General features: G+C 45.0%; 1 non-coding gene across 1 annotated transcript; it reads right to left on the bottom strand.

The window, feature by feature from the left end:
• Window positions 1-20,618: 20,618 nt before the first annotated feature.
• Window positions 20,619-20,777, bottom strand: LOC120942159. Its single transcript, XR_005749939.1, has one exon. It is a non-coding gene; the product is annotated as a U1 spliceosomal RNA (small nuclear RNA).
• Window positions 20,778-60,948: the final 40,171 nt, after the last annotated feature.

Genomic DNA, 60,948 nt, shown 5'->3' with positions numbered 1-60,948 from the left:
CTTTCTACGGAGCACACATTCATCGTTAGTAATAATCATATGGATATTTAAGTGCATTCCCATTTTCCTGGTGCTGGATCATTGTCATATCAAGTGCTTTTACTTAAATTTGCTATTCTGGCCTTTGTCTTGCTACCTTTGCCATCTTACTACCTTTTGCACTTTCTATCATGCTACCTTGGGTTTTATACAATACTAGCTGAATACCCGGCGTTGCCCGGTCTTCCTATCTTAACCTTTTGGGGAGGAAAATCATAGTAATATAAATATACCCATCTTTTATATAAGGGTGTAGGTAAGGGTTAATTTAACTGTCATATATTTTTATTTGGCATATAAGTAATATGTGTAGCAGGTATTATTGAAATATCTCCAGGCGTACAGAAGTTATGTGGGAACATACATTTCCCATTGATTTGCATGGGACTTTAAACAAAAACCCCGACCCTCACAAATGGGGGTAGTTAAGGGATAAATTAACTATCCTATAGTTTAAGTGGACATATAAGTAACATGTGACCAAGTGTTATCGAAATATGTACAGCCGTTTGGAAGTTATGAAGTAACATGTATTTCCCATAGAGTTGAATGGGACTTTAAAGAAAAACCCTGACCATGGCAAATGGGGGTGGGTAAGGGTTAAACCACCTATCCTATGTTTGTTGCTGACATATAAGTAACATGTGTGACAAGTTTCATGTTAATATCTTTAGCCGTTTGGACAATATGTGTACCAGGTATTATTGAAATATCTCCAGGCGTACAGAAGTTATGTGGGAACATACATTTCCCATTGATTTGCATGGGACTTTAAACAAAAACCCCGACCCTCACAAATGGGGGTAGTTAAGGGATAAATTAACTATCCTATAGTTTAAGTGGACATATAAGTAACATGTGACCAAGTGTTATCGAAATATGTACAGCCGTTTGGAAGTTATGAAGTAACACGTATTTCCCATAGAGTTGAATGGGACTTTAAAGAAAAACCCCAACCATGGCAAATGGGTGTAGGTAAGGGTTAATTTAACTGTCATATATTTTTATTTGGCATATAAGTAATATGTGTACCAGGTATTATTGAAATATCTCCAGGCGTACAGAAGTTATGTGGGAACATACATTTCCCATTGATTTGCATGGGACTTTAAACAAAAACCCCGACCCTCACAAATGGGGGTAGTTAAGGGATAAATTAACTATCCTATAGTTTAAGTGGACATATAAGTAACATGTGACCAAGTGTTATCGAAATATCTACAGCCGTTTCGAAGTTATGAAGTAACATGTATTTCCCATAGAGTTGAATGGGACTTTAAAGGAAAACCCCGACCATGGCAAATGGGGGTGGGTAAGGGTTAAACCACCTATCCTATGTTTGTTGCTGACATATAAGTAACATGTGTGCCAAGTTTCATGTTAATATCTTTAGCCGTTTGGACGTGATGCTGGAACATACATACATACATACATACATACATACACACACACACACATTGAGTTTTATATATATAGATTAGAAAAACAAACCAAAGAATTGGAAAAAATATTGCGCTAAACTAAATCAAGTGATTGAGAAAATTGCTGCCAGTACCAAAAAATTGTGGATACAAAATTGAAAAAGTGTTTAAATATGAGGTACAGCGCTAGAAAATTAATATTGATGATACCCAAAATTTCTATGAAAAATTTGGAAAAATAAACAACATATATGTGCAAAATACGTGAATGAAAAACAATATTCCAAAAACAAACATATATGAAATAACAGTGAAATCGAAACTAAATAATACACTATTTAAATACATGAATAAGTGAACGTGGTAAACCACTGTAAATAATACAAAAAGTCCCAATAATCCACAACTGAATGTGCATAAGCCAAGGGAATTCTTCATATATCTGAACTGTGTGGTAAAACCAAAAAGTACACACTCCTTCCACCAGGGGGGACACCAAAGTGCTGTTATTGCAGTCTCCTTACCAGAAGCTGTGACCACAATCACAGCGGTCAGTATGTGCCTGGGGTGTTTAACGTCTCCCTGAAGACTCGTGGTTAACTGGACGTAAGCAGACGACCGGATCAATAGTATCTGTGACTATTCCAGCCTTCCGCCTGCACCTGATCCTTGGTCTGTTCTGACTACCCTTCTGTCTGCACCTCTGTACCTCGCTGCCTGCCCGATAACCGACCCGGCCTGTCTGACCATCCAGTCTGCTCCAGTCTGCTGAACGGTTCTAGTCTTATTTACACTATTTACAATGATCCAAAAACAGAAAAACAAAAAGAGACATGAAAATAAATCCTTGCCAACTTGGCCACTTACTACATACACTGGTTTCCCTGGCTATCAGCTGGGTTCAGCCTTGTGCTGTCCCCAGCACCTATCTTCCTGTTACAGGGGCTTGCCACACAGGCGTTGTCTAACCACACAGACAGATATCACACTCCCTGGTTCCAGGATGGAGCACATCCCTAAGCATGCTGGGAGTTTTTGTAGAGGTTTTAATGCCAACTAAGTTCAGCTGGCCTCGGTAGCTCTACCCCTGCAGGACTCTCAGCACTTCCCATTATTGGTACAAATCGGCATAGAGCCTGAATCTGGGACACACATATTTGCAATTTTTTGCGATTTTACCTGCCTGCTATCACAATATATATATATATATATATATATATATATATATATATATATATATATATATATATATATTGTAATAGTGAGGGTCCCAGTCACCATAAAAACGCAGCAAAAACGGACACAGAGTCTGCATGTCAGTGGACTGCAGAACTTCACAGCATAACTTTAAAACTGAGAAAACTGTTTTGGCAGCTTTCTCCGGGTTTTGCTAAGTTTGAATGTGGTTTGGAGATCCTGCAGAGACTTGGGCGGGATGGGATCTCCGGCCCTGTGTCCAGGTCTTGGGAATAGCCAGCAGGTTGGGTGCTCAGGTGAAAACAGCCAATATAATCAGGGACTGGTGAGAACAGAGTGGAGAGGAAGGTGGAGTGTGTGCAGCTGGCTGTTGCTGCAAGGCAGACCTGTGTGTGGGGAGTAGGGTGACCACATTTCTAACGAATCACAGCACAGTGATTGGACACAAGAGGCGGGATTTATGATTTCCCCAATCACAAGCAGGGGGCGGGGACTGTACTCCTCCAGGCATTCCCTGGCCAGGACAAGTACTATCAGTGAGTAAAGCGGTGATGTGGTGGCCTTTTTTGGGGGCATCAGATTGGCCCTGGGGGTGGCTGTGCCAGTTTCATTCCGGGACACTGTATTGTCCTGGAATGAATGTGCCCGGGACAGACCTGCAAAATGCGGGACTGTCCCGGGCAATCCGGGACACGTGGTCACCCTGGTGGGGAGCTGTCTGTCTACCCTGCAAGACTACATCCCCTGTGTGGGGGGGACTTCGTGCCGATGGACTGAGAGGCTAGTAGACCTGGGGTGGCTAGTGAGTCCAAGAGGGGCTGAAGGAAGTCCTGAAGTCGGGGAGACAATAGACTGGAGAATCCTGTTGAGGGCAGGAGTGGGCCAAGGTTTAACAGGTACAGCCAGGCTGAAGTAAGCCTAGGAGCCAGGAAGCTTGGCATTTTGTGTTTGTGAACTGTATTGGAGAAGAACCCCTGCGTGGGAATCCTATGAATGGACTTTTTATTTTGTTTCCTTTTAAAAAAAAGGGCTGCCCTGCCCTTAAATCTTACAACTGGCTGCTGTGGACTCGCTAACAATCGCATTTACCACTTAAGTTAAACCCCCAATGTTTACAATATATATATATATATATATATATATATATGTATATATATATATATATATATATATATATATATATATATATATATATATATATATATATATATATATGTGTGTGTGTGTGTATATACACACACAGTATAACATATTGATGTACTGTATGTGTATATACACATACAGCAGGGCTCAAAATTTCAAGTCCTGAGCCACTAGCCAGGCCTCAAGAGTTACTCGCCACCAGTTGCCCCACCTAATTCATACACTGCCCTGCGCCTAATTGCACCCGTAAACACGCCCTCATATATTATCTCATGGAATGACAATGTTTTATGCAGAATCAAGTTACAAAATTAAATATTACCAACAACAACTTTAACAAAATGGGACAGGGCACTGGGGGCAGACCAGAGGGACAGGGCACTGGGGGCAGACCAGAGGGACAGGGCACTAGAACTGGGTCTCTTCCCCATTCTCTTGCTGTCTCCTCTGCAACTTCCATCCATCCTCTCTCTCTCTCCCATTCATCTCATCATCAAGAGCCTGTGTGTGCGGCTCCACGCTTGCATGTCCCCACTTCCCCCTTTTATTCAGGCTGGCAGAGAAGAGAGGAGCTGCAGCACAGCGGGAGGGAGTACAATCCAGCGCTGAGATCCACACAACTGCACAACCATTGACACCATAGCACAGCGCACACTGACAGCGCACAGCACACATTGAGACCAGTCTGTTCACAGTGCTCAGGCTAAACTTGCATAGAGCACAAGGAGAAGAAAGCTGCACAAACTAGAAGGCTGCCGCTCTCATGTCAGGGCAACTTTCCGTGAGCGCTGCACCGGAGTGGTAATTTTTGCAATCCTCCACCTCACTCATTACTTTCTGCTCTCCAGCTACATTGGTTGGGGCCCGGGGGAGGTGGGCAGGCTCAGAGAGGTCATGCTGTTGGGTCCCATGGCTTAATGAATTATAAGAATTGTAAGGAGAGCACCTGTGTACTGCTCTGCCTGTGCGCGGCTCACCAGACTACTTTTCCCGAGCATTCACCTTTCCTCTTCGGCCGCCAATCTCATCGGGACTCTAAGTGTAGGCACAGATTGGAGGGAGATTGGTCATGCAGCCCTGTCATCACTCGCCCCCAGCTTAAATCCACTCGCCAAATGCTAGTAGGCGAGTGGAAATTTTGAGGGCTGACATACAGTATATCAAGATGTTGCCTTTTCTTTTTGTTTTGCTATTCTGCTGCATCGCTGTAGTGCTTGATCTGTTTTTAATGTGTATTCTGTGTTTAGAACCTTTTCTTCCTGGCACGTTGGCCTGCTTACTTAGTTTCTTTGAGTAACCCTTCATAATCCCTGTCTCCAGTTTTTCCAGTAATCATTTATGATCCCTGACAACCCAATTAATTTCAATAACCCTCAATGTGCCCTGACTGTTTACTTTTATCTTAATTAAGTCCTTGCTGTATTTTTTTGTACACATTTGCCCTTGGCAACGGCAACATTTGTCTGCATGTCTAAACACTCTTTGAGTGTTGCACTCCAGCTTATTTACCTAATCTTTCCTAGAAGTTTATTGTGTGTACATTTCAATCTAAGTTCAGTCTAATGTTACTCTCTGCATTCTGCAGCCCTTGCTTAGTGACTAGTCTGTTGCTGTAACCAGTAAGGTTAAACAAATGCTACAGCCTGGAAATGCCTTATAGCTGAGTTCCATCCTTCCTAGTAAAGGCTTTGGTCAAGACAAGGCTTCAGCTATTGAGCTATGTAAATTTCAAGCATTTTACAACAAAGTAGCAAAGGGGATACTGAAACGGAAGTCTAAAACCTTCCTTACTGGTCATATAGAATAAAGTATGATATTCACAGACAATATTTCATATTTACCTGACTAAAGAATTATATGAGATCAGATATTTGACAAGACAATAACTGTATCAGATGCCTTTCAACTAATGAAGAAAGCTATGGAGCCAGACATAGTCAAATCTGAAGATTTTGATTTGGCCTCTTTGTATTTAAGCACACACTAGCAGTTTATTGATCTTTTCCTTCTACTAGAAACACTCTCTATTTAAATGTCCATGACAGAGCTTTTTCCCCGTTTCTAAAAGTATGTTTCGAGGTGCTCTTTTTTTTTTTTTTACTAATCTACAATGCCTTTGACCCTAAACCCTTGCTGTTTGTTTTCAATTTTGGTAAACCTGTTCATGCTTTTGGATTATCATTTTACTGTCATACTTAGTTTTATCTTTGTCTTGACTCCAGGCCTGTTCCTCCCACTTGGCAAGTTGTTCCTCTCTCCTCCATTTAAAAGTCCAGTTTACTTTCAAGTGTGATATGTTTGTGCATAATTAATACATTTACACATTTTTTTTCAATTCAAATCCGAATACAATGTTTAAATCTGCATGATTTGTTGTTTTGCCAGATATTTATTATCCTACTTGTTTCATCTTTGTGTATCATCTGAGGCTATTCACTTCACTGGTTATATGAGTGGGTTTACATCCACCTTAAAGGATCACTAAAGGATTTTTTTTTAGCTAAATAGCTTCCTTTACCTTACTGCAGTCCTGGTTTCATGTCTTCATTGTTCGTTTTTGCTTTGAAGTAGCTGTAATTCTGCTGTGATCTCCACACTTCCTGCTTGTCTGGCTCCTTATGAAAAATCTCATGGGAGCTTCTCACTGTGGTCTAAGCTGTGTGTCTAAAACTCCTCAGAACCAATCAGATTCATTTTAAAAACAAAACACTGCCCTGGATTTGTTTGTTTTTGTTCTGTGGGTCTCTTTACTTCACATAAACATGAAACCAGTTTAAAACCGAAAGTGAAACTAGAGGCACATTATATGATATAATTTAATCTATTTTTAATCATTTTTAAAAGGAATCAGTTAACTTTTATGTCTCTATACCCTGTAAACAGTCATTTCAGCAAACAAATGTTTTTCCTTTAGTGACCCTTTAAGCTTTGACAAAAAAACTAGAAGCTGACTGGTTTCTGTGCAGAGCTGCACCAGATTTTGCGCTCTCTAGTTATAGTGAATCAACCCCATATTTACCATTAGAGATGGGCCAAAAGACCCCTTGTTCGGTTTGTGCCAGAACCCTCTAAATCACAAAAATTTGGAGCTAAATAATGAACCCCATTGAAGTCTATGGGACCCGAACTGGAAAAATCAAAAGTGCCCATTTTGTGGGCTTAGAAGTTATTGGGCATACAAAGGGTATGGGGGTCCAAGTACTGCCCTGGGGGACATGTATCAATGAAAAAAAGTTTATACAAACAACATTTTTAAATGAGCAGTGATTTACTGATGCTTGAAGTGAAATAATAAAAAAAATCCTTTAAATATAGTGCATGTGGTCCCCTTAGACTGCCTGTAAAGTGGCACATCTGTACTGTGTATAGAACCTGCTGCAGCAAACATTACAATATAAAGCCAATAAAATTACATTTTCCCTGCAAGCATTCTTCATTTTATAAACAATGGCTTGGGGAGCCAGTCTGTATGATGAGGCCACAATTTGGTGCACTTGGACAAGATTAGAGATTTTTTGGGATAAATTAGTAACGGGTTTAGGAAAAATTGGGTTTTGGGTGTTGATGGTTCCTTCACACCGTAACCCTAAAGAAGTACTCTTGATGAAAGCAAGAATTTGCCATGCTGTCAAAAAAATTAATGATATGCACTTGTCAACATGGTGGGGAAAAATTGGTTCTTGTGTGTTAATTGTGCCCATGAAACCTATACCAAAAAGTTTCTTCATGATAAATTCAACACCTACAAAAGCTAGACAGCCTTGCACAGTTTCCACATCCCAAAAACACTTAATCAGTAACATCGGCATCAGAAACTTGATAGCTGCTGCTATACCAGGAATGATTAATTTTGATAAATGTCAGCCGGTCAGCGAACTCTGTGGACAGATGTGCTCTTTTATCTTAGTTATAGTTTTAGTTAATATTCCAATCGCACACCTTCCTGGATTTTAAAACGGCCAATAAGTGAAAAAATGGGTGCTGAAGCGATCACCAGCTGGGAACTGGAACAACAATCATACGAACATATTCGCCAGCACACCATGGATCGTATAAAACGTCCAAAAGTTTAATGCCATGAAAACATCACAAGGATTGCAACGTTTCGAGGCCGCGCAGGACCTCTTCCTCAGGCAAGTGATACAAAATCAGTGCAACACCATCAAATATATAAAGAACAGCCACCAATAGGAACATGTGGAAAATTACATAAAACACACCCTCCCCCTCCTCCTCCCCTCTCTCCACGTGACATAATACAGCGTCAGCAACAAAAAATGAGTGTATCAAATAACACTCACCCATGGGCAATCAGTGCATCCACAATGGCACTCATCCGTGTGGGCTCCATGTGGATGCGGTGGTGTGGGGTATTATAAAATGAACCCCACCATAACAAAATAGATCCCCGATTCATGCTGTCCCACTGCATAGACACAGTGGGACCGCCTCCAACTAATCACATTCTGCCACGTGTCCCTCGCATGTGCCCGGGACACCGCAGGGGATCGTGGAGGACGCCAACATGCCGCATTCCGGCGAATCAATGGACATGGGGACATGGGGAAACCTGGTAGCGAGGCTTGGAAAGCAAGCTGCTATCCAGGAAGAAGAGAAGAAATAAACGAAAACAAAACTGATGTGAAGCGAGGTTATCTCAGAAAGAAAGAACCTTATCTGTCACAAAACCTCCGACAGCATTGAATGTTCATTCGGAAAGAATGCTGGATGCAGGGCAGCCCAGCAGCTCAATTGCATACTGGGAAAGTTCTGGCCAGTGGTCTATTCTCATGACCCAGTAACCCAGTGGATACTCACCTGGAAAGCTCTCCATGCCTGTTTTCGCCCCTAGATAATCTCTCACCACATGATACAGACGCTGATGATAGGATTGCTTTTGGGACTGTGGATAACCAGGCAGTAATAGAGCACCAAAATCCCCAAATTAATTGAACAGTGGAATGGTGAATGGGATTTTTTACGGGTGCGAACACATAATAATAATATATCAATTAAATTATTTATAAAAATATTTTTATTTTGTATAGCAAAATAAAAAATATAAATAAAATTGAAGAAGAGTACAAGTACAAAGCGATACAATATTACAGGACAGTAGAACCAGTTGACATTCCCAACATGTTTCGCCCATAAATCAAGCTTCTTCAAAGGGGAAGGAACTGTCCGGCTAATAGTACATGTATTCTAGAAATAGAACAATACAAAAAATAATAATAATATATCAAAATATGTCAATATAAACATTATTCAATAACATTTTTTACATTTTTTAAAGGGATATTTTTTTCCTGCTCATCCCCAGTCCCCCAAGCACAGCTATCTACCCGTCTCTCCTATAGTGGATCCCGCCAGTCATACCCCAATATGGTGATGTCAAGAACAGCATAGGGTGTTGGGTGACCACAGGGGAAATAAGGGGACCAGCTATACAGAGTATCTAGAAGTATAGATAATACAAAAGTGGACCATAGAAGAAAGGGAGGTCCAAACTAGATCAAAAATACAAAAACATTAACTAAACTTACATAGGCTAGTTCTGCTTTAAGCCTATATTCCTGGGACAAATGTCATCAGCAAGATGCGATGGATACAAACATCCAAACACTGGACAAAGAGAAAGTAAGATATAAAGTAGATAAATGACAAACTGGTGGATCTGTGAACAGAATTAACAGTTATATATCAGACAGGAGGCTCATATCTTATGCATTATCTCTCTTTACTAATGCTCATAGCAGAAAATACAGTAAAACATTTAATGTAACTGAAAAACTGAAAGAACTACAACTCCCAGCAGTCCCTGGGCCAACGTAGCCCCTCCCAGACCGTAGCCTGTCTATAAGGGACTGCCTGTGGTAAAATAGTCCTCTTTCTTTCTGCTCATGGCAGCTGTTCAGATAAGTATTTTGCTCCTGTTTGTGGTGCAGCTTTCTGAGTGACACCTGTGGGAGTAGGGGAAGAATTCTTCTCCCTGTTGTCTCCCCAGTTGCGCTTTTCCCCTATTTTCAATGTTATATTGTAATTGTATTGATGCTGTCTTAATTTCATTTTGACTCTTAATTTTACTTTGCCTTGATTGTCTCCGTGTGTATGCGGTTTTTCACTGTCCGCCGAAGCGCTGTTCGCATCGCTCCTCTGTGCCTGGCTCCCCCCCCTTCTTTCTTCCCCTCGGCGAGCGCCATAAGCAGGCGCCGCCATCTTCTCTCCCTTCTTCCTCGAATCCTTTTCGCGCGCGGGTGGGGGGCAGAGCCTCTCGGCGTCTTCGACGTCCACCAATCAGAGCTCTGGAAGACGTAGTCTCGCGAGACTTCGTCCCAGAGCGCAGGGGATCTCGGGCTTTTCCTTCCCACCGCTGCCAGGGCAGCGCTAACGGTGGGAAGGAGAGGAGCCTGTACCCTGCGAGTTTCCCCTCACATTTATAGGTACCTTTAGGCATACTAGCTGGATACTGTCCTAGAACCATACGCAGAGCCCATAGCTCTGTGGAAGCGTGCCTGCTTATTTTATTTAAACACTTCCAGATTAACCCTTTAATCCCTCTGGCAAGACGGAGTTTATTCCGGCTAGAGGATTAGTGTCTGGTCACTCAAATTATACTAACCTTACCCATAATTATGTCTGAGGAGCCCACAACTATTCCCCCCAGAGGGGAGGGTTTTCCTCTGGATTCTATGCAATTCATGACGGCTAATCAGATCCAGGACCTGATTAACAGGTCAGTCCAGACGGCTCTGGCCTCGGCCATCCCGTCTTCAGGATCGCATTTTGTGTTACCCAGCCTGTCTGCCCCGCCACCCCTGAGTGACGAACCGCCAACCAAAAAGGGGAAGGTCTCTCATAAACAGAGACATGTATTGGCGGCACCCGACTCCCTGACAGGGGAAGTAAATAATGTGTTTCAGGCAGTTCCTTCCTCGGTCTGCCAACCCCAACATCCTCCAGACTCCAATCGACCCCTGGGCCTCAGGGAGTTAGAGGGAAAGAGGCATAAGTCCTCAAGAAGGACTAAGCCCGACTCGTACATTGATTCCTCTGATGAGGACTCACCTGGTATTTCCGAGGGCAATGAGTCTGACGACTATGAGTCTGATAATAATGAGAAGGATGCTGGGGATACGGCGTTTGACCCCAACGCCACCCCTACTACGCAGGATGTAATGATCCTAGACGCCCTGGGGAACCATTTTTTCACCCCGACGCCATCTCCCACCCGAGATCAGGCGAATGGTCCCCCCTCCCTCACGTCTCCCAATACGTGGAGCTCTGGGCCAGAAAGTCTTTAGACAGATCCGCCCGCAATAAATTAAGGGCCGAATGCCCTAGACCCTTTATCCCCAATAAAGTGGTGGCTACGCCAGAAGTGGACCCCATTCTGGCCAAATACCTATTAAAGTCGGGCAAACTCCCCAAAAAAGGGATAGAACGTTCCTTCAGATCTATCCAGGAACGTATTTTGGATCTGATAGGCCCCCTAACTAAAATCCTTAACTTGTCTGAGCAGGCGGCCGCATCAGACCAGCCGGTTGATCTGGTCCAATTACGCGGATGGGCCCAGAGGGCTATTTGCCTAGCAGGCACCGCTAACACCACCTGCTCGGTGGAGGGGCGCCGCTCCATTTTAATGCGGCTGGATCCCCAACTCTCCCATCTGGCCGAAACCGAACCCGGGCCTGCGGCGGTTGGCATGTTGTTTGGGGACAACCTCATGAAGGATATCAACAGATTCGTTGGCCTGTTTACGGGACTTGACAAAGCCCAAACCTCACTGAAAAGGTCAGGTGTGAATAGAGTTTTTCCCAGGGTTGGCAGAGGTAGAGGCCGATCTGCCGGCCGCTTTTCTTCCTATAGGCCACAGGGCAGACCAACTGCCCATTACCAATATCAACAGGCTCCTCCTTCCTATACCGTCCCAGTGGCACAACCAGCACCGTTCTTTCCACCCCGAGGCAGACCCTGGCGCGGACGTGGCTACCCCCGTTCCCGTCCTCCTACCGGTGAGTATACCTTGCATTCCGCAATCACACATACCAGTGGGGGGACGCCTGATGTATTTTATCCACGCCTGGTCTGCGATTACGGCAGACGCATGGATATTACAGACATTTGCGGGTTTTCAAATAGAACTCCTGTCACCACCGGTCTTAGACATTATTCCTCCTCCTATCAGATTTACAGACCAAAACGTTGTTCTCATAGACAACGAAATAACGGAACTCAGATCCAAACATGCGATTCTGGAAACCGAAAGCTCTTCCTCGGGGGTTCACGAGCAACCTTTTCCTTGTGAAGAAAAAAGGGGGCGGTTACCGTCCCGTGATAAACCTCAGGGACCTAAATCAACACGTCTGTTACAGGCACTTCAAGATGGAGGGTATTCACTTCCTCCGAGACCTCCTGCAACCGGGAGACTGGTTGGTGAAGGTGGACCTGAAGGACGCCTATCTCAACCTCCCGATACACCCGGAGTCGCAACACCTGCTCCGTTTCCTATGGAAGGGTCGAATGTGGCAATTTACTTGCCTCCCATTCGGCCTGTCGTCAGCACCGTGGTGTTTCACCAAACTGATGAAACCGGTGGTGGCATCATTAAGGAGCAGAGGGGTACGTCTGATCATTTATCTTACCGACCTCCTCATCATGGCCCACTCCAGGAGCCTAGCCTCCCTGCACATGTCATGGACGGTCTCACTTTTACAGAACCTAGGGTTCTTGGTCAACCGAGAGAAATCGGTTCTGGTCCTGGCCCAAGAGATGGAATTCTTGGGCTTCTTGGTAGACACCAATCAAGCAGTGTTCCTTCGGTTGAGACGACTTTGGGGCCCGTTATGCGTGGACCTCTTCGCTTCTCGTCTCAACCACCAGTTGCCTCGCTTCTTCAGCTGGCGGCCGGATCCGGAGGCATCTGCGGTAGATGCCTTCTGTCACATTTGGCCGAGAGGAACGCACTATGCGTTTCCCCCCTTCCAGATGATTTCCAGGGTTCTCCTCCATGCGGCGAACCTACGGGCGACGGTTGTGTTGGTCACACCCTGGTGGCCGACACAACCTTGGTTCCCTCTCCTCCTGGGGATGGCTGTGGATTACCCCAGGCTGATTCCCCACTTCCCACAACTGCTGACCAACCCGACCGGAGGTCTTCACCCTCTAGTCATGGAGGGCAACCTCCATCTCCTAGCATGGTTGATTTCGGGGTCCCGGACGCGGATAGCGACCTTTCAAGATCAGCTAGGGATCTCCACGCCTTGGCCTGGGCCCCCGGGACTAGATCGGCCTATCGATATGCCTGGCGACTCTGGGTTCGTTGGTGTGATCAACGACAGGTTGATCCCGTTCACGCCCCTGTGTCCGTAGTGGTGAACAATTTGGCAGATTCTTTCGAATCTGGCAAATCTTATAGTTCCATCAACGTATACCGTTCGGCTATCTCGGCGTACCATTGCCCAGTGGACTCCCTACCTGTGGGAAAACACCCACTGGTATGTAGACTTCTACGGGGTATTAGATTCAAACGTCCCCCTAGGCCTAGATATCAGGCAACCTGGGATGTCTCCAGGTTGCTTGACATGTTTGCCTCGTGGGAGGACAATGACGACCTGCCCCTAAGACTGTTGTCTTACAAGTTGACCGTTCTCCTTTGTCTAGTTTCAGTCAAACGCGTCTCGGACGTGAGAGCGTTGGACATTTCTAGGCGACAATTCTCACCTCAAGGGGTCAACTTTTCGGTGGTCCGTAGGACCAAAACGGGTATTCACTCGGTTTTTTATCTGTTCTTTCCCGCACATCCCCGGCTTTGCGTGGTACGCTGCCTGCAGGCATACGAATCGCAGACGATTGCCCTCCGTTCTCCGAATTTTTCCCAACTTCTCGTCTCGTATGTCAAGCCTCATCATCCAGTCTCTTCCGCCACACTAGCGCGATGGGTGTGTTCCGCCATGGAGATGGCGGGCATAGACACCTCCCTGTTCGGGGCTCATTCTTCAAGGGGCGCTATGGCCACTAAAATCGTCTCCTCTGGAGGCTCCCTTTCTGACTTACTACTGGCGGCTGATTGGTCTTCTGAGACCACCTTTCGCCATTTTTACTTCAGACCGGATGACCACGTGTCCATGTCAGTTTTGTGATGTTATCTGCGTTTGTGTATAATGTTAGCACTGCTTTTGTTAGCTTTGAACTTGCATAAGATATGAGCCTCCTGTCTGATATATAAATTGAGATTTTCCTAGCTTGTGACGGAAAATATTAGTTATATGAATACAGGAGGCGAGTATCTTCCCTCCCTTCCCAACCCTGTTACGATTCTTGTTTTCTTTCAGGATATTGAACGCTACGATCGTGGTCCTAAAGGCGGCTGATCGTTCGACTACGGATGTTTGGGGTTCCTACAGTCCCCGTTGGGATGAGGTTGGTCCGTGTTTGGCCATGTTCCTTTTCGTTCCCTCCAGATTCAGAAGTCGAGTACCGGCCGAGGAGTTCCCGGCGACAGCGGAGATGTCTGGGTGGAGTTCCTGTTCCTGGTGATACTACTTCGCATGAAGAAAGAGGACTATTTTACCACAGGCAGTCCCTTATATACAGGCTACGGTCTGGGAGGGGCTACGTTGGCCCAGGGACTGCTGGGAGTTGTAGTTCTTTCAGTTTTTCAGTTACATTAAATGTTTTACTGTATTTTCTGCTATGAGCATTAGTAAAGAGAGATAATGCATAAGATACTCGCCTCCTGTCTTCATATAACTAATATTTTCCGTCACAAGCTAGGAAAATCTCAATATATGGTTATATGTCTATGCGTTCCAATGTACAGCAATAGGCTATGCCGTATACATTATGTATTCTCTCCACCCTGGGATGCTGCTTCTATTTCCCTTGTATTGTAAACCAATGGAATACAGTCCAAGGTGATATATATGTAAATTGTTCTGGATAACAAAGAAATTGTAATTTTGTTTATTCGGTTTCCTAATCCAGACATCCTGGACATCGCGTACAGACAGAATTTGACCTGACCTTTTTCTACTGTAGTCAAAACAAGACAGCTGATCAAGGGCAAATACCTCCTGCCCTCACCTCACCCTACCCAGCCCATTATTAGATAGTGAACAGCAGAACACTGACGAGGTCACCTACTGCTCTCCCAGCTTATCAGCCAGCTCCTGGTGTACTTTGCAATGCAATAAAGCCTGGCTGGCTTACAGTGCTGTCTCTTTCTCATGCAGTCTGAATTATCTATATGAGACTAAAATAAAGGCAGAAGGGCATACTATTACTAAAAAAAACGTTTAAGAACACTTTCAGAATTACCCAACGGGGGTATCTAACTACCTCTGTCTTTACAAACTAAAGAAATCTGAAATTGAATTTCACGGTTTCTACAGTTCTAGTTAGATTGTCACTTATCATACATCGCTGGTCCTATATTTATTACAATTGCATTTAAACAGAGATATGTCCTTATATTTTTTAATATTATTAGATTTGTATATTCTTATGCTATTGATCTAATCTCTACAGATTCAGTATTTATAGAATGGCGGAGAGTCACTATGAATTAATTCACTTTCTGTACTGTCATTTATCTTTACTGACTGCATTGTTTATCACTGATTCTTTAAATGTATTTTTCTTACCTGTATCCATCATTTGCTATGCATTTTCTGTCTTTCTGAGAAATATATTATGTATAACCTGCTTCTTCTCCTCAGTAACACACCTATTCCTTGTTCCCATGCTGTTCCTCACAGACATGCCTGTGCTATCTCTTTACTTTTTCCTTTCTCTTAATTTGTCATACACTACATGAGCTGACATTGACTGACCCTGTGTTTTACCTCATTGTAAGATGTGCATGTAGGTTGATTGTTATTTAAAATGAAAAATCCTTCATTAAAAATAGCCACTATGTGAAAGTATGAAAATAAATGATCTGAAATTATTAAGTATTTTGAGAATAGTTGTATTTGACCCCACCATTAGAGCTTATATGCACATTTCACCAAGCCTATGACGTGCAAAAGAGAATTCTAAAGATAAGGATGATAGCCTGGAGCTTGCATGGAAACCAAATGGAATTTCAGTGATTTTTCATTTATATTAACTCCTTCTATACAGTCTTTTCCAGTGTGAGTGATTATGGAAGATGTTAAGGCTCTTATTGCCTAAAATGTACTTGTACAACTCATGATTAGGGATGAGCCGAACACCCCCTGGTTCAGTTTGCAGAACATGCAAACAGGCAAAAAAATTGTGTGAACACCGTTAAAGTCTATGGGATTGTGAACGTGAAAAAATCAAAAGTGCTAATTTTAAAGGCCTACTGTATATGCAAGTTATTGCCATAAAAAGTGTTTGGGGACCCGGGTTTTCCCCCAGGGGACATGTTTGAATGCAATGTCTTAACGGCCGCTTTTTGAGGAGCAGTGATTTTAATAATGCTTAAAGTGAAACAATAAAAATGTAATATTCCTTTAAATATCATGTCTGGGGTGTCCTTAGTCTGTCTGTAAAGTAGCGCATCTTTCCTATGTTTGTAACAGTACCACAGCAAAATGACATTTCTAAAATATTTTTTTATATTTAAAACTGCTCACGGCTGTAATGTATTGTCAGATCCCGGCAATATAGTTAAAAATCATTGAGAAAAAAAACAGCGTGAGTCCCCCCCCCCCTCCTAGTCCATTACCAGGCCCTTTGGGTCTGGTATTAATATTAAGGGGAACCTGCGGTAAAAATAAAATGGCGTGGATGTCCCCCCCAAAATCCGTACCAGGCCCTACAGGTCTAGTATGGACATTAAGGGGAACCCCGCACCATTGATTTTTAGGAAAATGGTGTGGGGGTCCCACGGCCTGCCCTATATATTCTGTAGAAAAATTGGGCCTGAGGTGTTGGTGGTGCTGGAACACTGTAACGCCTCATGCCGCGTAAACACGATCGGTCAAACCGATGAGAACGGTCTGATGGACCGTTTTCATTGGACCAAACCGATCGTGTGTGGGCCCCATCGGTTATTTATCCATAGGTTAAAAAAAATCAATGTTGTTTTAAATTTAACCGATGGATACCTAACCGATAGAAAAAAAACTATTGTTTGTAGGCATGTCCATCGTTTAAAAATCCATGCATGCTCAGAATGAATTTGACGCATGCTTGGAAGCATTGAACTTTGTTTTTTTCGTCACCGCGTTCTGACACGATCGTTTTTTTTTAACCGATGGTGTGTTGGCACGACTGTCCATCAGTCAGCTTCATCGGTTAACCAATGAAAACAGTCCATCAAAACGTTTTCATCGGATGGACCGTTCGTGTGTACAGGGCTTCACAGTTACTCTTGTTGGGCGCAGGAACGGGCCCTGCTGTGAAATATTATATCAAAATTTTGTATTACATGCCCCTGTTAAACAGGAGCAGAATAATTGGGCCTTTGGTTTTGGTTGGCATCAGAACACTGTAACCCCTCACAGTTATTTATTTTTTGGGTGCAAAAACAGGCCCTGCTGTTAAATATTATATCAAAAATTGTAATTACATGCCCCTGTTAAACAGGGGCAGAAAAATTGGGCCTTGGGTGGTGGTGGTACCACAACACTGTAACCCCTCACAGTTACTGTTGTTGGGCACAGCAATGGGCCCTGCTGTTAAATATTATATAAACACTACACTGACTACAGTATATATATATATATATATATATATATATATATATATATATATATATATACACACACATATACTAAACTGCCTGCACGCCACTAACTAACCTGCCTCTAGCTAACCTTTTTAATTAATAAATATTATTTACGGCTGTCGTGTAAGCACCCTTATATAGTGTGAGGTGTGGACTTAGCCCCCTGAACCATTATTCACTAAGGCACCCTACTTTTTGCCAATCATGGCTCTAACAGCAGAGCGCGCTGTGATTGGCCTAGCAGGTGCATGCTTTGGCCAATCATCAGACTTCAATTCACTGCAATATCGCAATGCATTATGGGGCATTCTGCAGCACTCTAATTCGCTCGAAATGCCCTATAATGTTCGGGATTCGCCAAACGGGCATACACCCGGTGTTCAAGTCAAACTTAAGTTCAACTTGAACATCAGGCTCATCCCTAGTTATTAAGAGCCAGATTCACAAAAGAGATACGCCGTCGTATCTCTGTGATCCGCCCGTCGTAACTATGCGGCTGATTCTTAGAATCAGTTACGCATAGATAGCCCTAAGATCCGACAGGTGTAATTGACTTACACCATCGGATCTTAGGATGCAATTCTAGGCCAGCCGCTAGGTGGCGATTCCATTACGGTTGGCGTAGAATATGCAAATGACTAGTTACGGCGATCCACGAAGATACGCGCGTTCGTCGCAATCTCTTACGTCGTCGCTAGTCGGTTTTTCCCGTCGCAAACTTAGGCCTGCTTTTTCATGGCTTATCTTTAGAACAGCCATGTTAAAGTATGGCCGTCGTTCCCGCGTCGAATTTCAATTATTATTTTTTTTGCCTAAGACGTCCGGGAATACGAAACGACGTAACGCACGTCGCCGTTCAAAAAAACCGTCGGGGCTCCATAATTTCGCGCAAAGCACATCGGGAAATTTCCTAACGGAGCATGCGCAGAACGTTCGGCGCGGGAACGCGCCTAATTTAAATGGTGCCCGCCCCATTTGAATTAGGCGGGCTTGCGCCGGGCGGATTTACATTACACCGCCGCAAGTTTACAGGTAAGAGCTTTGTGAATCAGGCACTTACGCTGTAAACCTGCGGCGGTGTAATGTAAATGGGATACGTTACGCCGCCGCTGCGCAACGTAAATGTACCTGAATCTGGCCCTAAGTCCTTGATCTACCAGAACACCCAGATTCTTCTTCATAATTGACTTCCACAGTTGTACTCCTCCTAGAATGTATGACATTACCTTTCCCACATATTTCTCTGCATGATACTGTCAGCAGTTTTTTCTCTATGTTCAAAATCCTGATCAGAAAGGAAAACTCAGCTATATGAGACAGTCATCTCCCTGACTCTTCCACCAATTAGTAACATACCTCATGATGTCTCTAAAACAATCTAGGAACACTCACTGCTTACAACATTAAAGGTAGTTAACCCCTTTCTCTGCACATCCTATCACTGTCATACCCCTTTCCTCTGGTTTTCATTTTTAGCACTGCTTTATGTTGTATGAAAAGAACAGTTATTATTAATATCTAAATATATTTATTTGGCATTTGCGTTTATGAACATAATGAATACATCCTACATAGACTGGGAGAAACATGAAAGAATGTAAAAGGAGTCTAAGTCAAAAGGATCCTGAAAGAGTAAGCATACAGAACTGTACGGCTAAGGGCACATGCAAATCAGTTTAAACAAATGAAATATACATGTGTTTTTTGTACTCATTACAGTAACCAGGTAAAGAACAGTTGGATAGTAGAGGGAAGGGTAAAAAGTGAATGAGAAAAGAGGTGGAGTGGAGACTTTGACAAGAATCATCATGATTTGCTGAAAAAGTCTACAGAACCAATACAGTATATAGTAATGTGGTATTTTGGAGAGAATGTGACATTAAGAAGTAAGGAGGCATTGGGAGGCTTCTGAAGTTTGGAACAAGGACCAACATGTCCTGTATGAAGATTTTTTTTGAAAAGCCTATGGCGTGTGAACACACCCAAAAACTCCACCCGGTGCAGAAAAAATGTGCACACACATAAAGAGTGTTCACAAAAACGTGCAGACGGGTGCAACGTCAAGTGGTCCTCCTGTGAAGAGGGACCCAAACCCTGATCCCCCGGGGCGTTAGGCTCCAGACAGGGACTGAGGTACTGTGGTCCGAGCAACCGAAGCCGACACGGACCCAACTTCCTCGGAGGGACTGCCGAAACAGAACCCTCCCAGTACTAGGTGGGGCTCCCCTGAAGGGAGACCCCATGAGAGCAGGCGAACTAAGCCAGAAGGCCATGTCCACCCACTCCCAAGACGTTCAGGGCTGGCCCGAGGACCCGCACCCTACTAATCACACAGTGTCACAAAACGTGCACAACAAAAAAAAGACAAAAAAGTGACAAACACAGGCTTAAATAAAATAACGTGGGGGAAGGGATAGTGGAGAGGAGAGTGAAAGAAGTGGCCATTGTGGTGAAACAATGACCAGGCCCTCCGGCCAGGAATAAAAAATTCCTCCGGTCCTAGCCAACAGGCCCGGCCCAGGAGGCAGGTGCTAAAAAAAAAACGTTTATCTGGTGCAGTGACCGTGGTATCTTAAATCAATGTGTCCCTCACACACAGTGATCTTCAGATACCCCTGGACTGCCACTCCAGGGGCACATGCACCATAGGCTTTTCGTTCCATATCCGACCCCCGACTGGCCAGTGCAGCCCTCCAACCCTGCCAGCTAGAGAGCCCTTCAAGGTTTTCTTGGGGAGAACTGCCGCTCAGGTAACAGCCTCCACCAATACTAGCCCCTCCAGACCCTCCGTCAACCCAGCGGATTTGCATGGCTCTACCCCGTCATACCACAAGGCATTACCAGCTCCTCCAACCGGATCGCTGACAGAGATAGCACTTACACCAGCCAGCCAGAAGGCCAGACTAGAACTCGGCAAAAAGACCAAGACCAAGCGCAGCACCCATCCTCACCAGGAGCACCCTTCCAGATGGCTCAGACTCAACCATGGGCCGGCCCCCAGTATTCTGTCGGGCAGCACAGCGTAGTCCCTGCTGAAACCATCCTTCCAGGTGCAATGACGTCATTGGATTGCATCCACCCTCCCCATGTAGGAGGTGCTTCAGCGCTCCGCTGACAACTGATAAGGACAGATACCACACCCAGTCCCAGCCAAAAGGCCGAGAAGCGGCAGGGAAGACAACCACGATCAGCACGGCCTAGAGTGTGCAATAGCCGTGCCTCGCCCTGGGAGAACCACCTTCATGATCATGGTGTCTCCCCTGCCAGGTAAGTATGTTCTGTATGAAGATGGGAACTCTTCCTATTAAAATCCCCTGCTACCAGTATCTCTGTATGTATCAGATGATTCACATTACAATAGCCTATGAAGCCAGTGATGGTGGAATGTGCTGACACCAGGAAGTGTCTGGATATATATATATATTTTAATGCAGTACTGCTTCAGGTGTACAAGCCTTATCTGTTGACTGCATTTAATTTTAAACATGGAAGATGTTCTGCCAGATTGTCTGAATCCTTGCACAGTGCCACCAAATCTGAAGGTAGCTCTTATGGTGCTGGTGGGACCTCTAGCAAACAACAGAGGATGACAGGAACAATCACTGCAGGATAGACGGCATCTATACCACCTAGAGATAATTTGATATTTTTTCTCCTAATAATAGCTTGACAAAGAAAATGAATGTGTCAAATAATAAGCCTTGGACCAAGTTTTCTCAGAGAACATCCTGTTGCCAGGCCAATTCAAACGATTACTTATTTTGTTCAGGCCATTTCTCTCACTAGTACATATAAATCGGAAACTGCCCATGGGACCTTTCCCAAAGAAATGTACAGACATTTAAAACTTGTCAAGGGGCAAATTAAGGTACCATATATACTTGAGTATAAGCCGACCCGAGTATAAGCCGAGGTACCCAATTTTACTACAAAAAAATGGGAAAACTTATTGACTTGAGTATAAGTCTAGGGTGAGAAATGCAGCAGCTACTGTAAGTGGATAAGAAGCCCATTTTCAGCTTCACTGGGCCCATCGCAAGCCTCACTGTGCCATTGCAAACCTCACTGTGCCCATTACAAACATCACTGTACCCATTGCAAACATCACTGTGCCATTTCAAGCCTCGCTGTGCCATTACAAACATCACTGTGCCCATTACAAACATCCCACGGATGAGGATGAGAGGACAGGGCTGGACTGGGACAAAAATATGGCCCTGGACTTCATCCAGACTGGCCCACTTTGACAGGTCTCTCCGATGGCGGCTGGACAACTCTCGCTCCCCCCCCCGGGCCAACCAAGCCCCCTCTCCCCCTTCACTAGCCGTTCTACCTTATTAGAGTAGAGCGGCTGGTACTGGTACTCTTATAGGCAGTACCAGTGGGGAAGCTAGACATTATTTCACCCGGGACAAAGAATCAGTTTGGTGCCCCCCCCTTATGGGACAATATTAGGCAGAAGTGAGAAACTCCCAGGCCATAGATGTTGAGTCAGCTATCTGTCCCCTCCCACATGCTCCCCTGTCATCCCCCCTGCTCCTCTGGTCCTCCCCTGCTTCTTTGTCCCCCCCAGGTGAGCGATGCGGGGAGGGAGAGGAGGTGAGCGCTGCGGGAAGGGTGAGACAGAGGAGCGCGCTGGTCCGCTGTCACTTAAGCCGGCCCACTGAGCCATCGGCCCACCGGGAAACTCCCTGTAGTCCCAATGGCCAGTCCATCCCTGTGAGAGGATGTCTGTGATAGGCGGAACACTGAGCACTAACTCACTGCTGGGAAACTGAGTGTTCCCCTATCACAGACGGGAACGAAGAGGAGGCACGGCTTTTGAACACTGGATGGATGGCCACCGTCTGACTGTATGCATGACACGGCTCTCATTAGGTATGCAGGCACACACCCGAGTATAAGCCGAGGGGGGCATTTTCAGCACAAAGAAATGTGCTGAAAAACTCGGCTTATACTTGAGTATATATGGTATTCCTTTTAAACAGGGATCTAATAAAACCAGATAATTAGTATGCCTAGTACCTTAAGTAAGTAACTTGAGCCTTAACATGAAGATTGTGATGTATTTAAGTAGGAGGGTTAGGTCTCAGGGACAGTTCACGGGCTGTTAGCATTGAGTTTACTCGAAGGAAAAAGTCAAAAGTGGAAAGGAATCAACTGCAGGAGGCTGAGTTGGGGTTAAACATGTAAACATGGGGGAGCCATGAGTGTGGGAGGATGGAGAGGTCAATTTCTAATATTACTCATATTATGTCTACATCAGAGCAGTGTTCATTTACAGTATATAATGAAAATAATGTTGGTGATGAAATTAACACTATTTTAGTTGACTATAATTAAAACAATTTGACTATAAGTAAAACAATTCAGATGGCTTAAATATGACTTAAACTAAAATGGCATTTTATTAAAAAGACTATGACTAATACACGCGATTGGACTTCCATCTGACTTTTCCGTGGATTTTTGTGTGAAGGGGCGTTGGCCGTGAACTTGGTATGTATACACACGGCAGAACATTTTCAACCAACATTCACCAAACCACATGGTTTTTCAGCTTGTTACCGCCACCCTTTGGGCAATATCAGAGCAAGCACAGCCAACATTTGTTGTCAGGAAATTCTGACAACAATTGTCTGATGGAGCATACAGATGGTCGGATTGTCTGACAAAACACGTCCGTCGGACAATTGTTGTCGGATTATCTGATCGTGTGTACGGGCCTTAAAAACTAAAAATAAATTTAACATCAAAATTAACACTTTTTTTTTTTTTTAGCTCAATTTGTGTCCATAGTGCATACCATAAATAATAGCATGTTATTAGATTTTTACTTAAGGGGTATATAATGTGTTTGGAAATTCTGGAGAAATGCTTAAATGCATTACAATTTAACTAAACACATTTGATTTTAGTTGACTAAAATGTACTGGAGATTTTAGTCAACTAAAATGCGACTAAAACGAAAACAATTCAGATGACTAAAAGCTAAAATGGCATTTTAATCAAGACTATAACTAAAACGAAATTGAAATTGAAAAACTGTGCAATGGTAACTTTTGGTTTAGCTTAATCAACGCAAATAGGAGTGTGGCAGGTTAGTACCGGTAGGACTGGTTGGAAACTTATGAAGCAAGCATAGAAAAATATAAATTTTGAGTACAATTTTATATTTCTTTTCTGTTATTTCCATTCACCTTCTGCACTTAGATCTGTTAGATCTGATAGTGTTTACCACTTGCTGACGGCCGTACGACTTTGTACGGCCGCAGCGCGGCTCCCAATCTCTAACAGGCCGTCTTTTTACGGCCGCCCCTTTGCACGTTCCCCGCGCGCGCTCCCGAGCGCGCAGCGGGGAACTGCTGTGCTGGCCGTGTCCCTTGGACACAGCCAGTCACAGATCGCCGTGAACGGCCAATCGGAGCGGCCGTTTCCTAGGCGATCTGTGCGGCCAATGAGAGATGATCTCATATGTTTACATATGAGATCATCTCTCATTCCCGGCTCTCGCAGACAGCGGTGCTGTCAGGGGAGAGAGGAGACGGATCTGTGTCTCTTGTACATAGAGACACAGATCGGTCAGCCCCCCCAGTCACCCCCCTTCCCCCACAGTTAGAACACTACTATTAGGGTACACATTTAACCCCTTCCTCACCCCCTAGTATTAACCCCTTCCCTGCCAGTCACATTTTTACAGTAATTAGTGCATATTTATAGCACTGATTGCAGTATAAATGTGAATGGCACCAAAAATGTGTCAAAAGTGTCCGATGTGTCCGCCATAACGTCGCAGTCCCAATAAAAATCGCAGATCGCCGCCATTTCTAGTAAAAAAAAAAAAAATATTCTGTCCCTTATTTTGTAGGCGCTATAACTTTTGCGCAAACCAGTTGCTTATTGCGATTTTTTTTTTTTACTAAAAATATGTAGAATACGTATCGGCCTAGACTGAGGATAAAAAAAAACGTAAAAAAAAATTGAGCTATTTATTATAGCAACAAGTAAAATTTTTTATTTTTTTTTCAAAATTGTCGCTCTATTTTTATTTATAGCGCAAAAAATAAAAACCGCAGAGGTGATCAAATACCACCAAAAGAAAGCTCTATTTGTGGGAAAAAAAGGACGTCAATTTTGTTTGGGAGCCACGTCGCACGACCGCGCAATTGTCAGTTAAAGCGACGCAGTGCCGAATCGCAAAAAGTCCTCTGGTCAGGAAGGGGTTTAAGTGCCCAGTAAGGAAGTGGTTAATTCTTTAATATGTGTGTTAGGTACTCAAGACCTTTTTAGAGGAGTTTTCAACATGGCGCTATCCCTATCTTCATTATTTGAAATAAAGTTGCAGATTTAAAAATATTGAAAATGATCTTGGAAGTTACATTAACATTAAAATGCTTATATACAGTAATTGCATCGTCATATAACAAAATTTAAAAATGAGATAGTTAAGGTGTTTTTTTAAATATTTTATCAATTATTCTGCCTATACTTCTATCTGGAAGTGAGTAACATCTATCTTGTTCTTAGCCCCTGTATGTTTATGTTAGAAAACAATTTTTAAGACTGTTTAAAAAACACTACATATTTGCCTACATGAAAACAATTTCCAGATTCATTAATCATCAAAACAGGCTCTCATGATAAAGTAAGCATAGCACAAACACACTGCAATAGGATGCCAATTTATTTCGTACAATGAAAATGATTCACAGTAGTACATACTTTGATAAGCAAATGAACTGAATACTCTGCAGAAACATCCTGCCAGTTTTCAGTGACTGAATAAATGTGACAGAAAAATCCTAACAGAGTGAACTTGTCAGCAATAATAACATGCTGACTCTAGACAGCAATTTTCATTGCATAGAGGGTCTCCCAAAAACAGAGTGAGCCCAAATTAAGGAGACAGATAAGTAGAAACAGTACAAAGAAAAAGTAACACGTGTAAAAAATGGTTTGCACTATTAAGAAGAATACATTTAGCTAAGCCCATTTACAGTACAGGTAAATTGTTAAAAGCATAATACATCAAATTGAATGTTGTCTACATCCTAGAGTCAATAGTAATGTTAAAAGAAGGACAGGGATGAAAATCATAACTGAGTAAAAATAGGTATGGGTTCATTGGTGCATTTAGTGAGTTGTTTCAGGCACAGTACAAAAGGCTTTTCCCATTTTTTAGAGAATAAAGATAAACAAAATAGATCTTACGTTGAAGTCTCATGTCTAAAAATGTTGTTAAAGATGCCTTCTACTGCCATGGACATAGGGGGCATGTCGAAACAGAACTAAGACCCCTTTCACACTGAAGCATTTTTACAGCGTTTTAGCGTTAAAAATATCGCTATTAAAACGCTCATAAAATGCTCTCCATGCATCTTAATGGACCCAACCTTGCGCAGCCCTCTTACTTCTGGATAGGCCCTCACACAGCCTGGCAGCTAGATGCCCCTGGGATAGGACCAATCTCCAACCTAGCAGGACCAATCTCCAACCTCCAACCTAGCAGCCCAGGGCAGAAGACACACGTCCACCCAAACAGCAGTCCGGGTGGCACAGAACACAGATCACCTGACCTCTCCCGAATATATAGGTTCTCCCAGCAGGCCAAGGTATTCAAGAAAATCCCTGCCCATTGGCTGAGAAACCTCAGATACCCATAACCTGACCTTGGGTTGCTCTCCTAATATCTAGTACCACCAAGTTCCCGGCCACCTAGAGAAAAGTTCAACAAGGACAAACTTAGGGAGAAATCAATAGATCCCTATTAATCGACCAAGATGACTACTCTTGGCAAGTAGATTTGTGAGGAGCTCATTGACTAAACCCCAGGGTGCTACAAAAGTAATACATATATTTAGGAATATATTTTATTGAGGTCTTCCTGTTTCTATATACTGCTGAAAAGTTATATCCTACTTTGCTTTGTATGGTCAGCAGACATAGAGATGAAAATATTTATAGCAATATTTATATAATTTATGAACAAAGTCAACAGAATTGGTCCCAGCACAGAGCCTTACAAGACCATTCACAAGATATGCTATTTATCATTACTCTCTGGACACATTCCTGTACCCAGTTTTATATCCAGGTATATACACTCCCATACATTTTCAATTTTAACCATTTTTCTTAAATTAAAATAGTGTTATACTTACCTGCTCTGTGCAGTGGTAGTGCACAGAGTGATGCCAAACCTCCAGTTTTTGGGGTTTCCAACTGGAACTCTAGGCTCCTCCTCTTCTCAGTTCACTATCATAGAAAGCACTTCCTATGGGGGACACCTGCAGGCTCGCTCCCAAGCCAAGCTGTGTGTGGCTATTGACACACACAGTGAGGCTCAGCCCCACCCCCTGCTTTCTGCTCAGAGAACTTGATTGACAGCAGTAGAAGCCAATGGCTCCTGCTGCTGCAACCTGTGAGCAGAGCGAGAGGAGAGAGCCGCTGCAGACGAGCACAGCGCTGGATCGAGTTTGGGCTCAGGTAAGTATACAGGGGGGTGAGGGGGTGATACAAGTACAGGGACTTTTTAACCTAATGCAATCCTAAAAAAAAAATAACAAACACAAAGAACTGAAATGAAAAAAAAAAATATTAAAAGTAAAATAACAGATATAAAGCTAAGGGAGAAGGCAATCTAAGAATTATGCAATGCAATGGCGGTAATCAGTGACTCATAGTGTGACTGTATCAGTGTGGCGGCCAATCTGCCACTAACAGGCACTGTCTGGGAGGGAAATTAACTGACACTGATGTTGTCCGTGACACTAACACAGTAATCAGACATAATACTGTACATTGTACTAATGACACTGGCTGGGAAGGGGTAACATCAAGGGGCTGTGTGCCTAAAAAGTGTAATGTGTGCTGCTTTTACTCACTGCTTATTCAGGGAGAAGAAACAGCCAGATCGATGTTCTGTGTACACAGAGTTCAGTGTGTTTGTAAACACAGAATTCTCTGCTCTGATTGGACACAATCGATCAGCAGATTTCACACAAAATCATTGGCTGAAACCTGCTAACAAACTTGTGCTGTGTCCGATCACAGCACAGGTCAGCAGGGGGCGCATGTGTACGCACCCAAAAAAAATGGAAGCAAGAGGCAATGTACATGTACGTCCACTCACAGTAAATGTGCTGTGAGTGGGCTGCAAGTCGTTAATCAACATATGAGTGAAATAGTAAATACAGTAAAACAATACATTGTTACATTATATTTACTCATTGATACTTGTATTCTATCTGCCAGTATCATTTTGCACAGGAGTGGCTACATTCTAACAGCTGTCGCTGCTGTATTACAATTCTTTGACAGCTGGTAATTGCCAGGAACTGAGGCAGAGGAAGCTTCAAACTTTGTTGAAGGTTTTTAGCACATAGCGCTAACATTTTAAACCTTGAACTGTTTAGAAATCACATTTTAGCAAAATAATTTCCTGTGTCCCTATGCAAGTAGATGGCAGTAAAAAAAAAAATTTAATGAGTGAGCCATAAATGTAACATCCTTTTTTTTATAAAACACATTGGAGTTGATTTACTAAAACTGAAGAGTGTAAAATCTGGTGCAGTTCTGCATAGAAACCAATTAGCTTCCAGGATTTTTTGTCAAAGCTTAACTGAACAATTAAGCTTTGCACTCTCTGAATGAATGAATGAATGAAAAATTTATATAGCGCGGCACATGCGAACTGAATCGCCTCTGGGCGCTTGTTGTTTGTGTCTCATGCCTTTCAGAAAAGCAGGGTTTTGATCTGCCTTCTGAAGGACAGGTGGTTTTGCTCCAACCGAATGCTGGTTGGTAAAGCATTCCAAAGCCTGGGGCCCTGGAAAGCAAACCTTCTTTCTCCTTTGGACTTGTATTTGGTTTTAGGAACCTTGACCAGATTTTGGTCGGTGGATCGCAGAATGCGGTTGCAATTGTGCGGTTTGATCTTGTCGCATAGATATCTAGGAGCCTTCCCATGGATGCACTTATGTGTCAGGCAGAGTGCTTTAAATGCAATTCTGTCTTTCACTGGCAACCAGTGAAGGGATCTCAGTGAAGGTGAGATTGATTCCCAAGATTTTTTCCCAGTCACCAGTCTAGCGGCCGTATTCTGTACGACTTGAAGACGAGCGATTTGGTACTTGGGTAGCCCGAGGTAAAGGGCATTTGCATAGTCCAGTCTGGAATTCACGATTGTTCCCACCACGACTGCTACGTCTTCTTTGGGGATAAATGGAATCAGTCTGCGTAGTAGGCGCATCAAATGGTGCGCCCCGCTGACTACTGACCCTATTTGAGCGTCCATTGTCATGAAGGTGTCAAACGTGACTCCCAGACTTTTGACTTTGGAGCTAGGGGAGATGATTTGTCCCAGGATGGGAGATGGTGTCCAGTTTGTTGTCGGTTGTTTCTTCCGACTGGCATCGAAGATAAAGAGTTCTGTTTTAGCGCTATTGAGTTTGAGATAACTCTTAGTCATCCAGTTTTCTATTGAAGAGAGACATTTCTCTAATCTGAGATGATGATCCTTTTTATGGCAGATGCGAAAATACAACTGCGTGTCGTCTGCATAAGAGTGATAGAGTAGTTCTTGGCTACCGATAATATCAAAGAGAGGACGAAGATAGATATTAAACAGCACCGGTGATAGGGGGGATCCTTGGGGGACCCCACATGGCACCGTGCGTTTTTCTGACGTGAAGGATCCCAGTTTCACTGTTTGTGATCGGTTTCCGAGAAAAGAGGAGAACCATGGTAAGGCATCTTCTGAGACTCCGGCGACTTCTGTTAGTCGTCTCAGTAGCAATTTATGGTCTACTGTGTCAAAAGCTGCGCTTAGGTCCAGCAGAACCAGGAGACACGATTCTCCTTCGTCTGCGGCCTCGAGCGCATCGTCCCATATTTTCAGTAAGGCCGTTTCTGTACCGTGTCCGGGACGGAACCCGGATTGAAATGGATCGAGTAGGTTGTGGGTGTCCAGATGCTGTTGCAGCTGATTTACCACCACTTTCTCCATTATCTTGGACAGAGCATTTAGACCTGTTATGGGACGGCGGTGAGTTGGGTCCATAGGATCCAAATTAGGTTTTTTCAAGATCGGCAGGATTGTGCCCTCTTTCAGCAGGGAAGGCACTATGCCTTCCTTAAATGACTGATTTATAAGCTGCGTGATCGGAGGCGCCAGGATGTCGGCACATTCCTTCAGTAGCTTGGTGGGAATGATGTCATTGGGTGCTGTGCTGTTGCGCAGCGCACCAATGAATTTTTTTGTGGTATCGATGGAGATGGGTTCCAAAGTGAACTTAGTTGATTGTAGAGGCGTTCCGTCTGTGTTTTGATTGAAGAGGGGGCTGAGTGGAGTATTGTTTTGCCGAATACTTACCCGAATTTTTTCAATTTTGTTGATGAAGAAATCCGATAGTTCATTGCAGAACTCTTGGGTGTCTGAAGTGGGGACTTCAAGACATCCCGGATTCATGGTCTGGGTGACCATCCTGAAGAGTTCGCGTGGGCGATTCATTGCGCTGTTAATTACCATAGAAAAGTGAAGTTTTTTGGCTTTGAAAATTTCCTTGTGATATCGTGTTGTTACTGCTTTGTAGAAGTTGAGGCGGTCTTCTGAAGGACTTCTTTTCCAGGCGGCTTCCGCCCTTCTGCGCTCTTGCTTCAATAGCGACAGCTGGTTATTGAACCAGCTGGACTTTTTTGCCCGGCTGCGGAGTTTGCGCTTTGGTGCTGCTAAGTCGGCTGACTGTAGCAGAGCTGCATTTATGGCATCCAAAGTATCTGAGGCTGCTAGCTGAGGAGGAATAGCCCCAATTCGGTTTCCCAGGGTAGATCTGAAGAGTTCCGAGTGGAGCTTCTTCTGAGATCTAGCCCAGTGTATTGTCACCGGCTTGGGTACTTTCATGACTAGTGGAGTTCTGGGAATTATGAAGCTAATTGCATGGTGGTCTGTCCATGGCAAAGGTTCATTTCCCAAAATGTTTATTTTCAGATTTTGTCTGAAAATTAGGTCGAGTGTGTGACCTGAGGCATGCGTGGGTCCGCATATAAGTTGCTGAAGTCCTAATCCTTCCAGGTGGTCGATGCAGGCCTCCGCGATGGGATCCTGTGAGGAGTTGGCCCACAAATTGAAATCCCCGAGCAGCAAAAGATGATTGCTGTTAAGGGAGTAAGTGGAAATGAACTCCGTTAATGCTGAAATCAACTGCGATTTGGGCCCAGGGGGCCTATAGCAGAGGAGAATGTGAACGGTCTCCTGAGAGTGAGATTGAAGTTGAAGCGTAAGGGTTTCCATAAAAGGTAGAGGATTTTGAAGGACCGGTTTAGTGATTGCAATATGCGACTTATGAATCACCGCCAGGCCTCCTCCTCTTTGCCCTATTCTATTTTCCGTTAGGATGCGATAATTTTCTGGCACCAATTCTCCGAGAATGGTGTTGCAGTCGTCTGACAGCCAACTTTCTGTAATAAAGAGGCAGTCTAGATCGTTTTGTAGTAAGAAATCATGGATTTCTGAGCGGTGTTTAACTGCCGATCTAGTGTTAAGCAACGCACATGATATGTGCTTGAGCTGTGTTGAATGGTTGAAATTTTTGATGATCGATCGTCGATCGATTCTCAAAAGTTGATTTGATTTTAAGGCTTTTGTGGTGACGGCAGGTAATATTGTTGCGAATTGTCTCAGACCCCAAATGGTTTCCGCAGAGTATCGCAATTTAACCATTGTTGCCAGTCACCGTGCGGGGGGGTGCGGGTGTTTGGTGAGAGAGGATTCGGAGAATCCTCGCTCTCAGCAATCCTTGGTCCAGAGGAAGGCAAAAAAACCCTGGGCAAGCTGGCCAATGTGCTGCGGCAGGGAAAAAAATTCCTTCCTGATCCCTAAAGGCGATCGGCTCAAGCCCTGGATCAAAGATTGATGACTTAATGAGGGGAAAAGGGGGGGGGATGCTGGGTGTCACTGTTGCTGGGGTGCACCAAGATGGCCGCCAGGCGAAGACACAGGACCCAGGCTGGGGGGGCAATCAGGTAGGTAAGAAAATGATTCCACCGATCTGGTTGCTAATAGGGGGGTGGAGGGGACCTCTAGGGGTGCAGGGGCGATAAACAAAGAAAACTGCACTGTTGGTGGTAGGTGCAGGGAGAAACGGTCGGAGCGCCGGTAGGCCGCGGCTGAAGCCGCGGACTTTCCTGAGGCGCGGCGGCCGCGAAAAGTAGCAGGCTGGCGCGGGCGTGTAAAAACGCCAAAAAGCGCCGAAAATACACCCAGGGGGGGTGTCTGGGGGCCACCACAATCGTGGGTGGCCGTGCGAGTGAGGATGCCGAGCAAAAGACGAAAATAGAGAGCCGCAGTGTGGGGTCTGTGTGACGGCTGCCCTGAGAAGGTCGGCCGTCAGTGGTTCCCCAGGATGGTAGGCCCTGAGAGACAGGGTCTTACCTGCGGAGAAAGAAGGAGTCCACGAGGAGAGGAGAGAGCTGGATTCCTGGTTCCTAGGAGCTGTTTCTTGTGCAGCACAGGTAATGGAAGTCTGCCTAGTCTGCCTAGTTTCTGACTGCCAGGTCTGGGTGGGAGCAGGCTCGTAAGCGGAAGGTCCGAAGCACCCTACTCCACCTCTGACACTGACTGACTGACTGACTGACTGATTAGTGCTAGAATAAACCTGTGTGTTTAGATCTGAGATTTCCATTCATACCGACACTGAGCGTTAGGCAGAAAGAAACTGTTTTAGCAAATCAACCCATTCTGCTACTAAGTTCCAGACAGCATCTACATGTTCTTCCTTGGCATTGTAGAGAGAGATGCAATACAATGTGAATGGTGTTCACAAGAAAATATGTTAGCAATAGGTAGTAGTAGGAAAGTAAAACTAAAAGTGTAGGTGATACCTTGTATGTAGCTAACTAGATACATTCTGAGGTGCAAACTTTGAAAAACACTTAGGGGTCCATGTAAAATAAAAATAGAAGTGTAAATGTCACAGAAAATTTGTCTAATATATTTCCTATGATCCTCAGTTTAATTTAGTGTGGTTGTCCCCGCCAAATTCTATATCAGGCCCTTCAGGTCTGGTATGGATATTAAGGGGAACCCTGCGCCATTTTTTTAAAAATGGTGTGGGGTTCCCCCAAAAATCCATACCAGACCCTTATCCGAGCATGCAACCTGGCAGGCCACAGGAAAAAAGGGGAGACGCCCCCCCCTTCTGGACAGTAGCAGGCCACATGCCCTCAACATGGGGAGGATGTCCCTATGTTGATGGGCACAAGGGCCTCATCCCCACAACCCTTGCCCAGTGGTTGTGGGGGTCTGTGGGCGGGGGGCTTATCAGAATCTGGAAGCCCCCTTTAACAAAGGGGAACTCCAGATCCCAGCCGCCCCCTATGTGAATTGGTAACGGGGTACATTGTACCCCTACCATTTCACCAAAAAAAAAGTGTCAAAATGTTAAAAACCACAGGAGACAGTTTGGGACAAGTCCTTTATTAAAAAGAAAAAAAAAGGTTCCAACGATGTAATCCTGTCTCGAGCGATCCGGGAAAAAAAACGCCACTATGAACGATACCCCCTCATAGGAGGCGTCCGGCCTAATGACTCTCTCTTGGTGTGACAGTTCCTTAATAGCTGAGGGAGGGGCCATCCATCACGTGCGCAGATGACCCTTCCCCCTCTCTGATGCAAGGAGAAAGCCCTTGGTTTTCCATTGATGTGTACGGGTGACCCCACCCCCTCTGGCGTGTCACGGAAAAACCTGCGTTGTGCCAGAGGGGGCGAGGTCACCCATACATTTCATTGGGTAACCCTCGGCTTTTTCCTTGCATCAGAGAGGGATTGGGGTCACCCATGCACATGACGGATGGCCCCGCCCTCAGCTATAAAAGAACTGTCACACCGGCAGAGCATCATTCGGCCGGGCGCCTCTTATGAGGGGGTAACGTTCATAGCTGCAGTTTTTTTTTCTCGAGACAGGATTACATCGTTGGAACCTTTTTTTTATTTTTTTCTATTCTTTTTAAATAAGGACTTGTCCAAAACTGTCTCCTGTGGTTTTTAACATTTGACACTTTTTTTGGTGAAATTGTAGGGGTACAATTCAATTAAATTACCAATTCACATAGGGGGGTGGGATCTGGAGTTCCCCTTTGTTAAAGGGAGCTTCCAGATTCCGATAAGCCCCCCGCCCACATACCTCCACAACCACCGGGCAAGGGTTGTGGGGATGAAGCCCTTGTCCCTATCAACATGGGGACATCCTCCCCATGTTGAGGGCATGTGGCCTGGTATGGTTCAGGGGGGGGCGCTCTCTCATCCCCCCTCTTTTCCTGCGGCCTGCCAGGTTGCGTGCTTAGATAATGGTCTGGTATGGATTTTTGGGAGGTACTCCACGCCATTTTATTTATTTTGATGTGGGGTTCCTCTTAAAATCCATACCAGACCTGAAGGATCTGGTATGGATTTTTTGGGGGAACCCCACACCATTTTTTTTAAATGGCGCAGGGTTCCCCTTAATATCCATACCAGACCTGAAGGGCCTGATATGGAATTTGAGGGAACCCATGCTGTTTTTTTTAATTACTTTTATCTGTATTGCCGGGACCCGGCAATTCATTATAGCCGCGAGTAGTTTTCCTTTAGAAATGTCCTTTTGTGCAGGGACTTTTATAAGCACGGGAAACATGCGCTACTTAACAGGCATACTATAGACACCCCCCAGGTATGAAATTTAAAGGAATATTTCACTTTTATTCTTTCACTTTAAGCATTATTAAAATCGTTGCTCCTGAAATGGTCATTTTTAAAACTTTTTTTGCATTGATATAGGTCCCATGGGGCAGGACCCGGGTCCCCAAACACTTTTTATGACAATAACTTGCATATAAGCCTTTAAAATTAGCACTTTTGATTTTTCATGTTCATGTCCCATAGACGTTAACGGAGTTTGCGTGTTCGAACACATTTTTTTGCCTTTTCGCATGTTCTGCTGCAAACCGAACCGGTGGGGGGGGGGGGGGGGGTGTTCGGCTCATCCCTAGTATTGGTACATATCAGTTAACATTTACACCCCATAGGTGTATTATTTTAACAACCCACATTAGAGCCCTCTAAAAACATGTCTAACCTCCATCCGTAATCCCCAAATAGTTGTTTATTCATTATGTTGGGATAGTGAGCAGAGACATGCAAATAATCCTTGTATGTCCCTTGGTCAAAACCTGTTTGGTTATAATTATTTTGTAAAAAAAGTGAAAATGTACTGAAAGTGAAGCTACATTTTATCGATGAGATTAGATGAAATATTAGGGATCTGGTCCTTATTAATTATTTTAGAGATTCAAATTTTATTTCAGTGATGGCATTCATTGATAATAGTAATGCAGAGCATGACACATGTACAAAAAAAAGCAAAAAAAGAACACAAAGTGCTGGGCCTGTTGGTCATTCTGGATGTCAGCAGGGCACCCTAAGCTCACAGACCCATTGCTGTTGGTGCATCTGTTGCTATTACATTGCTTATTGTTGTCAGTACAGCATTGAGTAGTTTTGAAAAGTGTTCCTAATTAATGTAATGTTCACCATCTGCTTTCTGGAGCACATAAGGATGATTAATAGACAAGTGACAAATGTCTCTCCAATGACCCTGAAAACAGATCGGATATAGTGGTAGAACACACTAAGGAGTGCATGTGTTACTTTCAGCTCATGCTTTATATCATATATCATATTCATATATAGAATGTGCACATGCAATGTTCTAAAATGTGCTTTTAAATGTCCTTATTTCTTCTGAGAAATCCTCACTTCCTGTTCTTCTGTCTGTAACTCCACACAGTAATGCAAGGCTTTCTCCCTGGTGTGGAGTGTCGTGCTTGTTTCCTCCCTTGGGCTACAGGAGAGTCAGGACGCTCTCTACGTTGCAGATAGAGAAAGGAGCTGTGTGTTAGTGGGCGTTCTGACTCTCCCGTAGTCCAAGGGAGGGGCCGAGCACGACACTACACACCAGGGAGAAAGCCTTGCATTACTGAGTGGAGTTACAGACAGAAGAACAGGCAGTGAGGATTTCTCAGAACAAATAAAGACATTTAAAAGCAAAATGGAAGGATGAGGTAAGTGAAGGAGGACTGCACTAAGGTAAAGGAAGCTATTTAGGGAAAAAAATTGTACCTTTACAATCCCTTTAATTAAAATATTACAGCAGATTAAAGCCCTGTACACACGATCAGATATCTGATGGAATCTTATCCGATGGATTTTTTTGTTGGAAATCAAATGAAGTTGACTTTCATCAGTCTTGCCTACACACCATCAGTCAAAAATCTGACCGTGCCAAAACGCGGTGACGTAAAACACTATGACGAGCCCCAAAAAAATGCAGTTCAATGCTTCTGAGCATGCGTCGACTTGATTCTGAGCATGCATGGATTTTATCCGATGAAGTTCCACACAGATGATCAAATTTTTCTATCGTTTTTATATCCATAGAAAAAATGTAAAACATGTTCTATTTTTTAACACCGATGAAAACAAGACCGATGGGGCCCACACACAATCAGTTTGTCCGATGAAAACAGTCCATCGGTCTGTTTTCATTGGACAAACCGATCATGTGTACACGGCTTAACAGCCTCCTTGGTTCTTTTAAAATATTATTCAGAAAATAATAATATCAAAGAAGATATCCATGTATACTAATTATGAAAAACAAAACAATAAACACCAGCAATAAAAATACCTAAAATCAATAAATAGCTGTTGAATATCATTCGACTGGTAGACTTCTTATGACAAATATAATCATGAGACTATAAAATGACCTGATAAATATTGAAATAGTATTACTTGAAGGAGTAGTATGGCCAAAGCTTTTTTGCCCATATGTCTCCTATGGAGCACATGAGAGCAATTTGTTCTGTACTTCTGTGACCCATTTTCAGCTGACAATATGCTAAAGCCTGCTATCAGCTGACTCCACCCAGATGCTTGGACCGGTACATGAGTCAGGCCCTAACTGATGCCCTGAGAGACTGAGCCAGACCCTCCCACCCCCTCCACAGCCCAGCGCTTCAGTGAGCGTTGGAGGGGAGAGCAGAAAGCCGACGACTGACTGTCTGGCTCTGTGCTCAGAGCGGAGAGGGTGAACTGAGTGATCAGCAGTGTTTGTCACTGCAGAGCCGGTGGGAGGACAGATGTAGCATCGGAAAAATGCTGCTTTCACCTAGGTTAGTATAATTGTTAGATTTTTTTTTAAATCCAAACTTCTCTTTAAAAAAAAAAATAGTCAGTGAATATAAAATGTTGTATATTAATAGACTGCAGTCTTCTATCCATCCAGCAGGTGGTTCTCTAGTCCCCATATTACATATTAGGCTATTTTAACTGTGCTGAAAGAAACCTGTTGGCAGAACCATAATTAGTGATCACAGCAAGGACCCATGCCTTATCACAGGCATAAGTACAAGGTTTTTATCAAAGTAATCTGTAAAGTAAGCTTCAGTTGCTGTACTGTCTTTTTACCTAACCCATATTGCTTCTGGGTTTATGCTATATATTTGAAAAAAAGATAAAGAAACAAGAAATGTAAGTCCTGCAATGTATCTGTCCTAATAACAAAAGCCCCATAGCTCTCTAGTTGAACCCTGCAGCAATTAAAATAGCTGAGCGATCATGTGATCACTCAGTTCTTGCTCTTAGAGCCAATGTGGGACAGCTACAGCATCACAGCAGTGCTCCAGCTTAGAGGTGAGTATGGATGTTCATTTTTTTTCATAACAGTGTACTTTTCCTTTAACCTCCCTGGCGGTATGATTCTGTCTGGAATTACGTACCAAAAGCGGTACAATTATTTGCAAGGAAATTTGGTGTTTTATACTGTAGGCCTGTAATTCTTAGGAATAACTCACTTAAATCTAACCAAACAAGAATCTAATAGGCATCCCGGGTATGACATTTTTAAAAAAACAAAATTATAAATTATAATATAATAAATAATTATAAATAATTATAACAAATAATAATATAATTCTAATAAAAATTATTCAATAATGTAATCAAATCAAAATCACTGAAATTTTCTCAGTTGCAAAATTGTTGCTGTCATTGTTTTTTTTTTTTTATGACGAATTTCCCCACAAATCGCTATCGCACAATTCTGCAAGTGATTATAATTTATTATCGCTGTTTTTTAGCTGATCTAAAACCATTTTTGACATAAAGGGACACTTTTGGTTGCTATGGACAATCTACAGTTTGCAGGCAGAAAAAAAGGTTTTTATTATATAAAATGACATGTAGGGCACTGGGGAGACCACTAGGGACAAGGGGTGTGTGTTTTTTTTACATACAGTACTGTAATCTATAAGATTACAGTATACTGTATGTATAGTGTTTGTTTAAGTTTTTGAATTTGGCGCCGTTCTCCGCTCCTGTGCGTCATAACGTCGCAGGGAACGGAGATCGGCGGCACAGGAGGACGCTGTGTGAATCGAGCGAGGTCCCGCTCGCTCACACAGCGCGGTGGCATCGCTGGATCCAGGAGAAGGTAAGCCAGCGCACGCTGCAGGCTCTGCATAGCTTACCCCGAGCTTGACTCGGGGATACCGATCGCAACATAAAAAACCCACCCCGAGTCACGCTCGGGGATACCGCCAGGCAGGTTAAAGTATATTTCCACTTTTGCAGCCAAATTTGTCTGCACTTTTTGCACTGTATGTAAAGAGGACAGACTTAAGCCTAGTACACACTACTAGGTCGGAGCCTCTGTACTAATAATGTGATGTTAGTACAGCGATCTCCCCTGCTGTGCTATTGTGTTCTGACAGGGGGATGGCCCCCCATGCTAGAACACCCTGGTAAGTGCTCTCAGCCACCGGTAGACCGTTTTTGGTCACAACCTTCGACACAAGCCGGCCAAATGGCATACACACTGGCCGAATATCGCCCCATTTCTATTGAACCGGCCAATGTCGCCTGATATTCGACCAGTGTGTACTAGGCTTTAGCACAGGCTTACTCTGACATTGTTCAAACCTACTTGCAGTCAGTAACGACACTGTCTCCTGAGAAACATTTAAAAGATAAGAAAAAAAATAGGTATGCTGTGTGAATGGAATCACATAAACATATAATGTGGCTTTCTCAAATTTGACTGCATACGTGGAAATATGCTTTAGAAACTACAACATTCTAGGCTAGACTTTTTATTATTATTATTATTATTATTATTATTATTATTATTATTATTATTATTCAGGATTTCTATAGTGCCAACAGTATGTGTAGTGATTTACAATATAAAGAGAGGCAGTATAATTACAAAACAGTTCAATTTAGAAGGTGGCGCTTACAAGCTAAGAAGACATGCTAGACTTTTGCCCAGTTAAAGAAAAAAGGATATTTATTTGTATTACTCGCTCTTCAAAACTGATTACGAAGTTGAGTTTCTGTTATGTCTTGTTTTCAAAAATAGTCATCGTAAAGCAGCCAGATCTAATTATTAAGACATTAAACATAAAATGGTTTTAAACAAGACTTGCACACATGTAACCCTAATTTTGCCATTCCTGTTATTTTTTCTCTTCAAAAAAGTAAAAAAAAAGGAGGTATTTATAAAATAATGTAATTAGATGTCCAGCATACATTTCTGGGGCATGAATACTATACCACTTTTTTTGTCTGACATTTCCCACGGTGCTTTGCTATTACTTTGTTGCCTCATTTATTCAGCGGCAAAATGTATTTATTTTGACAATTACAGAATACCTTAGCCATTTAAATTACGCCACACAGAAAGTAAAATGCAGGTCTAGCTTGTGTTATTAATAATTCACTATTAAAGGAACACAACCATTTTCACACCTATCAGTACTTTGCAGCAGTAGGGTGTTGACCTTTCAAGTTAATTTCTGCATTCTTCAACCATAAGATGCTATTACTGAGTAGAGAAATTGCTGATTCTGGCAAACGAAAGAAAACACATCTGTCTTATAAATAACCCTACAATAGTTTTCTTTATATAATATTTTTAGATCATTTAATGGTATTTAAAAGGAGGAAATTAAAACAGAGACATTCCTCTACAAAGTGTTAGATTTTATTGAAACAACCAACTTCCTAAATCTAAAAGTATCATTAACATGCTTCCACAAAAAAAGGTTAATCTGCCATTACACCTAGAAAATAGTAATTTTAAGAACATTTACTTGAATATATAAGAGTCATGGGAATGTTTCAACAATTATATAAAGTGACTGGTGTAAATACTTAAATAACCACAAATAAATAGACAATGAACAAATGATTAAAGCTGCAACTAAAATAGTGCTCTGACACTGTGATAAAGTGAATAAAATATATGTGTAGTCACGCTAAAATAAACCTACTATTTATAAAAATAGATCATAAAAAATGCAAACAGTGAAAATAAATAATATGTGATAAAATCCAATAATCACAAAGAATTCCACAAGTCAAAGTGTATGAACAAATCAAATAAAAGAAAATATATAAAAAAATATATAAAAAACTTCCAAAAGGTGTGGATGGGCTTGCCTGATTATTATGCAGTCACTGCAGATGAATCCCTGCTGTTAGAATGCAATCCTATTTCTCATACAGGCAGGGGAAGTTTTCAGGTGCTTTTAATATGGATTCCTATTTCAGTAGTGCTTCGTGCAACATGACTCTCAAAAAGGAACCAGAAACAATAAACCATAGTGCAATATGCTGTTGTTATATTCTATGTTCCGATTAGTGCCATATAACTCACATTTGGTCAATAAGATCAGCGCTTTGTACGATCGGATACACTATAGAGCTCTCTCAGTCTCACTCGGCTCCTCCCCTACGCGTTACTTCGCTTGATAAAGTCACGTGACAAGTGATGTAACGCGCAGGGGAGGGCCAAGTGACGAACCCAGGAGACTGAGAGAGCTCTATAGTGTATATTATCGTACAAAGCACTGGTCTTATTGACCAAGTGTGAGTTATATGGCACTAATCGGAACATAGAATATAACAACAGCATATTGCGCTATGGTTTATTGTTTCTGGTTCCTTTTTGAGAGTCATGTTGCACAAAGCACTACTGAAATAGGAATCCATATGAAAAGCACCTGAAACCTTTACCTGCCTGTATGAGAAATAGATTGCATTCTAACAGCAGAGATTCATCTGCAGTGACTGCATAATAATCAGGCAAGCCAATCCACACCTTTTGGATGTTTTTTATACATTTTTTTTTATACATTTTCTTTTATTTGATTTGCTCATACACTTTGAATTGTGGAATTCTTTGTGATTATTGGATTTTATCACATATTATTTATTTTCACTGTTTGTATTTTTTTATGATCTATTTTTATAAATAGTATGTTGATTTTAGCGCAACTACACATATATTTAAATGTTTTAACAATTGGTTTTAACCAGAATAAATTAAAACAAAAATAGAAGATCACAGATGAAAAATGTTTGTTGAATCTAATGGGAACAAATTTATTTCTAATTGCTGAATTTGCTTTCCCCTGAGAAAAAATGTAACTGGTCTTATTTGCATGCACTTTTTAAAGTTAATCAGGAGTAGAAGTAGAAGTTAATTGAGGCATTGACGTGGTACTCAAATGAAAAGTCATTTGAAATTAGTTGAGTCTATGGAGACACCATTCAATAGTTTGATCAGCAATTTTTGTACTGAATATTTGAATACAATTCTGCAGGTGGATAGCCAGCATTTAATTAAAGATATAGAACTCAAAATCTAATTTTCAGGACATCATTTATCAAAATGTTGTATATCGGTGAGTCCTTGTCTAATCTTCCTCACTTTGTCCTAATGCAGGTTTGATGTTGGGCTTCTTCCTTGCACTAGTGAGAGATAATATTGCCCTACTTCATCCTCAATTATTGCTTATGTTTACCAGAATGCAACATGATTAAAGAAGTATTAAACCCAAAAGTAAACATTTATTATAATGCAGTTTACTAAACCTTAGATGTGGTGGCTTCGTTCTATTATTTTTTTAGGATTCCTTTATTTTGACCCATATTTTGACGCATACAGCACGTCACGAGTTGCCGAAAGAAGCCGAACGTCGGTGCGCAGGCGCCGTATAGAGCCGACTCGCAGTCCGACTTCTTTCGGCAACTCGTGACGCGCTGTATGCACCGGTCGGAAGGATGTCAATCAATTAGGAACGCCCAGTCCCGCAGATTACATACCCGGAAGCAGCGGTGAAAATACGGTATGTACGGCACTGAAAAAAAAAAAAAAACAGCCGATTGTCATTCTGACAACTCAGCTGAATGTCATGTTAAAAAATTATTTTTGGGTGAACCCCCGCTTTAATGTACTAAATCTACTAGTGCACTCCCCTCTCCCAGATTAACAATGCTGCTGTTAAAAGGTGTCTCTTTTGCTCCTTAATCCAGAGAGGGGGCACTCTAATACAGGAGGTGTGTTACTGGCTAGATTACCAGGTAAAACAGATGGGGAAAAGGCTAAAGAAAGAAAACAAACACAGCCACCACAGTTAAGAATTTGTAAGCTGCAATATGTTTCATATTTGGTTTTGGGTTTAATACTGCTTTGAGGTTTCTTAGCCCTGTAAGTGCTTTTTAGATATAGAAATTCTCTCACAACATAGATTTATTAGACTCTCTATGCATAATGATCTACTAGAGTATCTCTATTTGTTGCCATGCTACCGGTAACATAATTTGTCTTTTGTGATACGTAACAAATTTGAGGCACGTGGGTACTCTGCATACCCATATGCATGTATGTTTATATATATATATATATATATATATATATATATATATATATATATACAGACCTCCAAAATCCACTCGCCTGCTCGCATTTTGCGAGTGGATTCTGAGGTCTGGCGAGGAAGGGCTGCCTGGGAGTTGGGGGGGGCGAGCAGCGATCGTGTGTCAATGGGAGTCCTTCTCCCAGCGATCACCGAGGCCGGAGGGGGAAGAGAGAGAGAGAGAGCTGCCCAGGTGTACAGAGTGCAGCGGGGGGAACAGAGATAACAGCTTTTATTTCAATAGCCGTGTTCCCTGCCGCTCGCTGAAAGATACAGCCCCGCCCCCTGGTCCCGGGACTTTGATTGACAGATCACCCGTCAGTAGGATTGGACGGGTGATCTGTCTATCAAAGTTCCCCCGGCCAGGGGCTGTATATGACGTTGCACGGCAGGAACACGGAGAACTCGAGGAACCAGGAGGAGGCTGACCACCCGGGAGCCTGGGATAAGGGAAGAGACCTGGAGAGGAGGAGCCTACCTTACAGTATGTGGCAGCGGCACCAAACACTCGGTCCGTGCACACACACAGCACATGCCATTCCCTCTGTCTGTGCCACCAGTGAGAATAGTAGTGCTGGCTGACTGTGTGCAATGCATCTCTGTCACCCCCTCTCCTGTCTCACCCCCCACCCCCTCCCTCTCTGTCACCCCCCCTTCTGTCTCACCCCCACCCTCTCTGTCACCCCCCCTCCTGTCTCACCCCCACCCCCTCCCTCTCTGTCACCCCCCCTTCTGTCTCACCCCCACCCTCCCTGTCACCCCCCCTCCTGTCTCACCCCCACCCCCTCCCTCTCTGTCACCCCCCCCCTTCTGTCTCACCCCCACCCTCTCTGTCACCCCCCTCCTGTCTCACTCCCTCCCTCTCTGTCACCCCCTTCTGTTCTCACCCCCACATTCTCTGTCACCCCCTCCTGTCTCACCCCCACCCTCTCTGTCATCCCCCTCCTGTCTCACCCATACTCCCTCCCTCTGTCTCACCCCCTCCCTCCATGTCACCCCCTTCTGTCTAACCCCCACCCTCTCTGTCACCCCATTTCTGTCTCATCCCCCACCCCCCTCCCTCTCTGTCACCCCCTTCTGTCTCACCCCCACCCCTCCCTCTCTGTCTCACCCCTCCCTCTCTGTCTCACCCCCTTCCTCTCTGTCACCCCCCTCTCTGTCACATCCATCACCCCCATCCATCTCTGTCACACCTCTACCCCCTTCCTCTCTGTCACACCCCCACCCCCTCCCTCTCTGTCACACCCCCACCCCCTCCCTCTCTGTCTCACCCCCACCCCCTCCTTTACTGTCTCACCCCCACCCTCCTCTCTCTCTCTCTCTCCCCCCCTTATGTCTCTAACCTTCCACCCCCTCTTTCCCTTTTAGGACAAATTCCCACTAAATCAGCATGAAATCAAAGAGCAGTCGAAGCAATTTGACACGTCAGCCACTCTGCATTGCAGGCTGCTAGGGGGCAGTATGATTAACAGTTCAGTGCATCATACTTCCCCCTCTTATTTTCTACAAACTTTGTTTGCAGTGTATATAATGTACACACAACTGCATTGGTGGACACACGGCTGCATTGGTGGACACACGGTTGCATTGGTGAGCACAAGGCTGCATTGGTGGCCACTAGGCACAACGCTGCATTGGTGGTCACAAGGCTGCATTGTGGACACACGCAGACTGCATTGGTGGGCATGGATACAGTTGTTGTTAATATTTTAATAACTGAATTCTGCATAATACATTTGAGTGCCATTTTATGCGAGCATGTTTAGGGGCAGAATTAGGGGCGGGCTGGGACAACTGGTGGCGAGTAACCCTTAAGGCCTGGCTAGTAGCTCAGGACTTGAAATTTTGAGCCCTGATATATATATATATATATATATATATATATATATATATATATATATATATATATATATATATATATATATATATACAGGCCCGGACTGGCCATAGGGCATATGCCCGGTGGGCCGCCATGATGATCAGGCCGCACAGCGGGAGGTAAGTGGCGATCGCGGCCTGGACAGGGTTAACACAGGTCACAGCCGCCGCTCGCCTCCCGCTATGCGGCCGTGCCTGTGCCTTCTCTGGCGGAACTACTGGCTGCATGGGCTGAGTTGTGTGTCTCTCACACACAGCTCAGCCTCAGAGCCGCGCTGACGGCTCTGCTCTCAGCCCCTACGGACTGCTCCTCATCCAGCCATGGGTGTCCGTCCGCACAGTGGGGTAAGGGGGGGAGCTGCAGGCGCTGTCAGGATGTCCCCCGACCCCCCTCTCCTCTCTCATGTCGGGCTTGTCGGCAGCACGGGAGAAAATAAAACTTCCTGCTTCCCTCCCAATTGGCTACAACGGAGCTCCAATCAGAAACTAGTGGGGCATCATGGGAAATGTAGTCTCAGAGATAGGAGGCTCAATTAATGTCATCAGGGAGACGGCTACAGTCCCGGCATGCACTCTGCTGGGGGGGGAGAGAGAAAACTTGGAAACAAGCAGATACTACAGGAAAAAGAAAGAGGACTGTGCTGGGGGAACTAATAGCCCCAGCACCACCAGATAGAGCCATGCTGTACCCACCCCACCAGCAGAGAAAGATCCACACTGTACCATACCACCAGAGAGAGCCATGCTGTACCGTAACTACAGAAAGAGCGCCACGCTGTACCGTACCACCAGAGAGAGTGCCATGCTGTACCGTACCACCAGAGAGAGAGCCACGCTGCACCGCACCACCAGAGAGAGAGAGCCGCGCTGCACCGCACCACCAGAGAGAGAGAGCCATGCTGCACCGCACCACCAGAGAGAGAGAGCCACGCTGCACCGCACCACCAGAGAGAGAGAGCCACGCTGTACCGTACCACCAGAGATAGTGCCACACTGTACTGCACCACCAGAGAGAGAGCCATGCTGCACCGCACCACCAGAGAGAGAACCACGCTGCACCGCACCACCAGAGAGAGCCACGCTGTACTGCACCACCAGAGAGAGAGAGCCACGCTGCACCGCACCACCGGAGAGAGAGCCACGCTGTACCCTACCACCAGAGATAGCGCCACACTGTACTGCACCACCAGAGAGAGAGAGCCATGCTGCACCGCACCACCAGAGAGAGAGAGCCACGCTGCACGGCACCACCAGAGAGAGCCACGCTGTACCGTACCACCAGAGATAGCGCCACACTGTACTGCACCACCAGAGAGAGAGCCATGCTGCACCGCACCACCAGAGAGAGAACCACGCTGCACCGCACCACCAGAGAGAGCCACGCTGTACCGTACCACCAGAGATAGCGCCACACTATACTGCACCACCAGAGAGAGAGCCATGCTGCACCGCACCACCAGAGAGAGAGCCACGCTGTACCGTACCACCAGAGAGAGTGCCATGCTGTACCGTACCACCAGAGAGAGTGCCATGCTGTACCGTACCACCAGAGAGAGAGAGCCACGCTGCACCGCACCACCAGAGAGAGAGAGCCACGCTGCACCGCACCACCAGAGAGAGCCACGCTGTACCGTACCACCAGAGATAGCGCCACACTGTACCGCACCACCAGAGAGAGCCATGCTGCACCGCACCACCAGAGAGAGAACCACGCTGCACCGCACCACCAGAGAGAGCCACGCTGTACTCCACCACCAGAGAGAGAGCCACGCTGCACTGCACCACCAGAGAGAGAGAGCCACGCTGCACCGCACCACCAGAGAGAGAGAGCCACGCTGCACCGCACCACCAGAGAAAGAGAGCCACGCTGCACCACACCACCAGAGAGAGAGAGCCACGCTGCACCGCACCACCAGAGAAAGAGAGCCACACTGCACCGCACCACCAGAGAGAGAGTCATGCTGCACTGCACCACCAGAGAGAGAGCCACGCTGCACCGCACCACCAGAGATAGAGCCACACTGCACCGCACCACGAGAGAGAGAGCCACGCTGCACCGCACCACGAGAGAGAGAGCCACGCTGCACCGCACCACGAGAGAGAGAGCCACGCTGCACCGCACCACGAGAGAGAGAGAGCCACACTGCACCGCACCACCAGAGAGAGAGCCACGCTGCACCGCACCACCAGAGAGAGAGCCACGCTGCACCGCACCACCAGAGAGAGAGCCACGCTGCACCGCACCACCAGAGAGAGAGCCACGCTGTACCGTACCACCAGAGATAGCGCCACACTGTACTGCACCACCAGAGAGAGAGAGCCACGCTGCACCTCACCACCAGAGAGAGAGCCACGCTGCACCGCACCACCAGAGAGAGCCACGCTGTACTGCACCACCAGAGAGAGCCACGCTGTACTGCACCACCAGAGAGAGAGCCACGCTGCACCGCACCACCAGAGAGAGAGAGCCACTCTGCACCGCACCACCAGAGAGAGAGCGCCACGCTGCACCGCACCACCGGAGAGAGAGCCGCGCTGTACCCTACCACCAGAGATAGCGCCACACTGTACTGCACCACCAGAGAGAGAGCCATGCTGCACCGCACCACCAGAGAGAGAGAGCCACGCTGCACCGCACCACCAGAGAGAGCCACGCTGTACCGTACCACCAGAGATAGCGCCACACTGTACTGCACCACCAGAGAGAGCCACGCTGTACCGTACCACCAGAGATAGCGCCACACTATACTGCACCACCAGAGAGAGAGCCATGCTGCACCGCACCACCAGAGAGAGAGCCACGCTGTACCGTACCACCAGAGAGAGTGCCATGCTGTACCGTACCACCAGAGAGAGTGCCATGCTGTACCGTACCACCAGAGAGAGAGAGCCACGCTGCACCGCACCACCAGAGAGAGAGAGCCACGCTGCACCGCACCACCAGAGAGAGCCACGCTGCACTGCACCACCAGAGAGAGAGCCACGCTGCACCGCACCACCAGAGATAGAGCCACACTGCACCGCACCACGAGAGAGAGAGCCACGCTGCACCGCACCACGAGAGAGAGAGCCACGCTGCACCGCACCACGAGAGAGAGAGCCACGCTGCACCGCACCACGAGAGAGAGAGAGCCACACTGCACCGCACCACCAGAGAGAGAGCCACGCTGCACCGCACCACCAGAGAGAGAGCCACGCTGCACCGCACCACCAGAGAGAGAGCCACGCTGCACCGCACCACCAGAGAGAGAGCCACGCTGTACCGTACCACCAGAGATAGCGCCACACTGTACTGCACCACCAGAGAGAGAGCCACGCTGCACCTCACCACCAGAGAGAGAGCCACGCTGCACCGCACCACCAGAGAGAGCCACGCTGTACTGCACCACCAGAGAGAGCCACGCTGTACTGCACCACCAGAGAGAGAGCCACGCTGCACCGCACCACCAGAGAGAGAGAGCCACTCTGCACCGCACCACCAGAGAGAGAGCGCCACGCTGCACCGCACCACCGGAGAGAGAGCCGCGCTGTACCCTACCACCAGAGATAGCGCCACACTGTACTGCACCACCAGAGAGAGAGCCATGCTGCACCGCACCACCAGAGAGAGAGAGCCACGCTGCACCGCACCACCAGAGAGAGCCACGCTGTACCGTACCACCAGAGATAGCGCCACACTATACTGCACCACCAGAGAGAGAGCCATGCTGCACCGCACCACCAGAGAGAGAGCCACGCTGTACCGTACCACCAGAGAGAGTGCCATGCTGTACCGTACCACCAGAGAGAGTGCCATGCTGTACCGTACCACCAGAGAGAGAGAGCCACGCTGCACCGCACCACCAGAGAGAGAGAGCCACGCTGCACCGCACCACCAGAGAGAGCCACGCTGTACCGTACCACCAGAGATAGCTCCACACTGTACCGCACCACCAGAGAGAGAGCCATGCTGCACCGCACCACCAGAGAGAGAACCACGCTGCACCGCACCACCAGAGAGAGCCACGCTGTACTGCACCACCAGAGAGAGAGCCACGCTGCACCGCACCACCAGAGAGAGAGCCACGCTGCACCGCACCACCAGAGAGAGAGAGCCACGCTGCACCGCACCACCAGAGAGAGAGAGCCATGCTGCACCGCACCACCAGAGAAAGAGAGCCACGCTGCACCGCACCACCAGAGAGAGAGAGCCACGCTGCACCGCACCACCAGAGAAAGAGAGCCACACTGCACCGCACCACCAGAGAGAGAGTCATGCTGCACCGCACCACCAGAGAGAGAGCCACGCTGCACCGCACCACCAGAGAGAGAGCCACGCTGCACCGCACCACCAGAGAGAGAGCCACGCTGCACCGCACCACGAGAGAGAGAGCCACACTGCACCGCACCACCAGAGAGAGAGCCACGCTGCACCGCACCACCAGAGAGAGAGCCACGCTGCACCGCACCACCAGAGAGAGAGCCACGCTGCACCGCACCACCAGAGAGAGAGCCACGCTGTACCGTACCACCAGAGATAGCGCCACACTGTACTGCACCACCAGAGAGAGAGCCACGCTGCACCTCACCACCAGAGAGAGAGCCACGCTGCACCGCACCACCAGAGAGAGCCACGCTGTACTGCACCACCAGAGAGAGAGCCATGCTGTACCGCACCACCAGAGAGAGAGAACAACGCTGTACCACACCACCAGAGAGAGAGAGCCACGCTGTACCGCACCACCAGAGAGAGAGAGCCACGCTGTACCGCACCACCAGAGAGAGAGCCACGCTGTACCGCACCACCAGAGAGAGAGCCACGCTGTACCGCACCACCAGAGAGCCATGCTGTACCGCGCCACCAGAAAGAGAGTGCCATGTTGTCCAGGAGCACCAGAGAGAGCAGGTCAGTGTCACTGAGCAGTGTGGGCACAATAGGAGACAGACAGTACTAGAATTTTATGGACACAATAGGACTGGGACACTGTAATATAAAGGGGACTGCACTGTAAAAGGGCACTACAGTCCCCTTTATATTACAGTGTCCCTGCACATTACAGTGTGGAGGACCGACACCATCCACCCCGTGAATGTCTACCGACATCTCTGACACCCCCCTTCCCCCCACCCCTGGAAAAGTTGGCTGCTCATTCTAAAATGCCCGGGCCTATTTTTCGTCCCAGTCCGGGCCTGTATATATATATATATATATATATATATATAACACTATAAATAAATATATATATATATATATATATAATTAGTCTCTCTTCCCCACCTCCAAACACCCAAACACCCCCTTTCCTTTTTTAGGGAATACATAAGTAATGCACAAAACATAAACAATTCACAGTACTTTCTAAAGTAATCTCAGGGGCACATCCGGATTTTTCAATGTTTTTGTCATATGTAAACACTACCACTGTCACACATGCTAGCAAGTACTTTGGACAGGTGCACATGCACCCACAAATATCCACACACCTGCCAAAACACTGAAACACTTGCACATCTACATAAGCATGTATGCATGCACAAAATTACTCCTAAAGACGCGCACCTGTGCACACAGGCGCACACCCAAACATGCAACTTCACAAAGGTCCAAAGATGTCTGATAATACACCATCCACATAAATATCATATGGTAATGCTACAAGGCATTAGGAAACCTATCACTGCTAGACATATGGCAAAGCTACATAACATTTGGGTACCTAACACTGTCATCCTTTATACATGGCAATGCTACAAGGCATTTGGGTATCCACCACTGCATGTTACATGTCACAGTAAATTATATTAGTGAACTGCATTTCAGGCTGATGGCTTGAACTTCTGATATGCAATTATGTCTTCCCCAAAGTTTCACTTTTTCATGTATGTCAAAACAACCTCAATGTTATTGCCTGTTTGGCTATGTATGGGTAATAGCAGATGTCAGTTTCTGACCATCCACTATGAGAACCATTACAATTTTCCATTCTGTAGCTTTTGTGTCTGCCTAGCACACAGGGCTAAAAAAAAAAGTCTGCTCTCCTCCAGCTCATAGGGTATCATGTCAGTGTATGGATTTTGCTTTCCCTCTTTCACAGCTTTCTGGGTGCAACTATTTTACAATTGCAAAGATCCCCAGTTACCTTTGCATTATCCAGCACATGTATGCACACTCATCTGTGCACTGCTGCGATGGGGAGGAGCTGGCTATGTAATGAGCCATGGCTGAAGTTAGCCCACTGGTTGCTTACAGTCTGACAACTGTAAACACTCCAGGCTCTGGCCAACAGCCTGGAAAGAGCAATGGCAATCCAAGATCCCAGCAATGGCAATGGCAATGGCAATGGCAATCCCAGAGGCGATTCAGTTCGCATGTGCCGCACTATATACGTTTTTCATTCATTCATTCATTCAAGATAAAAAGAAGGGGAGCCATCACTAAAAATGGCTTCCAACTGGGTACCAACTAAAGTATCTAAAGGGAGAGCTGGTTATATCTCGAAATGTAACTGAAATAATTTTACCTCAACAGCTATGTGGGTTGCCAAAATGTTGGATTTCAGAACTACTACCAAACAACCAGAATCATTTGTTGTTTTAGATCTGCTAAGTTATAACATGGTGAAAGGAGGCTAGCATTTTTTGAGTGGTTGCAGTAGGGCTAAGCTGTATGAACATTTTTTATTTAAATTGTGTTTTTCATGCTTTGGAGTGCAGGATGAATTGGCCCTATCCATGTGTGCATGATTAGTGTCAGGTGTGAACAATAATACATTGCACAGGTAAGGTATTCTAGGAATCCCAGTATTCCAGATAATACCTGGAAATTGGAGCTTAACCACTTGACCACTGGGCACGAAAACCCCCTTAATCACCAGACCAATTTTCAGCTTTCGGTGCTCTCACAATTTGAATGACAATTACTCAGTCATACAACATTGTACCCATCTGAAATTTTTGTCCTTTTTTTCCCACAAATAGAGCTTTCTTTTGGTGGTATTTGATCACCTCTGCGGTTTTTATTTTTTGCGCTATAAAAGAAAAAAGACTGAAAATTCTGTAAAAAAAAAAAAAAAATCTAGTTTCTGTCATATTAGCAGGTTATTTCTCACACACAGCATATGCATACTACAAATTACACCCCAAAACACATTCTGCTATTCCTCCCGAGTATAGCGATACCACATGTGTGCGACTTTTACACAGCGTGGCCACATAGAGAGGCCCAACATGCAGGGAGCACCATCAGGCGTTCTGGAGCACCCAGGCCAATTCTGACATTTCTCTCCTACATGTAAAAATCATCATTTATTTGCTAAAAAAATTACATAGAAACCCAAAACATTATATATGCTTTTTTTTCAAAGACCCTAGAGAATACAATGGCGGTTGTTGCAACTTTTTATCTTGCACGGTATTTTCGCAGCAATTTTTTGAACGCGTGTTTTTAAAAAAAAAACAGTTTTGTGCTTAAAAAAAAAAAAAAACAGTAAAGTTAGCCCAATGTTTTTGAATAATATGAAAGATGAAGTTACGCCGAGTAAATAGATACCCAACATGTCACCCTTCAAAATTGCACACGCTCGTGAAATTGCGCCAAACGTTGCTACTTAAAAATCCCCATAGGCGACGTATTGCAAGGTATTGGAGTATTGAGGGTATTGCGGAGTATTGGGGGGGTATTGCAGAGTATGGGGGGGTATTGCAGAGTATGGGGGGGGGTATTGCAGAGTATGGGGGGGGTATTGCAGAGTATGGGGGGGTATTGCAGAGTATGGGGGGGGTATTGCAGAGTATGGGGGGGGGTATTGCAGAGTATGGGGGGGGGTATTGCAGAGTATGGGGGGGGTATTGCAGAGTATGGGGGGGGGGGGGTATTGCAGAGTATGGGTGGGTATTGCAGAGTATGGGGGGGTGGGTATTGCAGAGTATGGGTGGGTGGGTATTGCAGAGTATGGGGGGGTGGGTATTGCAGAGTAAAATAAAAAAAATGATGAGTGCAATACTCTGCAATACCCCACCCCATACTCTGCAATACCCCACCCCATACTCTGCAATACCCACCCCCCCAGGGTGGGTATTGCAGAGTATGGGGTGGGGTATTGCAGAGTATGGGGTGGGGTATTGCAGAGTATGGGGTGGGGTATTGCAGAGTATTGCACTCATCATTATTTTTATTTTGCAGAGTATTGCGCAGGGATGGCTGGATCTGTGACTGCAATTGTCACAGATCCAGCCCACAGTGCGGCGGCTGCTGCTGCCGCCCGATCCCCCCCCCCCTCCCTCTCCTCTCACACTGTACCGAACGGTACAGAGAGGAGAGGGAGGAACCGGCGTCATTACATGACGCCGGTTTGTTTACAAGTGATCGCGCCGTCATTGGACGGCGCGATCACGTGGTAAGGAGCCGCTTCCATTGGCTCCTTACCGCGATCCGTGTTGCTGCGGGTCCCGTGGACCCGCCGAGCGCCGGTGATCGCGTGTGCGCGCCCGCTCGGGCGCGCAATTGTGACTCTCTGGGAGGACGTATATTGACGCCCTCCTAGAGTTAGGTAACCGCCTTGTAGCCGTATTTCGGCTATAGGGCGGTTACCAAGTAGCTAAAAATGATGAAAGGATTATTTTCCTAGTCCCTTTCCCCCAGTGTAGCCACATTGCCAGCATGTATGACAGTAACATACACCAATGCATTTTGTTCTGTTAAGCAAGGACTAAATGATTTATACACTACATAAATGTAATGTTACTTTGGTGTCAGTTTATACTTGGGGGGTCTAATCCCAAGTTCAAAAATTAGACATTTACCTTAATGGTCTCTCTGACAACAAACTAGCTACTTTCAGTACATTCACATTCTCAGTGCATTCCCTAAATGTAACATTTAGAACATCTGGAAGCCGCAAGGGAGAATGAACAGTAAAGAATGAGATACAAACTGCAGACCGCAACATTTTTCTGCAGTAATCATTTATCAGTCTGCATTTCTACCATAAAACATTAGGGATGATGTTAGGGTGAAAATTAAACATGATTGTTGTTATCAGCATACAGGTATGGTTTGATCAGGCAAATTAACTAACACATTTGACTAACCCAATGTGTTATGGTTAAACAACCAATTATTTAAATTGAAAAATAATAATTAAATAAAATGGCTTACTGTTTCATCACTTTAAAGCACAAGAATAAAGACATTGGAGTTGATTTACTAAATACCTCTAGGCTGTTCACTTTGCCAGAATAGTTTCACTGTACAAAAGAATTTGCCCTTAGATTAGAGAATGTGGTAAAAGTTCACCTTTTAAGGAAAACCCCAATCGTGTGCAAGGAAAATAAAAATAAACAGCATGTTTGGTTGCACATGATTGAATGATGGAAGTCAACAGAGCTTCAACTTATTCACTAAGATAAAGGAATATTCTCTTGTAAAGTCAAAATTCCCCTGCAAATTGAACAGCCTCTTTGCCTTTAGTAAAACAACCCAATAGTTTAATTTCTGAGACATGCAATGAAAACCTTCACTTATGTTTTTTAATTGTAAGCATAGGGGAGGAATTCCTACTGGATCACCTCTGTGGGATCACTTCATAGGATATACAGATGCGGTTATGTGATACTAAAAGATGATTCACTCTATGGGGCCCAGGGCTAGTGCAAGGATTTTTGACACCCTAGGCGAAACCTAATTTTGCCGCCCCCTTTGGCCCCACCCCTGACCTCACCCCCTTTGCCCTGTCCATGTATACTCCACCTTTCTAACAAAGCACCCATCAAATGCAGCCTCACCAGCGCCCATCAAATACAGTGTCACCAAAGCCAATCAATGCAGGGGGGGGTGTCACCAAAATTAGGTTTCGCCTTTTGACAAATAGTGTTACCTGCGCCCATCAAATATAGTGTCACCAGCACCCATCAAATACAGTGACACCTGCACCCATCAAATAGTGTCACCAGCGCCCATCAAATAGTGTCACCAGCGCCCATCAAACACAGTGTCACCAGTGCCCATCAAACACAGTGTCACCAGCGCCCATCAAATACAGTGTCACCAGCGCCCATAAAATAGTGTCACCAGCGCCCATCAAATACAGTGTCACCAGAGCCCATCAAATACAGTGTCACCAGCGCCCATAAAATAGTGTCACCAGCACCCATCAAATACAGTGTCACCAGCGCCCATCAAATAGTGTCACCAGCGCCTATCAAATACAGTGTCATCAGCGCCCATTAAATAGTGTCACCAGTGCCCATCAATGCAGCGGGGGGGGGGGGGGGGCGGGGGCATTTGACAGATATTTTAACCACTTCTCTACTTTGGGTGTTTTTCAGATTTGGTGTTTACAAGACTAAAACAGTTTTTTTTGCTAGAAAATTACTTAAAACCCACAAACATTATATATTTTTTTTTCTAATACCCTAGAGAATAAAATGGCGATCATTGCAATACTTTTTGTCACACCATATTTGCGCAGCGGTCTTACAAGAGCACTTTTTTTGGAAAAAAATCACTTTTTTGAATTTAAAAATAAGACCGCAATAAATTTGGCCCAATTTTTTTATATATTGTGAAAGATAATGTTACGCCGAGTAAAATGATACCCAACATGTCACGCTTACAAATTGCGCCCGCTCATGGCATGGCGTCAAACTTTTACCCTTAAAAATCTCAATAGGTGACGTTTAAAAAATTCTATAGGTTGCATTTTTTGAGTTACAGAGTAGGCCTAGGGCTAGAATTATTGCTCTCGCTCTAACGATCGCGGCGATACCTCACTTGTGTCGTTTGAACACCGTTTTCATATGCGGGCGCTACTCACGTATGCGTTCGCTTCTGCGCACGAGCTCGTCGGGACGCGGCGCTTTAAAATTTTTTTTTTTTTTTTCTTCTTATTTATTTTTATTTATTTTATTATTTTTTACACTGGGTAAAAAAAAAAAAAAAGATCACTTTTATTCCTATTACAAGGAATGACAAGCATGACAGGTCCTCTTAAATATGAGATCTGGGGTCAAAAAGACCTCAGATCTTATATTTAGACTAAAATGCAAAAAAAAAAAAAAAAAATTGGAAAATGTAATTTTTTCAAATGACAAAAAAAAAAAATGTTTCTTTAAGAGGCTGGGCGGGACTGACGTTTTGACGTCACTTCCGCCCAGCCGAGCTATGGGGACGGACGAAGGAGATTTTTCCTTCAGTCTCGTCCCCGCTCACCAGCCGAACGGTCCCGATCTCCTCCGCCGCTATCCGACGGCTCCAGTAAGCAGCGGAGGGCGCGGGAGAGCGGCGGGAGGGGGGGGCCCTCTCCCGCCGCCGATAACGGCGATCTTGCGGCGAATCCGCCGCGGAGACCGCCGTTATCGTTACCAGAACCGCTGACAGTAAAGATAGATACCTCGGTTGTGGCAGCAGCTGCTGCCGTTACCGAGATATGTATCTTTAAAGTTAGGCCGTATATAGTCGTACAGCGGTCTGGAAGTGGTTAATATACATACACATTTTAAAATGATGGTCTTGGGCTCAGCAATCCTCCGACAATATGACTGGTTACCATGTAATTGCTGCCTGTTCCTCGCTCGCATGATCAACACTGCTGTACTGTGTACCTGCCTGCTGCCTCTGTGTTGGTGCCTCTTCCAGGCTCCACCTGTACCCAAGCCTGGGAGGCGCCGCCATGTTATATCCCATGATGCATCATCCATGTCCGCTCCAGACACAGCCAGGAGAGCGTGGGGGGGGGATGCGCTGTGCTGCTGGACACTGTAGAGTGGAGTGAGAGCTGAGAGCGGCCTCGGTGCTGGACTGTAGACACATATCACACACAAACAGTGTTAGACAGAGAGCAGAGAGGGGGGGTGGTGGCTGCCTGATTCTGAATGGAGAGCATAGAGGGGGATTGCTGGACACATGGTGACACCAAGACATGACAGTTAGTGACACACATCAGAGAGCGGAGAGCGCCCTGGGGGGGTTGCAGCCTGGACACATGTGACACTGATGTCAGAGGCTCAGAGCGTTGAGCTCAAGCCGTGCTGGGGGGGGGGGGCGGCGCTGCTGCTGCTTGACATGTCAGAGCGGCTGCCTGGTGAATAGTGCAAGCTCTGTGGAGGACAGTGCGGGAGTATAATAACCAGTGGCCGGGCGCCCTAGGCGGCAATGAGCCCTAGGCGGTCGCCTAGTGGTAGCGCCGGCCCTGATGGGGGCCACCGATACAACCCATAAGAACTGTTATCCAGTTCAGGAGTGTTTGATTTTTCAGGAATACTAGCTGTAAATCAATAATGCGAAAGGTATATGGCTAAGGCCGCGTACACACGGTCGGACAAAACCGATGAGAATGGACCGAGGTTCAGTTTCATCGGTCCAAACCGACTGTGTGTATAGCCCATCGGTCTGTTGTCCTTCGGTCCAAAATTTTAAAACATGCTTCAAAATCGAACCGATGGCCCGCTGCCCGATCGGTCCAAACCAAGGGTTAGTACAGAAAGCATCGGTTCAAAGCCTGCGCATGCTCAGAATCAAGTCGACGCATGCTTGGAAGCATTGAACTTCGTTTTATTCAGCACGTCGTGTGTTTGACGTCACCGCGTTCTGACCCGATCGGTTTTTGGAACGATGGTGTTTACACTCTTCAGACCATCAGGCCACTTCAGCGGTGAACTACAAAACGATTGTGATAAATATAGTGAGACTTCAAAGTGTAAGGCAGCCAGCACAACAATGGAAAATTGCGAAAAAGAATAAAGGAAAAAGTGCAGCGCCAATTAAAACAAATTTGCCCTGTTGGGCAGTATCATATAGTGTATCCATTGGTGAATCAACAAAAAAACCCCAACACAGTGTGTACACAGAGTGATTACAATGTGAGTGAGAAATAAATCTCAAAGAAGTGTCTAATATACCTGGATGGTCAGTGAAGTGTAAATCTCTTCACAAACATAAATGTAAAATATTGTGAATCTCTGGGTGTAACAACTTAAGAAAAAATACCCAAAAGGTGAACCGATGGAAATGGCCCGTCGGACCATTCTCATCGGTTTGGAACGACCGTGTGTATGTGGCCTAAGGACTTCAAATGATAAAAAATAAATACCTTGGCATCCACTTTGAGACGTCCACTTAGGCCCCGGACCAATATGCAGCTTAATGCCCAGAGGTGTTTTTACAATTTGGCACTGCGCTGCTTTAACTGGTAATTGCGCGGTCACCATCCGAGCAATCAGACAAGGCAGGGGAATGGCGCCTATGCTCTGGCTTATGGCGGGAGGCGGAGCCCACTCCAGAGTTCATGCCACGTGGAGAGCGGCCTAGGCCATCCATGTACTCAACATCTTACAGTTCCGCAGCCAGGAATCTCTTTATGGAGCCAGACGGGGGTTCCCGACTTGGGGAGAGACTTACCCGTTCTCTTCCGCATGATCCGTGGGTTAAAGGCTGCAAAGAATATCTAATTAAGCAGGTATTTGCGGTGCCGGCGCTGGAGCTCCAGACAAACACTTCCTCACCGTTGCATGTCCAGGCCATGCCCCCTTTTGTATACACTGATGACTCTCTTCAGGGGGTCTCGCAATCTGGCTGACTTTCTGAACTTAGTCTCATTCCCTGGGTGAGAGGATCTACTGTATCTCTCTTTCTCAATACAAGTTCTTTATCTTCCATACAAGGGACAATTGATCCCTCACTGCTCTTTCCTGACCACCTTCTCCCCTTTTTTTCTTCCCCTTTTACCTTTCTTTACACCCCCTTCCCTCAGTATACCATGCTCAGTTCTGGGTGATGTTTTTTCCAGATATTTGAGTATCCTATTATACACTATCTCAGTCTCATTGGCCCCATTCTGGGTCTGGCTGGCCACCGTAAAGGCCCACTTCCCTGTATATTGCATTATTTGTTAAAATATGATTGCATAGTTTTAAGCTTATGAGTCTATGTTTTTCCTCTCTCATGTTGCTGCTATAATTGCCGTACATGTTTTACAAGAACACTCTCATATTTTTCAAACAGGTCTTGTTTTCAGGCTTTCCATTTTTTTGCATAGGTGATTTGATTAGTTTCAATGCCTTGTTCAAATTACCACAGCCGTTTCATCGGAGGGAAATCCAGAAAACACGACCTGTTGGGGTGTCTTGAGGACTAGAGTTGAGAAACTCTGTTCTACATGACCACCTATACTGTATTCTGCTAGGCCTGTTGACATGTGTCTTTAAATGAGACCTTTTCATTGTTATTTGATTATGCTATGTTTCTCCAAGTTTATGTTGGACTGTAAATTGCAACTTTTGAAAAATAAAGGAATTATCACAATTGTCTTCTGGGACCCTGATATGCTGTTGGGTCTTGTCAACCAGGGCACCGGATCTATGGTGTGAAGCTATTTCTGCTCCTGAGGGATTTGCATACATTAACAGCACAGCAAAGTATTTAGTCACATTCAGCATCCCAACAATACAACAATGTTGCATGACTTAGTGCTGCCTGAAACTTAAAATGGTAAGCAGATTCTTAAAAAACACAATAAATGTGACTCAGGGCATATGGAAGCAAACAAAGAGTGCACAATTACACAAGTTTCATCTTCTGAACAAAGAGTACAGTGGGAGGGAACTCAGGGAGCATGTCTTTTATTGTCTCATGGTCCTCTAAAACCATCAGTTAAATCTATCCTGCTGTTTTTAATTGGTTAGTGAACTGAGAGTCTTTTTGTCCATCAAGGCTTCCTATGAAAAAAGGGACCTGTTTCGTAAGAAGACACTTTCACTTAGTCCATGCAGGGTAAAGCAACAATGTCTCTGCAAATGGATCTCTAATCCTTTACGTTCACCTTGCCAGTGCTCACCCCTCATTCCCTTCTCCATCACCACAGGTAACTTTACCTGAATCTCCAGGTATGGTAGAACATGCAACTTTATCACCTGTGACAGTGCCTATACCCAGTGTCATTGCCCCCACCCCTCATCACTGACACCATAGAGCAGCAAGGGAGCACAAGCAAGGTGAGTATTGCAAGGTTGTGGGGCCCCTTTGCAGAGACACTGTCACTTTACCCAACATGGGAAAGACAACAGTGTCTCTTTAACAATTTTTGATACTCTAAAACATGTAGAGTAGAATATAGAGAGCAGAGCATAAGATAAAAGGATTATTTTAGTTCAGCTTCAAAGACATGGTTCTAAATTGCTTACATTTTAATGTCATTTCTGTGACATGGCTTTTCGTCAGGGTTGCCAATATAAAAATTAATAGGTTTACCCAATACATTATCCATCATTCACTGTATAGCTATTAAAATTCAAAAATCAAACAAGGAAGATTCAATGCAAGGCTAATTACCTGTTATCACAGATTCTCTGTTTGTAGAATTTATTAGAGAGATTGGATCACTTCCAGTATAATACCACACATTTATAAAGACATATGTCAGTTTATGTATAACCTAAACAAATAGTCATCAAATACTGTTTCGCACTGATAATAAACAATTTTTATTATATTAACAAAAATGTTCATATTACTTTGTTTAATGTTTCTGGTAGCTACAGCATACTATATTAATGATAATTTTATAGGAATAGAACTATAAATGTTGTTAATAATTTGGCACATCTTTCAAAGGATTATAAAGGCATAATGTATGCCGTGCTGTGACAGATGGCATTTACGTCCAATGGGATTTGCATTTTATGGCACTGTATCAGTACTCTTGCTATTTCTCTTAATATACAGATTCCTGGGTCCCTTTAAATAAAACATTAAAGGGGAGTTCCAGCCATTTGTATGTTTATTAAAAGTCAGCAGCAACAAAAAGTGTAGCTGCTGGCTTTTAATAAACAGGCACTTACCTGCTCCAGCGCTCCAGCGACGCGCCGGCCGGGGCTCCGCTCCTCTCCCCCCCTCCCCGGCCGGCGTCTTCATCTTCAGTGTGGGCACCCGGCCGTGACAGCTTTCGGCTTCACGGCCGGGCACCCACTGCGCATGCGCAAGCGCGAGCGGCGCGGCACTGCACATGCACGAGCGGCGCGGCCCCGCGCCGTGTAATTGGCCAGGAGATCGCCTAGGACCTGTGACGTGTCCTAGGCGATCGCCTACAGCAGCCACTTCCTGAAGGCGATTAAGCTTAGTCGCCTACAGGAAGGAGGAAGTGGGACAGGAAGTCCCACTCGTGCTGAAGCCCCCACTCCCCCCCCAAAAAAATTACATGCCAAATGTGGCATGTAAGGGGGAGAGGAGTGGGTTAAGAGGAAGTTCCAAATTTGGGTGGAACTCCTCTTTAAGTCATAGGAACAAATATATTTTCCACATGTTTTGTTAGATCTGAATGCTGACAGAATTACATTGTTAATCTATTGCCCTTTTAATAAAATGTTTTCACTGGTTTTAATAAAGGGGCAAAAGGGTATTTGTCTCAGGCAAATTAGGGCAGATGGTCCACCAGAAAACTCTAGGTAATTAAACTTGAATTCTGAGGATGAACAGAACTGAAATCTCTGGGCCAGATTCAATAACATTTTCAAAATTCGACGCTGGAACGACGGCCATACTTAACATAGGATACCCTGCACATACCCCTCATATAGCAGGAGTAACTTTACGCCGGAAAAAGCCTAACGCAAACAACGTAAAAAAAAAGCAACGGGCGGTCGTTCGTTTCTGAATCGGCGTAAATACTAATTTGCATATTCCTTGTGTAAACATACGGAAGCGCCACCAACAGCCAGCCAGAAAATGCAGCCTAAGATACGACGGTGTAAGACACTTACACCTGTCGGATCTTAGGGATATCTATGCGTAACTGATTC

This window comes from Rana temporaria, chromosome 5, assembly GCF_905171775.1.
Source record: "Rana temporaria chromosome 5, aRanTem1.1, whole genome shotgun sequence".
Lineage (NCBI taxonomy): Eukaryota > Metazoa > Chordata > Amphibia > Anura > Ranidae > Rana > Rana temporaria.
Note: the sequence above shows the minus strand (reverse complement) of the source record. Positions and strands in the feature narration are given on the sequence as shown.